This window comes from Watersipora subatra, chromosome 9 (genome assembly GCF_963576615.1).
Source record: "Watersipora subatra chromosome 9, tzWatSuba1.1, whole genome shotgun sequence".
In the NCBI taxonomy this organism is placed as follows: Eukaryota; Metazoa; Bryozoa; class Gymnolaemata; order Cheilostomatida; family Watersiporidae; genus Watersipora; species Watersipora subatra.
In genome coordinates this window covers 35,092,698-35,164,786 of record NC_088716.1, presented here as the reverse complement: position 1 = coordinate 35,164,786, position 72,089 = coordinate 35,092,698, and the positions used below count along the sequence as shown (strand labels likewise).

The window sequence follows — 72,089 nt, the reverse complement described above, 5'->3', positions numbered from 1 at the left end:
TACTTTTCCAACAGTTTTAGTTTCAACCTATTTCCCAATTTTTTTGTTTGCAAGCTTTTGTGCAACTCTTTTTTAAACATTTTTTCAAAATTTTTATTTGCTTGTTTGCCATTTTTCTATTTTTTACAAAATTTTGTTTCTATACTTGGTTTTTTTTCAAATTTATTTTCACCAAAGTATTTTTGAACTTTTTTTTAACTTTTTTCAGAAATTTTTTTTACCAGTCTTGTTTTTTTGACCTTTTGTTTCACCATCTTTTTGTTAATTAGCCTTTTGTTTACCAACTTATTTTCTTTTTTTTTCTCAACCTTCTTTCTCCCGATGTTTTTTCAACCATTTTTTCAAAATTGTTTTCTCCAATTTGTCTTTTGAACCCTTTTTAAAAAAACCTTTTTGTCGTTGATTTTTTCAACTTTTTACCTTTCATTTTTAAACCTTTTTTGATATTTTCTGCTTCAAAATATTTTTTCGAAGTTTTTTTAACACATTCTTGAATTTTTTCAATATTTTATCCAATCTTGTTTTTCTAAAACTTTTACAAACTTTTTTAAACCGTTTAAAAATATTTTTCAAGTAAAAAGACAAAAACTGAATAATTTTTAATCTTTTTGTTTTATTTTTGTTTGTTTTACTTATTTGTTTTGTTCAATATTTTTGTCCTTTATTTTTTTCAATTCTGGTCTCTTTTTCCACTCTTTCCACCTTATGTTTTCAAATTCTATTTATTTTTTCTTACTTTTGAAGCTTTATTTCAAACCTTCTTAAAAATCTTGCTTCGAGTTTTTGCTAGCTTACTTGAAAAATATTATTCAACCTTTGTTTACGCAACCTTTTTCTTATCAACCTTTTTCAATTTTAATTTTCAACTAGTTTTCAACTTTTTTTTAACTGTTGTCAACCATTCGATTTGATAGAATTTTTTAAAATTTTAATTAATTGATAACTTGATTTGAATTCAATTTTATTAAATTTATTTCAACTGATTTGAAGTCATTTAAATTCAAATTGAATTTAAAATGAATTAAAAATGAAATTGAGTTTGAATAGATATTGAAGTGATTTTGCTTTCAATCAGAATCAAACTCCACTGAATTTAAATCAATGTGAAATTGAAGTGATTGAAATTGACTTGAATTGAAACAACTTGGCCTGAAATGAATTCAAATTAAGTTCAATCCAGATAGAATCTGAATAAAATCTGAAGCAAATCCAAATAGATTTGCATTCAGCTTTGGATTGTAGGTACACTGGTACATAGGCCATGGGTCATAGAAACTAGTCATGAACAAATAACCATAAATTGTTTGCAGATTGCAAACATAATTATTATAAGAAATTTTTCTTACACTAGGTTATAAAATTCTGCCTGATACTAGTCACTGTGAATACGACTGTATGTTTTAGGGTGATTTCATCTGTGCACTGCTGCCAGCAACCACTCATTTATTAACATGCATATAAGATTCATAGTACAAAGGTCAAATAGGGAGGGAAACTTTTAGACTGGCTGCTGATGCCGAAGCTCTAAAATGGTTGCCAACTTCTAAAATCTTTTGGCTTGCTCTAAACTTCAATGAAGCTTGTAGTATGCAGAGCATTGTGCTATTGTTAGACAGTAAAGGGAAACAACTCTTAGCTCCAATACATCAATAATGAGAGTTATTTACTCCTCTAAACATGAGCTGTATTGCGTTAACAACAAAATCGTAGCAATATTGACCATATTTGGTTAGTTCTGGTTAGTTCTGATGGCATGTTTTACATTTTGTTGTTAGACAAGCAATTGAAGGGATCATGGTTCCATATTGGAATACGAAGAGTAGAGAGTTATCGACACAATGTCATTATGTATGGAACTGAGGGATTCACATGGGTTGATGGAACACCTCTGACACTTAGGCATACAAATTATCTTTTGTGGAACATGTCCTCATTTGATGATCTAGCTTTTCCACGACCTTCTGCATCAGCACCTCATACTAAGATCTGTGAGTTGTATGCTCGTGTTTATCATCAATCAGTTGGAGTCATGCATTCAATTGGCAGTTATGTACTAGATCAGTCCGTTTTGAGACAACACTATAATATGAAACCTTATGAAAGTGATTATTTACTTACTTTAATTGACATTTGTAATACTAATAGTTTGCCTCTCACGGCAATGCTTGTAAGAAGGAAGTTGTTTACTCTGAGGAGACAACTCATTTTTTGAAAATATGAGTAGTTCAAAGTGTCTAATACTCAGCCGGCTCATCAAAAGTACAAGGTTCAAATAACTACTAAACTATTGTAATTTATGGTAACGGTTGGTAAAATTTTAATTTAAACTTTATAACGACTAACATTATAATATACAAGTCGCTTGTGTACAATTGCTCTTAACTGTAAATTATACACTTATCTAGTATAATTAATTTGTCTCTTAGAAGCATAAGGCTAATGAACTTGTTGAGTGGGAAGTTAGCACAAACAAATGTGATTAACTGACATAGCTTGACATAATGTGATAAATCTCCATGCATGTACTCAGGTAAGTAAAAATGTACTGTAAGGGCTGTATTGTACTACCCTGCATGTACTGTAAGTGCTGTAATGTACTACCCTGCATGTACTGTAAGTGCTGTAATATACTACCATGCATGTACTGTAAGTACTGTAAGTACTGTAATGTACTACCCTGCATGTACCCTGCAAGTCCAAATATGACTTTTAGTTTAGTTCAAGTTTACAGCTTATATAAAGGCTCCAGCTAACATACCTCTAGTTTAATTCTTACTGATTTGTAAACCCTGAACACAAGACTGATAGTAAAAGCCATCAGAAATGAAACTTTCTGAGTTTAGCCTACTTAACTGTCTAATCAGAATTTCAGTCATTTCTGAAATCATCTGAAACTGAACTACTACCTTAAATGTGTGTTGTAGATGGAGATTCATGGTACATTGATTTCTTAGGGGTTGCAGAACTTAGCCTTGGCACCAGAGAAAGATATATTTGTAAGATCAACAAAAGTGAGTGAGGCACCTTACTACTAAGTAACTATATCTACTGTAATAAACTTGATTTGTTATTGACAGGATATTTTTAGTTTGTTGTTATTCATTATCCACTTAACCCACTCTGCAAAATCCTTTCTCTATTTTTAGATATACATGTATATATTACTCTTTCTATTAATCCACAGTAACAGCGCGTTAACCTATACATTTTTTATATATTGGTCAATCTAAGTACATTATTTACTAATATAACATAGTTCAAATGCTTCTCTGATTATGTCTATATGGCTATGTGCATATCTGTCTACCCAAAACTTTCTTAGTTAAATTGAAGCTTTGCAGCACTTACTCTCAAAACACCATTCTATTGGGTTGGCAGCACTTACTCTCAAAACACCATTCTATTGAGTTGACAGCACTTACTCTCAAAACACCATTATATTGGGTTGGCAGCACTTACTCTCAAAACACCATTATATTGGGTTGGCAGCACTTACTCTCAAAACACCATTCTATTGGGTTAGCAGCACTTACTCTCAAAACACCATTCTATTGGGTTAGCAGCACTTACTTTCAAAACACCATTCTATTGGGTTAGCAGCACTTACTCTCAAAACACCATTCTATTGGGTTGGCAGCACTTACTCTCCAAACACCATTCTATTGGGTTGGCAGCACTTACTCTCAAAACACCATTCTATTGAGTTGGCAGCACTTACTCTCAAAACACCATTCTATTGAGTTGGCAGCACTTACTTTCAAAACACCATTTTATTGGGTTGGCAGCACTTACTCTCAAAACACTATTCTATGAATGACTGGCAGTACTTACTTTTAAACAATCACCCTACTCATGGTTGGCAGCATTTACATCAAATTATTGAAAACTGTTGAAATGGTTCACACAAACGCAATTATCATAACCGTAAATGCCTTTTTTCATAGAAAGTAATTTACTGCTAATAATTAGCTGAAAACAAAATTGATGAGTTTAAACTATAGGAAAGCTGTTATAACTGTTTCAGATATGTTTTGTGCCTTGCATACTGCTGATAATGCTACAATGAGCTTCAAAGACTCTCGGATGACTCCTCTGTTGTGTAGCTCAGTTTGTCTTGCTGAAGGGTACACAGGCTATGCCATGGTTCAAATAGACAAGTGTTACTGCAGCAACTCAGCAATACCGATGGACGTTGTACCTCAAGTCTGCAGTTCTCCCTGTCCAGTGGAGCCATGGCTTAGGTGTTCGGGAGAGTTGGGCATTTCACTATACAGAAAGCTTGCCTATTATGGAGTAGGTGTTGCGATGTAGTTAATAACAAACTACAATGTTAACATATGTATGTATAATATTGTGCATATTGTTGTAGGAGGGTGATACTAGAATGTATAGTGGTTCTTCAGCCTTCAACTGAGAACCTGTCACAATCTCAAGCTGCAAAAATTATATATATACATTCATATATCTATTTCTCAAAGTTTGTACGTCTATGTCTGTGTATGTCCAGCTATAGCTAATAAAATCTGGGATTAAAAGCTTTTTGCCTGCTGTATTTGAACCGCAAACTTCCAATCCACACTTAACCACTGAGATCTATGCAATATGTGCAATGCACTGATCTTATAAATATGCCGTACTTGTATGCCGTACTTATCATATAGGGCATACCGTACACACACCCTTTTCGATAAAAAAGTGAAAGCCAAATATGCACTTTTGATTCTTCACTAATATTATCTTTTCCATTTTTTATTTTTGGAAATTGTTTGAAAACAATGTTTTTGCTACCATTACATGTACTTATTTAAATTTAAATGTGCCGTTTCAATTTTCAAAGCAAGTTACACTTCTATTTCCGGTTTTTGGTAATGTTAAATTGCTAAATCGGTCAAGGCGAATATTCTTTACTTGGACAGTTGTATTATCTTGGGTGGGAATATTCATTACATTCTCTCTTTGTTCGGTCAGACAAAGTACCAGACACAGACAGCTTGATATCTCATTTTTTAAATTTGTATCAGTATTGAGAAGTACCAGTATCATTGTATTTAAAGTTTTGATGGATAGTGTCTGCTGGAACTGTAACCCTTTTTATACACACACCTTTCTATGCACGAATTGTTATTATTATTAATTCAACATACTCAGGATTATTATTTTGTTTTTTTCAGTTCGTATTAATTGTATCATTACCACATCATCTTTTATCGTAATCGTAGCAAAAGAGACTCAATTTAGCTAATACTTGATAATCATTTCACATTTACATTTAAACACTTTATAGCTGTTTGATGCTGTTTCTTAATTTATTCGACCTGCACAAAACATTTTCTTTGTGATATGAGGTTTGAACGTTACAGTTGTTTGATAAAGTTTGAAACCCTATACAGTTGTTTTGTTTTCTCCCTTAATTTATTTCAACTACACGGACACACTTCTCTTATGATATGTAGTTTGACAGTAAGAATGGGAAATGTTGTTATATGTTAAATACAAATCAATTTTCTGTCCAAAGACTTTTATTACTCCAGCAACGTCGGGCATTTACCTAGTATATACATATGCATATATACATGTATATATATACGTATATACATATGTGTATGTATAATATACATATACATGTATACACATATGTATGTATACCTACATTATATGTGTATACACATATACATATGTACCCGATGAATGCCCGGCGATGTCCGGGTAATGGTAGCAAAGAAATAGTTTTTAAACAATTTCAAAAAGTAACAAAGGCAAAAGGTAATATTAGTTAATAATCAAAGGTGCATATTTGGCCTGCACTTTTGTACCGTATGCGTGTGCATACGGTATACACTACATGATAAGTACAATATTGTTATAAGGTCTGCATAGCTCAGTGGTTAAACGCGTGGAGTGGAAGTTTTTGATTGCAATCACCGTGAGTTCAAATACAGCAAGCAGCGGTGTCTTTAATCCCAGATTTCATTAGTTATAGTCGGACACACAGACACGCAAACTTTAAAAAATATATACCGGCATATATATAGACTAGCTGTGCTTCCCGGTGTTGCTCAGGTGTTACAAATCAGCTTATAAACAATGAGAAGTAATGACATGGTCACTTGCTATTAGCCTGGTGGAAAATTGCTAAAATACCATAATAAAACTAAATAATATTATTTTAGTATTAACATTATTAATACTAATATATAATTAATATATTATTTATTATATTATTACTAACTAAATGAAATAAATTACTAAAATGGAAAATTTTAGCAAGCTAACTAAAGAGCACCTACTTACGCAATCACCCTGCGTGGTATGCAAAGCCGTTGGGTATTTGCTCCCATATAGCGACTTATATCGGCAGGCGAAGAATTCAATCTCACTGGCCTAATGGGTAGGGCGTCAGACTGGTGAATGGTAGGGTCCAAGGTCAAATCTTCTTTGGTACAGATTCTTTATCCCAAGATGTTAAACAGCTATAGTTAGACATTAACAACGATGAACGACCAACTTTGAGAAATGTATATATACTGTATATGAGTATATGTACTTGAATATATACATACAGAAAAATACTATATATATAGTTTGATAGATATATCTGTCAAACTATGTCTAAATTTAGACCTACATTTTAAATCACATTATATTAGATCCATTCTTTTATTTTGAAGCTTTTCAACTTTGAACTTTGTTAAATAATTGACAGCTGCCTCAAGGGTTTCTAATAATTGACAGCTGCCTCAAGGGTTTCTAATAATTGACAGCTGCCTCAAGGGTTTCTAATAATTGACAGCTGCCTCAAGGGTTTCTAATAATTGACAGCTGCCTCAAGGGTTTCTAATAATTGACAGCTGCCTCAAGGGTTTCTAATAATTGACAGCTGCCTCAAGGGTTTCTAATAATTGACAGCTGCCTCAAGGGTTTCTAATGATTGACAGCTGCCTCAATGGTTTCTAATAATTGACAGCTGCCTCAAAGGTTTCTAATAATTGACAGCTGCCTCAAGGGTTTCTAATAATTGACAGCTGCCTCAAGGGTTTCTAATAATTGACAGCTGCCTCAAGGGTTTCTAATAATTGACAGTTGCCTCAAAGGTTTCTAATAATTGACAGCTGCCTCAAGGGTTTCTAATAATTGACAGCTGCCTCAAGGGTTTCTAATAATTGACAGCTGCCTCAAGGGTTTCTAATAATTGACAGCTGCCTCAAGGGTTTCTAATAATTGACAGCTGCCTCAAGGGTTTCTAATAATTGACAGCTGCCTCAAGGGTTTCTAATAATTGACAGCTGCCTCAAGGGTTTCTAATAATTGACAGCTGCCTCAAGGGTTTCTAATAATTGACAGCTGCCTCAGGGGTTTCTAATAATTGACAGCTGCCTCAAAGGTTTTTAATGATTGACAGCTGCCTCAAGGGTTTCTAATAATTGACAGCTGCCTCAAGGGTTTCTAATAATTGACAGCTGCCTCAAAGGTTTCTAATAATTGACAGCTGCCTCAAGGGTTTCTAATAATTGACAGCTGCCTCAAGGGTTTCTAATAATTGACAGCTGCCTCAAGGGTTTCTAATAATTGACAGCTGCCTCAAGGGTTTCTAATAATTGACAGCTGCCTCAAAGGTTTCTAATAATTGACAGCTGCCTCAAGGGTTTCTAATAATTGACAGCTGCCTCAAGGGTTTCTAATAATTGACAGCTGCCTCAAAGGTTTCTAATAATTGACAGCTGCCTCAAGGGTTTCTAATAATTGACAGCTGCCTCAAGGGTTTCTAATAATTGACAGCTGCCTCAAAGGTTTCTAATAATTGACAGCTGCCTCAAGGGTTTTTAATGATTGACAGCTGCCTCAAGAGTTTCTAATAATTGACAGCTGCCTCAAGGGTTTCTAATAATTGACAGCTGCCTCAAGGGTTTGTAAAATGAAAAAACTACAATTGTTGAATTCACATGCAAGAGTAACAGACCAAATGCATATATTCACACTACAGTATAATATGTCGATTTAGAGGTTATCAAAATAATCTGCATCTTTGACAGAAATCCTATTTCAGGCGGTTGTTTTTTTTTCAGATGTCTTCAGTAGATTCATTAGCCACTTTGAACTGTACTGACCTCTATAATAATGGTGTAATTCGTGGTATCAGCCTAAATGGAGAAGTCTGTGCCATAAAACCAGGTTAGACATTTTGACTTGATATGATTTTAGTGAAAACATCCTAAGTTATTCTGTTCGAGCTATATGGCTAAATGGCCACTATATGCTATAGACCATAACATGTATGGCCACTTGCAAGGGCATGTTACTGCCCTAACACTTCTTAACATAGAAAAAATTATCAGATACTTGAAGTAAAAGCTATACAGTACAAACTAGACTAGGTTGTTAGCCTTTGATTCTAGTTGATTGATGTCTAGTTAAAACCTATTTCCTGTGATATGTTAACTTTCAGAGCCAGCAATCTCTGCGTCTAAAGACCTATATTGTCAACAGACAAATCGTTTCCCCCTTCGCACCATGTGTGTCTACATATCACCTGAAAGTGTGGGAGGCAACTACCATTCTGCTCAGTTTGAGATATGTGGCCAGAGGGCTCACTCCGATCTTATTCTCTTTAACAAGGTTAGATTACAGTAGTGTGCTATCTAATACTGAAGGTTAGATTACAGTAGTGCGCTATCTAATACTGAAGGTTAGATTACAGTAGTGTGCTATCTAATACTGAAGGTTAGATTACAGTAGTGTGCTATCTAATACTGAAGGTTAGATTACCGTAGTGTGCTATCTAATACTGAAGGTTAGATTACAGTAGTGTGCTATCTAATACTGAAGGTTAGATTACAGTAGTGTGCTATCTAATACTGAAGGTTAGATTACAGTAGTGGGCTATCTAATACTGAAGGTTAGATTACAGTAGTGTGCTATCTAATACTGAAGGTTAGATTACAGTAGTGTGCTATCTAATACTGAAGGTTAGATTACAGTAGTGTGCTATCTAATACTGAAGGTTAGATTACAGTAGTGTGCTATCTAATACTGAAGGTTAGATTACAGTAGTGTGCTATCTAATACTGAAGGTTAGATTACAGTAGTGTGCTATCTAATACTGAAGGTTAGATTACAGTAGTGTGCTATCTAATACTGAAGGTTAGATTACAGTAGTGCGCTATCTAATACTGAAGGTTAGATTACAGTAGTGTGCTATCTAATACTGAAGGTTAGATTACAGTAGTGTGCTATCTAATACTGAAGGTTAGATTACCGTAGTGTGCTATCTAATACTGAAGGTTAGATTACAGTAGTGTGCTATCTAATACTGAAGGTTAGATTACAGTAGTGTGCTATCTAATACTGAAGGTTAGATTACAGTAGTGGGCTATCTAATACTGAAGGTTAGATTACAGTAGTGTGCTATCTAATACTGAAGGTTAGATTACAGTAGTGTGCTATCTAATACTGAAGGTTAGATTACAGTAGTGTGCTATCTGAATACTGAAGGTTAGATTACAGTAGTGGGCTACCTGAATACTGAATTCCAGCAACTTGAAAAGTCTTTGTATAATTTTTGCTTTTAAATATGTTTCTATGCATTTCAATACGTTTCTTTACCCTGGTCACATTTCAACTAAACTTGTACCAAATAACAAAAGTTCTTACTGAAATTCTATAAATAGCTCCATTACTGAGTTTGTCAATACAAGACTGAATAACCCCAAAGTATCATTATCCATTTAGTAATTAGCTGATGATAACGTTGCTACGGAAACAGACACACACATGGGGATGGTGGATGGTATGTTAAAATCGGTAGAACAGGAAAAAAGCTACAGCGTGAGGTAGATAGTGCTTGGAGATGTAACATAAAAAACAAGTAGTGCAATGAAAACACAACAAATGTGTAAAGATGAATGTTTAATTGTAACAATAATGTAAATGATATAATATGATTTTGGCATGGTGCCAAAATAATAATAATAATAATAATATTGTTAATGAGGTAATATAATAATAATGAGTTGCCCACACAGAAAAATGGTACGACCACCGTGCAGAAGCTGTATTGGAGAATGAGAAAGTAAAGCTACTATCATTGGGACTTCAATGCACAGACAGACAAGATTATTGAAGCTAGAAGATCAGACCTGATACTAATAAACAAAGAAATCAAACGGTGTCAGGTCATAGACATAGCAATACCTGGAGACGCAAGGGTAGTACAGAAGAAAGATGAGAAGATTGGTAAAGACAAAGAGCTTGGGTTTGAGATAAACAGACTGTGGAAGGTGAAGACAGAAGTGATACCAATAGTAATTGGTGCACTCGGAACAATATCAATGAGGCATATAGCATACCTGGCCGAGGTAGGGGTAAAAATGTCTTTTGAGACTATACAGATGACAGCCATCTTAGGAACAGCTCACATATTGAGGAAGGTCCTCTCTTAGTGGAATTGAGGAAGATGTTGGATCCTTTTTGCCTTTTGTTAAGACCCGGACTCAACACGGACTAAAGCCAGTCGCCTACCACCACACGACTGTGAAATAAAACTATAATAATAATACTAATAGTAACAATAATGTAGATGATACATTAGTATGATTCATTCATGGTAGCAGTTGTTTTGTGACATGTGACTTCTTTCTAGCCAATCAAAAATGATACAGCAGCAGTTGTAATCTGGTTTCTTTCCAGCCAATCAGAAATGATACAGTAGCAGTTGAAATCTGGTTTCTTTCTAGCCAATCAGAAATGGTACAGTAGCAGTTGTAATCTGACTTCTTTCTAGCCAATCAGAAATGGTATGGTAACAGTTGTAATGTGACTTGTGACTTGTTTGTAGCCAATCAGAAATGGCACAGTAGCGGGGTTATACAAGACTACGGCTAAAAGATATGGAGAAAGGTAACTGCTAGAGATTTTAATGATGTAAACAAAATACATGGCAGCATCTACTAAAACAAAAAATATATGTAATAAATGCATTTTTCTAAACAAGTCAGGTCTACATATTTATTAGTTTTTTCAATTTTAGGGGAATAAATTGTTTACATGCTAAAAATAATACTATTAATGGATGTTAACTTTTTAAGTGTTTCTATTAGTGCATCAAAATTTGAGCATTCAACCGGTTATTAAACTGAGTGCATTAGAGCTCCCGCATTAGCCGTAATACATCTAGCTCAGTTAGCTCATTGAATTATACTAAACGGCATTTAATCTTGTAAAAAACTACTTCACTAAACTTAATGAATTTTGACTGAACCTTATTCAGTTTCAACAGGTAAGCGACTCGGAATCTCAACTCAAGGTTGAATGCGCTTGTAAAACACAAATGAAAAATATGAAAACAAGCATACCATTACATACCTTACACACCTAAGGATTGTTGTCTATCATATCGTCAAGTTCTTGTAATCTGGTTATGAACCTTATTGTTCTGAATATGACAACACGTATGAGATGTTGATTATGCTGTAATTAAAGCCCAATCTGTCATTAAAAGTATGTATTCAGTATTGTCCCTAAACGGCACTATTGAACACTTATGTTAACACTACAGCATGAAACCGTGATACTATTAGACTAGATACATTTTGGGTGATATGTTTGTGTGTTTTGTTACTTATAAATGTTACAGTGAGGAGACTGACTATATTATAACAACCTTCAGCAAACAAGTAGCACCATTTATACCATTTCTCAACAGTCATCGATGGAGATATGTTCTAAGTGGAGCTGTGACTTATAAAATGTCTGATCAGTAAGTTAATTTCTAAAAATTAGACACATTTAGACAAACCATGAATGTAGCTTAAAACCCTTTTTGTTTAATGGCTAGACAATTTCAGATATTTGAGCATTGTAAAAAGGCTAATGAACAGAAGCTTTCATAGCTAGCAAAGCTTCTACTGTATCACTATAGGCGTACTGTATTACAGAGAAGGGGTATATTCTACAGTAAGGTAAGTACTACCGACCTAAAGACTTGTATGATAGTGGATATCTGACATCTTATGATAATGCTAAGTCATTTGTCACAAAGCTATTTGTCTGTTGATGAGCTATTATGAATAGCAATAAAAGCAATTTTAATTACTTGACCCTCATTATTTTATTTATCTGGCCCAACACAAAAGTTTACCTTCACATAACAACAGAGTCACCGTACTAGTAGAGTAAATGAACTTATGGTATAAACTCATAAGATTAGTACAGTAAGTAGACTTGAAGTATAAGCTCACCAGATTATATTTTATTTTATAGATTGTCATTTTTATTTCATTATAATATTATGATATGATTTTAGTAAGTTATCATGTTTGTAAAGAATCTTGAGGAAATTTTTATTAAAGTTTCAGATTGAAGCTGTTGAAGTTGGTTCCACAGTTACCCAGAGAGAAGAAGACTCCAAATAATGTTTAGTTTTAACTATTCAGCTAGTTTTTACATGACATTTTTGGAAGTCTACCAGAAAATCATCCCTTCATGAAGCATCAGTCATTTTATTGTAGGTCAAGCGTGTAATCGTAGATGTGCAAAATATTATAGACTGAAAGTCTAAATAATACTTAAAAGGTTATGACCGGATCATCTTACCATTTTACAACACTTTTAGTCCAAGAAATGTGTATGGAAGTCTGTCGTGTCACTGGCCTCAGACAAACAACTCTGAAGCTATAAGCAGACCCCATGCCATGACACTATCCTTACCGACAAGGGCTGACTACAACCCAGTCGTAGAAAGAAATAAAGACTTATCTGTTGCTGACAGCGAGCCTTATAAAGGAGGTTCATTTGGTGCAGATGTTGTCGTCATGTGCGCTGATGTACCTGGTAAGGTGTCACTTATTGCGAAATGTCAAAAATCATGTTGATGTATGCTGAAAATCACAGCTGATTGTATAGAAAATTCTTTTATTCACTTATTTACCTTTATGTGCATGAATTCAATTTGTATGACTTTGTCTTGAATGAAGGCGTTAGCTAAGTGTTTATCGGAGCAATTCTCAAATTAACTCTGCTGGGAAAATATTACTACATACATAAGAACAAGCTGAACCTTGATATACATATAAACATAAATATATATATATATATAAATATGTATATGCGTAGGCACATATATACATAGATATATTTATGCGTAGGTACATGTATATAATTATATATATACACATACATTTACATATAAATATAACATATGAATATATGCAAGTACATATAAATATATACATATCAATTTATGTCTATATAAAAAAAACAAATCTCTGTCTGTCTGTCATTGTTTGTATGTCCAGTTAATAGCGATTGATTAAAATACACACGCTAGCAGCGCTAGCAGTCTAGTGTGCCATGAAAGGTTATGATGTCTCATGATTATATGCACCAGTGTTCCAAAACATGGCAATGTCGCTACATGGTCTAGTGGTAATGCGCTTCTCATCACATTCGTGCGTCCACATGTACAGGTTCTATTCCTGTGAAAAGCAATCTTTTTTCCTAAAGCTGGCACATTGCCAATGGAAAATGGTATTAAAAATCAGCTTATAAACAATGAGAAGTGATGAGAGTTGCCCACCACTTGCTATTAGCCTGGAACACTGCCAAGGGAAAATTCCAGTAAGATAGTTAATAAGCGCTAGGCTTCTAATGGTGGTACACCATGACGTTGTGTTAGTGTTATCCAGCTACAGCTATTCTAATAATAGCTATAGCTGGAGGGACACACATACACACATACTTTGAGAAATATTTATATATATATGTATGTATATATATGTATATATATATATATGTATATATGTATATATGTATATATGTATATATGTATATATGTATACTAACTGCATTACCCGTCTACAGGAGCAGATTCACGGGCAGCATAAGGTTTATTGAGAGTTGTCTTTCATACGGTAAAACAACTCCAAATATGCAGTCTACTGAAATTGTTGCCCTGAATATGCATACACATATTATGATGTCAATAATGATTGGGGAAAACAATAAAAATCTACAATGTGTTTTACAGCTAGATGCGTGTAAAATCTAGTAAATATTCTAGATTCATGTGTCTTCTCGGTACACGTTGGCAGTAAATATTAATTGCATGTAAATAACTACTCGTTACTCGTTACGTTTACTGTTACTACACATATTAATTCAGTTTGCTTCGTACGACCGAAATTCGTACGACGATACAAGAAAAGACCGCTCTATAAGGCGGACAATCAATCACACAGACAACGATTGCCGTTTATATAGTATATATGTATATATGTATATATGTATATATGTATATATGTGTATATGTGTATATGTATAGATTAAAATATAAGCTCAAGTTACTAGCTTAAGTTACTCAAATCTATTGGGTAAAGAAACTTAGTCAAAAGCAACTACAGTATCTGTCACTGTTTATTAGCTATTATAGGCCTTGAGTGAATGTGTAGCATAAGGAGTAAGACATATTTTTTCATCAATTTGTTTTACCTAGGCTTTGAGCTTTTGAATATTTAAATTATGAATTGGCCCGACACACAGAGAAAAACACATTCATTTAAAAGTTAAAATGGTAAACATTGCATATATTGATTAGAAATAAATTTTCTGTGCAAACATATTTTATTACCCTTAAAACGCCGAGCATTCATTTAGTATATACACAAACTAGCTGCATTACCCGTCCACGGGAACAGATTTGCGTACAGAAAGAGGTTTATTGAGAGTTGTCTTATATACTGTAAAACAACTCCAAATATGCAGTCTCCTGAAATTTTTCGCCTTGATCAGAGAACAATGAAAATCTGCAATACATTTTACAGCTAGTCTACAATGCATCAGTCTCAAACCACTCAAATCGGAGTTGTGCTGTTTTTGTACAGAGAGCTGATAATGAAATTGACATTGCTAGGTAAACTAAAGTTCTTCAAACTGGCAGTATTGAAAAGTTTTGCATCTTTTAAGAAATTATACAAAATATTTTGCTATCATCAGAATTTATTGAATGGAGACTTCTATATGCTTAAAACACAAACCATGGCTCACCAGTTCTTTGTCTATAGCCTGTGTTTTGACATGGTGTATACAAACAGTAATGAGGTTGTGTCGATAAAATTTATATGTATAACAGTGCAGACAGTATGATGTCAAGGCAGATACAGCATTAGCACCTTACAATAATAAAACATAACGCCAACATGGTAGCCTTTTTATGAGGTACAATAAGGAAGACGAATGCATGAAAAAATATATATACTGAAAAATATGTTAGAAAATGCTGCTTGTGGATAATATGTAGGCATAACAGAAAATGAAGAACATAGCATGACATAACAATAACAAAATGTTAATTCAATGCAAGCATGACATACCAATAACCCAATGTTAATTCAACACAACACTTGCGGATAGATAACATTTTTTGTTTTCTGTCGGGTATATGAACAAACAGTTTTTGGCTTGAGCCTATTTTTGAGCAGGGGACATACAGCTGGTCATGGCTGAAGCAGGATGACAGTAAATCGATACCAGCTGCTCTTTCTTCTCACCATCGCCTATCACAATCCTCAGAGTATCTGTGCAAGTTCTGTAGTAGCTGTAGTTCTGTGTACTCGTAGCTGGAAAAAAAATAAAAGTAACTTGGCTGCGGAAGAATATGTACATCTTTACTATTGCGAACAGTGGCAAATCCAACGTTTTTAACCCTTTCACTGAAGTAGACTCATTCATGCGTTTTCTATGGTTGACCGTCGTGCACGCATTTTGCGACTTTCCCAGCAATTGCTAGTAACTGAATTTTATTATTCGTTGATAACATAACCAGTGATCTTTAGGACTTTTATGGTAGTGACAGTGTTGTCCTAAGATTTCTCAATAAAATTAGCCTAAAGTTTAATTTTTTAATCTTTGTTTACAAATTTCCAACTTGAAACGAACATTTTTTTGTGTAAGTTCTGTAAACGCCTCCGAGTTAGAAAACAAATAACTACTTATGTTGATGACATTATAGCCGATTCAGATTTTTGTGATTACACAGATAAGTAAAATAGCAATAGCAGGACTGACTCTGATGGTGGTGAAAGTAATGGTTTTGTAAGAATAAGGAATTTTGTAGAGGATCGTTTTAGCTTTGTAGCTTCACATCGCTTTATCAATGCACGAAGTATAGATACAATGAATTTTTTGCCTAGCAGTGTTTGTTAACATGTTGGAAAAATGAAATATATAACCAAAACAAACGTTCTAGATGGAGTTTGAAATTGAAAAAATATTGTATACATATCATGAAGTAATATCGGCAAAATGGCTGGCAGATAGCTAAATCTGTACATGAACGCAAGTGAAAGGGTTATGTAGAGAAGGTGTGGCAATTCATAGACAACCCAACATTGAATAAGAAGTACTTACCTTTTTGATGTAGAAATTTAGTAGGTGAGAACAGCTTTTTCCAGTGGCCGCAAAAAACAAACGTTCATGTGACCTTCTCGGTACACGTTGGCAGTAAATATTAATTACATGTAAATTACTATTCATTATTTTATTTAATGAGTAGTACATTTGTGTAGCTGTATAGGCACTTTTGTATAGGCCGCAGAACTCAGGACGGTGCTTTTTAACACGGCAGCAACTTTGCTGTTTAAAACGAAACAGTGCCTTTGGGCACTGTAAAGAGGCGCACTAACCGGAAATTTCGGTTAATGCTCCCTAGCGGTGAAAGAAAAATCACAGAATCGCCGCACCATTATATCAGCCGCATGGCTCAAATCATCAGAAAAAAGTAGCGCGTGATAGTCCGAAAGTACGGTATTTACTACTCATATTAATTCAGTTGGCTTCGTATGACCTAATAAAAAAGGAAAGACCGCTCTATGATTTATATTTACTACTAATATCATATTAATTAGGTTCACTTCGTACGGCCGAAATTTGTACGACGAAAAAGGAAAGACCGCTCTAGAAGGTGGACCAACACACACACCACGACACACCACACACACACACCACACACACACACCACACACACACCACACACACCACACACACCACACACCCACACCACACACCACACGCCACACAGATTGCCGTTTATATAGTAGAAAATGGACGTTCACCAAAACTCAGAGCATGAAGATTCTCATCTGTATTTTATGTATTCCCAGAAACAAACTCTAGTACACACTCTATTATTATACATATTACGTATAATATATACCTAATATGTATAATATATACATAATATGGATAATATACTCCCCTTACAAATAACTTAAATAGATGAAAGCATCATAGCTGTTTGTACTCATCTACAGTTAAATATGAAATACTTGTTAAATTACGTTCTGTTATGTAGACAAAACAGTACTGAATGGTTATTACAGTAGTTGTTTATTTGTCTGGCTAGTTCACCAGCGATGTATTTTGATGGTTAGATGACTCAAAATATTTGTTTCAGCAGAGTTGATTGACGATGCTTAGTCACATTATGACCATTTGAGACAATATTTATCAGATAGAACACTCAAGCTCAGTGACAATACTTATCAGATAGGACACACAACTCCAGAGACAATACTTATCAGATAGGACACGCAACTCCAGAGACAATACTTATCAGTTAGGACACGCAACTCCAGAGACAATACTTATCAGATAGGACACGCAACTCCAGAGACAATACTTATCAGATAGGACACGCAACTCCAGAGACAATACTTATCAGATAAGACACGCAACTCTAGAGACAATACTTATCAGATAGGACACGCAACTCCAGAGACAATACTTATCAGATAGGACACGCAACTCCAGAGACAATACTTATCAGATAGGACACGCAACTCCAGAGACAATACTTATCAGTTAGGACACGCAACTCCAGAGACAATACTTATCAGTTAGGACACGCAACTCCAAAGACATGTTGTGTTAAGCAGTGTAGGAGTGCTCACCATTTACTCATCCAGAACCTTTTCCTAAAGTTCCATGCGTAATCTGCATTCTGGGTCTTTTTTTGTATAAGAGTGATAAATCTTTCAGCTGTTTAATTGGCAGAGTATACTTCAGTTTACTATAAACTAGTTATTCTTACTCGACTACACGCATATAATCTGTGTAAGCTACTAAACTCTGACAATGGTCGGTGCAGAGCGGTGTGAATTACTCGACTACACGCGTATAATCTGTGTAAGCTACTAAACTCTGACAATGGTCGGTGCAGAGCGGTCTGAATTACTCGACTACACGCGTATAACCTGTGTAAGCTACTAAACTCTGACAATGGTCGGTGCAGAGCGGTCTGAATTACTCGACTACACGCGTATAACCTGTGTAAGCTACTAAACTCTGACAATGGTCGGTGCAGAGCGGTCTGAATTACTCGACTACACGCGTATAACCTGTGTAAGCTACTAAACTCTGACAATGGTCGGTGCAGAGCGGTGTGAAAAGCCAAACAGGAGCATCATCAATAAATAAGATTGTTACCCCAACATTTAGCAACTTTCTAATGGACTTCACAGAGATTGTGGTGTTTTCGTTACGTACTTTTTTATTTGATCGGCTCGACACTTTTCTACCATCTTTCCTGCTAAAGTATAATTCCAAATTCATACATGTAAGGTGAAATGTCACATATATTTTTACCAGTTGATGAGTTGTCACACTTCTTTTACTAGCAGCTTGTTTTGTGCGCATAGAAACAAGGTTGGCACCTTAAATATGAATTTGTACACAGTGTTAGTAGACTTTATCAGCAAATATCAATATTTTTCTATCATTTGCAATGTTTTCAATGTATAGGATGATTTGACTGTCAAGATGTTTCAAGATTAAAATTCACAAATCTTGAGAAAAAGGGAAAGGCTACTTCCCTACTGAGAAGTAACATTTCCCTTTCTTCACTCACTCTGGTATCTTTGTAGCAGACTTAAGTGCTCAGTCAAAGCCATTTTTCAAAAGTCAACTGTATGTGTAACTCGCGTGTAACTCGCGTGTAACTTATATGTAACTTGTAAGCAATTTATATGCAAGTGTATGTAACTTATATGTAACTGTATGTCTCCATAATTGGGCTGCTTATGTAGTTTTGATCAAAATCGAGTGGAATTAAATGCTATATCATTTCAATCAAATTGTTTAAATCCTTGAAATGAGATGCATAATAAACTACTCAACAAAATAGACAGCAGAAGTCGGACACAAAATTCTCATTTGGATCAAGGTCAACATGATAGTGGATGACACTATAGTATTTAACTAGAGCTATGTACGAAGTATATTTATATTTGGTGTTGATGGTTTAAGAACACTTAACTTTTCAATGTTTTTTGCATTTATGGTAAGGAAAATATTCTTTATTGCCCTTATTGTCTATGGTAAAAAGAAAATCCAGGAAAACTGATTGGAAAGCAGAAATTGTGCCCGCATCTCAGACATTATCATGCTGACTCATATTAGCTCACAAGTTAGTGGATAAACTGCTAGTAGCTGGTGCAATTCCTATTTACAGACTTTCCTTCAATGTTTTGTTTTCATTCACAAGGCGACCTTGGCTGCAGAGAGATCGCTGCCGTCACGGCTGGTCTGGCTGCCAAGGATACAGAATTTAATCTAGTATTTGATGACCCGAGGTTTCTCAACATTTACAGTTGCATTGAGCTCTGCAGAGGAACAAGGATAAAATCTTCATACGCCTACATCACCAATTCTAGATGTTATTGTTCTTCCAGTCGTGAGTAATTTGGCTACTATGTGGGTTTTGAAGTCAAACATGGATGACATTACCTGTAATCTTTGAATAAAATGATTGCACAAAAATTATTATATGTGTCCAAGATACAATAATGTATCAAAGTGTATTGTATTCCGAGGCTTCTTTTTATGCTATAATAAAAAAGGTGCCAGTAGCTTTCAGCACAGCAGCTGTCAATAAATCTCTGAATAATATTAAGGAAAATATTTCAACATTATTATGATAGACTCACGGAGCCCTGCTGTTTTAATTATTTTGGATAGAATATATTTTAATAAACTATGAGATACTCATTCTGTCAAGAATGCTGTTAAAAACTCTTTTAAAAAGACAATGTAATAATATAATATAATAATGCTAGTTTTAATATTTTCTTTTCAGTTGAGGGCACTAGGCTGACAGCGAATGAGTGCTTCTCACCATGCCCAGACCCGTCAAACATCCAGCAGTGTCCATCTGTCTCCCACTTAGCTCGCACTTTTCACCTGGGTAAGTTCCTTTTCATAATTATCTGAACTATATCATTTTATATAAACCTTAAAGCGGTAATATAATAAAGATATTCTCGCGTCAAAAGAAACTAGCCAATAGCAATGCTAGAATTTAAAAAGTAACCGGTTAAAAGTAAAGCATTATAGCAAGCAGCTTGCACCATAAACTATTATAATTATAATTAATTAATAATAATAATTATAATTAATTATATTATTAAATTATTACTCAAGGAGAAAGGTTAACATGTTTACTACTTTGAATAATGTGACATTCATTACTTTGTAAGATAAAGTAAATTACCTTCTGAGCAGAATAACATGATATCTTATTTTATTATTTACTGGTGATGTATACTTATATAGCTAGATAGTTGTTCAGATTAAATATAATTTTAGTAGACTGTTTTTCTCGCACGCACTTTTCAAAGCATTTTCAAACATATTTTTGCTGCTGAACGTGTGAAGGTGGTGAAGGTTTTGTTCAGTTTTATTTTCTCTCAGAAATCAGCGACGATGGCGTAGTCAGATTTAAAAACAGTTGTTATTAGATTTATGATCGCCTCTTGCTGAAGATCCTTACAATTCCATTAAATTTGTGATTTATACGATTATAAAATGTATGAGTAGCTGCTGTGTAGATTATTTAGTGAACCTGGGCTCTTTCTGTGCAGACTTCTTTCCATTGATGGCGGGTTCATGCGAAGAACTTTGGATAAATGGTGCTTACCATATTGGTTCGTATCGCATCAAATTGGAAAATGGTGGAAGTGTTCGAATACGTTGCCACGGAGGTATGTAGATCCCTTTTTCTTTAGAAATAAAATTAAAAATTAAAATGTACTCTTGTTAGCTACATGTATGTAGACTTTTTACCTTTGCCAAAAAAGAGATGAATATTGGTAACGCAACTTCATTGTCCTTCGTACGACAAAATCAGATGAGCCTTTCTTTCTTAAACTACAAATCTCCTGAATAAAAAGTATAAATGCAAACTTATACATAGTGACTGACATTAATCAGTCCAAACTAAAACACAGTGATTAACGTTAATTAGTCCAAATTTATACACAGTGACTAACGTTAATCAGCCCAAACTTATACATAGTGACTGACGTTAATCAGTCCAAACTTATACATAGTGACTGACGTTAATTTGTCCAAACTTATACATAGTGACTGGCAATAATTAGTCCAAATTTATGCATAGTGACTGATGTTCATCTGTCCAAACTTATACATAGTGACTGACGTTAATCAGTCCAAACTTATACATAGTGACTGACGTTAATTTGTCCAAACTTATACATAGTGACTGGCGTTAATTAGTCCAAATTTATGCATAGTGACTGACGTTAATCAGTCCAAACTTACACATAGTGACTGACGTTAATCAGTCCAAACTTATACACGGTGACTGACGTTAATCAAACCAAACACAATGACCTTCTGGCTCATCAGTTAGTCAGCACACTCAATACTTGTTTAGATGTTCCAGAGATCTGAACACTTGAAGTTGGTTTTGTAAGTTGAAACATAATTATGGTTAGATGAATATTAAGCGTAGTGATGCATCTGAACAACGAATAATTGAAAGAATGGTCTGTAGCTTGCAGGTAGCTTTTGCAAACAGATTAGTCACAAAACTACATGCATATTAAACCATCTCTGCACAAACTATTTATATACATTATATTGACAAGTTCTTTGGTAAAAATACAGAGCATGTTTTTAAACTAAATGAATACACTGTGACTAAATAAGGTTTTAGTCTGATAAAGTTGTGAGATGGAAAATCGATTGATACGAGTTGTGTATTCCACTTATTTGTTCTACTGTGTAGGCTGATAAAATACTTTTATAGTTCCTCAATACGAAATGAATATAATAACTGGATGGTCAAAGGATGGTAATGGAGGTCGACTAACTAACTCCACTCAACAGCTTCAACCCCAGCTCTTTTCCAGTAACATACTCAGCTTTGAGGGAGTCGGTTTTCAGTTCCTTGAAGCAAGTTTACAAGTCACAATAAACCTGCCGAGTCTCTCTTTAATTCGCGGACTAAAAACGCTAGGTATGTTGTTACTAAAGTGATAATCAACAAGCTATATTATTTTCTATTCTGGTTTTTTGTCTATTAATGTTACGTGTTACCATTTCAAGGTCGTGGCGACTACGACGTAGGCCTCAAAAAAAGGATGAATGGCCAAGGTTACGTGACAAAGTTTAACCTGGAATATTTTGGATCGAGGAGGAAATGGCTTGCTTCTGATTTCAATGTAAGGGCCATATCTAATTATGAAATATTTTAGTCTGTGGTATCAAGTCTTTTACATGTTATGGAAGGTTTAGAAAGGCAGACCATCTAACATACCGCATGACTTTAGAGCTTTGTGTCTGCTAATAAAAGCCTGTATTTAATGTGTATCGAGGCTTAAGGCTTGTTGAGTCAGTGCATTAAGGCTTGTTGAGTCAGTGTATTAAGGCTTGTTGAGTCAGTGCATTAAGGCTTGTTGAGTCAGTGTAATAAGGCTTGTTGAGTCAGTGCATTAAGGCTTGTTGAGTCAGTGTATTAAGGCTTGTTGAGTCAGTGTATTAAGGCTTGTTGAGTCAGTGCATTAAGGCTTGTTGAGTCAGTGCATTAAGGCTTGTTGAGTCAGTGTGTTAAGGCTTGCTTGTTGAGTCAGTGTGTTAAGGCTTGTTGAGTCAGTGTATTAAGGCTTGTTGAGTCAGTGTATTAAGGCTTGTTGAGTCAGTGTGTTAAGGCTTGTTGAGTCAGTGTATTAAGGCTTGTTGAGTCAATGTATTAAGGCTTGTCGAGTCAGTGTATTAAGGCTTGTCGAGTCAGTGTATTAAGGCTTGTTGAGTCAGTGTATTAAGGCTTGTCGAGTCAGTGTGTTAAGGCTTGTTGAGTCAGTGTATTAAGGCTTGTTGAGTCAGTGTATTAAGGCTTGTTGAGTCAGTGTGTTAAGGCTTGCTTGTTGAGTCAGTGTATTAAGGCTTGTTGAGTCAGTGTATTAAGGCTTGTCGAGTCAGTGTGTTAAGGCTTGTTGAGTCAATGTATTAAGGCTTGTTGAGTCAGTGTATTAAGGCTTGTTGAGTCAGTGTATTAAGGCTTGTTGAGTCAGTGTAATAAGGCTTGTTGAGTCAGTGTATTAAGGCTTGTTGAGTCAGTGTATTAAGACTTGTTGAGTCAGTGTATTAAGGCTTGTTGAGTCAATGTATTAAGGCTTGTTGAGTCAGTGTATTAAGGCTTGTTGAGCCAGTGTATTAAGGCTTGTTGAGTCGGTGTATTAAGGCTTGTTGAGTCGGTGTATTAAGGCTTGTTGAGCCAGTGTATTAAGGCTTGTTGAGTCGGTGTATTAAGGCTTGTTGAGTCGGTGTATTAAGGCTTGTTGAGTCAGTGTATTAAGGCTTGTTGAGTCAGTGTATTAAGGCTTGTTGAGTCAGTGTGTTAAGGCTTGTTGAGTCAGTGTATTAAGGCTTGTTGAGTCAGTGTATTAAGGCTTGTTGAGTCAATGTATTAAGGCTTGTTGAGTCAGTGTATTAAGGCTTGTTGAGTCAGTGTATTAAGGCTTGTTGAGTCAGTGTATTAAGGCTTGTCGAGTCAGTGTATTAAGGCTTGTTGAGTCAGTGTATTAAGGCTTGTTGAGTCAGTGCAATAAGGCTTGTTGAGTCAGTGTAATAAGGCTTGTTGAGTCAGTGTATTAAGGCTTGTTGAGTCAGTGTATTAAGGCTTGTTGAGTCAGTGTATTAAGGCTTGTTGAGTCAATGTATTAAGGCTTGTTGAGTCAGTGTATTAAGGCTTGTTGAGTCAGTGTATTAAGGCTTGTTGAGTCAGTGTATTAAGGCTTGTTGAGTCAGTGTATTAAGGCTTGTTGAGTCAGTGTATTAAGGCTTGTTGAGTCAGTGTATTAAGGCTTGTTGAGTCGGTGTATTAAGGCTTGTTGAGTCGGTGTATTAAGGCTTGTTGAGCCAGTGTATTAAGGCTTGTTGAGTCGGTGTATTAAGGCTTGTTGAGTCGGTGTATTAAGGCTTGTTGAGTCAGTGTATTAAGGCTTGTTGAGTCAGTGTATTAAGGCTTGTTGAGTCAGTGTGTTAAGGCTTGTTGAGTCAGTGTATTAAGGCTTGTTGAGTCAGTGTATTAAGGCTTGTTGAGTCAGTGTATTAAGGCTTGTTGAGTCAGTGTATTAAGGCTTGTCGAGTCAGTGTGTTAAGGCTTGTTGAGTCAATGTATTAAGGCTTGTTGAGTCAGTGTATTAAGGCTTGTTGAGTCAGTGTAATAAGGCTTGTTGAGTCAGTGTATTAAGGCTTGTTGAGTCAGTGTATTAAGACTTGTTGAGTCAGTGTATTAAGGCTTGTTGAGTCAGTGTATTAAGGCTTGTTGAGTCAGTGTATTAAGGCTTGTTGAGTCAATGTATTAAGGCTTGTTGAGTCAGTGTATTAAGGCTTGTTGAGTCAGTGTAATAAGGCTTGTTGAGTCAGTGTATTAAGGCTTGTTGAGTCGGTGTATTAAGGCTTGTTGAGTCGGTGTATTAAGACTTGTTGAGTCAGTGTATTAAGGCCTGTTGAGTCAGTGTATTAAGGCTTGTTGAGTCAGTGTATTAAGGCTTGTTGAGTCAGTGTATTAAGGCTTGTCGAGTCAGTGTGTTAAGGCTTGTTGAGTCAATGTATTAAGGCTTGTTGAGTCAGTGTATTAAGGCTTGTTGAGTCAGTGTAATAAGGCTTGTTGAGTCAGTGTATTAAGGCTTGTTGAGTCAGTGTATTAAGACTTGTTGAGTCAGTGTATTAAGGCTTGTTGAGTCAGTGTATTAAGGCTTGTTGAGTCAGTGTATTAAGGCTTGTTGAGTCGGTGTATTAAGGCTTGTTGAGTCGGTGTATTAAGGCTTGTTGAGCCAGTGTATTAAGGCTTGTTGAGTCGGTGTATTAAGGCTTGTTGAGTCGGTGTATTAAGGCTTGTTGAGCCAGTGTATTAAGGCTTGTTGAGTCAGTGTATTAAGGCTTGTTGAGTCAGTGTATTAAGGCTTGTTGAGTCAGTGTATTAAGGCTTGTCGAGTCAGTGTGTTAAGGCTTGTTGAGTCAATGTATTAAGGCTTGTTGAGTCAGTGTATTAAGGCTTGTTGAGTCGGTGTATTAAGGCTTGTTGAGTCAGTGTATTAAGACTTGTTGAGTCAGTGTAATAAGGCTTGTTGAGTCAGTGTATTAAGGCTTGTTGAGTCAGTGTATTAAGGCTTGTTGAGTCGGTGTATTAAGGCTTGTTGAGTCAGTGTATTAAGACTTGTTGAGTCAGTGTATTAAGGCTTGTTGAGTCAGTGTATTAAGGCTTGTTGAGTCAGTGTATTAAGGCTTGTTGAGTCGGTGTATTAAGGCTTGTTGAGTCGGTGTATTAAGGCTTGTTGAGCCAGTGTATTAAGGCTTGTTGAGTCGGTGTATTAAGGCTTGTTGAGTCGGTGTATTAAGGCTTGTTGAGCCAGTGTATTAAGGCTTGTTGAGTCAGTGTATTAAGGCTTGTTGAGTCAGTGTATTAAGGCTTGTTGAGTCAGTGTATTAAGGCTTGTCGAGTCAGTGTATTAAGGCTTGTTGAGTCAGTGTAATAAGGCTTGTTGAGTCAGTGTATTAAGGCTTGTTGAGTCAGTGTATTAAGGCTTGTCGAGTCAGTGTATTAAGGCTTGTTGAGTCAGTGTATTAAGACTTGTTGAGTCAGTGTATTAAGGCTTGTTGAGTCAGTGTAATAAGGCTTGTTGAGTCAGTGTATTAAGGCTTGTCGAGTCAGTGTATTAAGGCTTGTTGAGTCAGTGTATTAAGGCTTGTTGAGTCAATGTATTAAGGCTTGTTGAGTCAGTGTATTAAGGCTTGTTGAGTCAGTGTATTAAGGCTTGTTGAGTCAGTGTATTAAGGCTTGTTGAGTCAGTGTATTAAGGCTTGTTGAGTCAGTGTATTAAGGCTTGTTGAGTCAGTGTGTTAAGGCTTGTTGAGTCAGTGTATTAAGACTTGTTGAGTCAGTGTAATAAGGCTTGTTGAGTCAGTGTAATAAGGCTTGTTGAGTCAGTGTATTAAGGCTTGTTGAGTCAGTGTATTAAGGCTTGTTGAGTCAGTGCATTAAGGCTTGTTGAGTCAGTGTATTAAGGCTTGTTGAGTCAGTGTATTAAGGCTTGTCGAGTCAATGTATTAAGGCTTGTTGAGTCAGTGTTGCCCAATTGCAGCAGATCCCATAAATAGGAGGTTAGGTTAGTCATGCTCCAGAAAAAAATCTTATTACCGCTATCTCGAGTTGAAATTATACAAAAAGAAAATTTAGCAGTTATTATTGCCAGCTAATTGACGAAACTCAACCTCCATTTTTTAGATATTTTAAGCTACAGTGTATAATTTTGTCTCTGACAGCGCCATAAAAGGTAGGGATATAAGTGCGCGAATCACTCTCACTTATAACTGACCTTGTCAGCAGGGTTTTTGGATGAGGAAAAGTTAAGTTTTTATAATTGGCCTATGATTCTCACAAAGCAACTTGTGAACTGGAAATATAAAAAAACCTGAATGAAAATGTGACTTTATCTGCATTTTCTTGTTTATTACCATTAGATGTTTGATAGATTGAAGGCAATTTAAAACATGAGGAAGATTTGTCCATTGTCGCTCTGAGCCAACCAGTAATTGCTAGACGACTGCGCATTACTGTGGTTGAGTTTGTGCAAGCTCCAATTATGAGAGTGGAGATCTTGGGAGAGGGGGTTGGCACTATGAACGAGCTACAGGCATTAGAAAGACTTCAATTAGGTGAGCATTATGTAACATCTCGTAATGCTCTCTTCAGCAAGGAGCTTCTTTTCAATGAGCTAACTTTGTTACAAAAGTAGTGGAGTTATCAGGACTATCTCATGAAGTAGACAATTTCAACTATTATGTCTACATGTATATCCCTCAATATAGAATGCATCGCAGACACAACGCACAGCTGTGACTTGAGGGGGAAAAGCTTACTGTGGCTACTAACTTCTGTCTACTAGTACTGTAACACGCCTAACTAGTACTGTCACACACCTAACTAGTACTGTCACACACCTAACTAGTACTGTCACACGCCTAACTAGTAATGTCACACTCCTAACTAGTACTGTCACACGCCTAACTAGTACTGTCACACACCTAACTAGTAATGTCACACACCTAACTAGTACTGTCACACACCTAACTAGTACTGTCACACACCTAACTAGTACTGTCACACACCTAACTAGTACTGTCACGCACCTAACTAGTACTGTCACACTATTGCAACTGGCAACAAAATTTAATATTTTAATTGTCAATTAATTTGTTTGTTAGACCAGTTTATGCAGTCTATTTGCTAATTCATGTTTAATTTAAACTATACTAAAGTTGACTTTCTAATTAAATTACTAACACAATTAATCTTCAAACAACTTTGGTAAGTTAATTCTTAATTAAGTTTAAACAAAAATAGTTTGTTAATTCAATTATTAATACAAGTTCACAAACTCAACATTAATTATTATATTTATTAATACAATTTTAAACTGCCAATTATTGTTTACTGACTTGTTTTAATTGCAATTTCTGATATGAGCTCAACCCTGACACAAGATAGTGGCTGGCAGCGATATTCATTTGAACTTATGTAATATGCATACATGTACTTAATGACTGACGCTTGTAAGCAGTATTGCTTTTAATATTTCACCTACAACTCTGTGCATAAAGCTGTTTACTTTATATGAAAGAACTCTCGTGAACATGCGCTGGCAGGTAAAAAAAGAAATGATGTCGGGAAGCAGGTTTTTTATATTTACAATTCCAAATCTGAGCTGTACGTTTCTATTCTTTGTATTTTTTGTAATTAAATTGTATAGCATTATATACTCAAAACCTTTAGAAATAAATCTTTAATTGCAATTGCTGCGGTGCTTTTGCTTGAGCTGGTATAAGTACCCCACTTGTTTGTGAGACTCAAAATAAAAAATCAGAATTTGAGCTAGCTTTCAATTTAGGCATGACTTGAGCTTTAAAAGAGTTATCTTCTGTTAAATTATAAAATTATTGGCATCATCTTGAAAGGAATTTTGTCCTCCTTTAAGTGCAACTGCAAATGGTAATTGTTTTTGTTTGTTAATGTTGTGATTTCTCCTTGAAAGATTATATAAAAACTGTGAGGATGGCCTGTTTGTTTGGAAACTATCGAGCTCCATATACCCTTCCATTGGTTGCGCAACTCTCTCATACACGGCATTGATCTTAGCCGTCAGGTAATTCTAGGAGAGACAACTTCTTATTTTCTTAACGATGTAGAAGCTTATAAGACGGTGACAAATATCACAAAGCTTCTTCATTCACCATGACAGCCAACACTGGCAATATTGAGATGCCTTCACCATTATGCCTGTCTATCAATTCTTGCCTTTGACTAATCAAAGGGTAACAAACCTAGTCATACTATTGAAGTGAGTTTTGGAGTGCAGCGAGCGTAATATCTCACAAAAATTTAGTTCAGCTCTGCTGATATACCATGTCTGCAACACAAATACACGTTATTAAATATATTTTGATGAAACAAAAGGTCGTACTGTTCAAACTTTACTATCAACGTGGCGAGTCTGTCTGGTATGTTGTTCTACAGTAGCTACAAAAAATCTAGCTTTTTTTACTCCAGCAGTTTTTTTGCAAGAAAATTTTGGTGCAAATGCTTTACACAGAATAAAATGCCAAAATAACTCAAAGTCAAAGCATTGCTCAAATGTTTCATGAAGCTAACAGCCCTTTGCTTTGTCTAAAAAAATAATGGTTTTTTTTAATTGATGCAAATTCAATGTTTAATCTATTCTTTTTCAAGTGTGTTAGTTGTGTTGTTACTAACTTGAAGACTATATTTTTAACACAAACAGGCAAGCACCGCTGTTCTGAGTAAAGTACAGTATGTATCCTTCATCCTAGAGAGTACGCTGTCAAGTTGGCCAACTTGATTTATGATGTTTAATACGTGTTAATCACAGACTATGCTTGTGTTTTTAATCCTACAATGAATGACTATTGATTGCCCATTAATTGTTTTAGCTGGTAACTCTTTGTTGGGATGCTACAGACTAGACACAGATGACATGCCGGCCCCTATGTACATGCCTAATAGAACTGAAGCTATAGCTTGGTGTACTAAAATATCGCGTCCATATTTGCTTGAAAAAGTTGTTGGTAAGTCTTGACCTATTTACGAAATACGATCAATTTCTAGTAAATTAAAACAAGCTGTTTAGTTCTTCTTTTTAACAAACCGCATTAAACTATTGAAGGAAATGGGAAACGGTTTCACTGCATGCCAAGAGGTAAAGTATGGGTAGGGAAAGTAGACGACTCCTACTGCAACATAGGACTGGATGGAAAATTCTACCAATTCTTTGACACATTTGGTAAGCTGTTTGTAACAGTGATACAGTAATGTATGCATATGTGAATATGTATACATATATGTATATAAACGTACACACATGTAAACATATAAAACATATACACATAATATAAATAAATACACATATGTATAAATACCATAGACCTATTAACTATACATAATTATATACCTATTAACTATATATAAAGTATAGTTAATAGGTCTATGATAAATACACATATAGACATATAACACTATACACATATACATACACTATGTTTCCATGATGCGCAGTGCTTCGGAGTTGCGCTATCTCCGAATCATGGAAACGGCGTCTTCGCACTGAAATCACTGCGCACTGATCAGTGCGAAGCCAGTGCAAATTCGCAGCAAGGAAACAGCGACTGCGCAGTGGCTGCGCATAGCTCTCATGCCGTGGAGACGGATTCTTCGAGGGCCATAAACTAGTACAAAGGTTGTCCTGCTAATCTTGTTTTTTTTTACTATTCTTCCGATCTTCTTTCACCTAAATTTAATTATGGTCTGCATTCACGAGGATGATGAGGTGATTACTTTCCTGGACTTTGTTATCGATGCCAACACTTTTCGAAAAATAGGTGGCAAGTCCTAAATTAACGTTTAAATAATATACTTAAAAATACTTATTAAAAATATATTATTATGTAAAAAGTGTGTTAAGGTTTGTAAAACCTTGTGAATGTTTATTGTAAATAAAAGTATGACGACAGAATCATAAAAAAACCGTTTATGACGTTCGGTATCTGTGATCGATTCTATTTCTCCATCAGGCGATTCGATTTATACAATTTCTCTTCTCTGGCTAATTTGTGGTATTTGCTGAAAACCGCTGCGCAGCATGGAAACGTACAATCCCCTCGACTTCGGAGGGGGCTGCTTCGCAGTACTGCGCACCATGGAAACATAGTGATACATACTTGCGTGTGAGCGCGAGACAGAACAGGTATCACATTACTTATAACTCCCACATTTCCTCTATCTGATCAGAGTTACTTGGCTGAAGTTTAGTTTACAGTCTGTTGTGTGCATGTGCAATATGTACAGATATAAGAACAAAACGATGTCCCTACCCTCTGCCTGCTCCTGCTGGCTATGAGTGGGTTGGGGTAAACCTGATAAATGAAAGGATGTGGCTGAAGTGTGTCGAACCTTTCAGTTCAGTCAGGGAAATCGCATACACTAAATTTCTGTGTCAAGAGAACCTTACATGGAGCTCGGACATCAACTACGCCCCTGCAGTGCAGTGCGGAGGTAAGCATAGAACAATTATGAAGTGCAATATTTTCTAGAACTGCCTTGAGCTGAAATCCAAAGCAGAAGTTGATTATTTTACATCATCCAGTCATCGAATTGAGCTCTACATTTATACCAAGATAGATGAATAGAACGTCTGTATGTAATGATCTTTAATCTGCCCATGATCACCAATGGTCAAATCTTTATGATACTAGTTTATCAATTAGGCATAATAGCTCCTAACAACAGTATAACAACATATAATAACCCCTAACAATAATATAACAATATATCAACTCCTAACAACAGTATTACAATATATAATAACCCCTAACAACAGTATTAAAATATATAATAACTCCTAACAACAGTATCTATCTATATATATCATAGATATATAAACCTAGATTGGCCAATAATAGCTATTCCCATCGGTTGCCTTGTCAGACTTAAATAGCATGACGTAACGTCATTGTATTGTACCTCATGCTTGACTGCACTGTTGTTAACAATGGAGCTAATCAGGAAAAGGTGACAAAATTACATTTATTTTCACATAAAAACCTTCTTGGATACATAATCCAGTAAACTAAAGCAATTCTGTGACAATATCTGATAACCACCATAGATTAAAACTAAAAAAGCTATGAATTGTTGCACACAAATCATGAGCCATCAGGGCTTTATTTGCCACCCTCTCCTATCCCCATTCTCTCTTTTCTCCTTCTCCAAAGAAGTGAGAAGGGGAAAAGAGAGAAGGGGGAAAGGAGAAGGCAAATAGCCCACCCACTCAAAGAGCCAGACCCTGGCTAGGTAAATGGACTAATATCATGCTGAACTAAACATGACTAAATATGATGAGTATGCAAGTATGTCTTAAGTCAAAAATGAGACAGAATGATTATTTCACAGCTGGCTAGGTCACCAAAGCTGAAGTGTAATGATTGTTTCACTAGCATCGTGGATGTTACCAACTATGATGTAAACCAAGCAACGAACTCCCTAATCACAATTAAGAATCGTGCTGGCTTGACTTTGTGTTCGCCTGTGGTGATTGAGGTTTGCAACCACAGTGAGAAAGCAACGAGAGTATTGCTTGGCAGTGCTGAATTGGTGAAAAACTTTCCCAGGCTAGCACTAATTGCCACCATAGAGAAGTTGCTGAGATTCAACATCATGCTATTGTTTAAGTGTAATCATCAAGCTAGTAGCCTAGCTCGTGAGATAGCAAAGAGATATATTTCGATTAGGGCGCATTATGAAGCTAAGAATAAAGTTGGCACGGGTAGCTCGTCTGGTTTTGACTCACCGGGTCATGGGTGCCAGGGTCGGGCCACCCGACCCTCGGGTCTTCCTATACAAAGTCACGGGTAGGTTTATGGCTAAACAACAGCGGTTGTATATCGCTTTTTAAGTGCGATTGAAATTGAGTCGCATATAGTCCTAGAGCAGAAGGACCAGTCGAAATAAAACAAGGTGATTCAAGACTATATTTTTACGTCTGCGATAATAGTGTTTGGACTATAGGTTTCACAACATTTTTCGGCAAGAAATAATCAACATGTCGGTGGTCTGGGAGTTCATGAAGAAGGAAGTCACTAAAGGGAAATACCAAGTTATTTGTACAATATGCAAAAATTAACTTGCAAGTTAAAGGTTGATCATAAGATTCACCATGTCTTACTCTGTTGTGTTGTAAGTGTGAAATATATGGAAATGTGATTACAAGCTCTTAAAAGCTAAAAAAACAAACAGTTAATCGCAGCCACACGAGACCGCCGTAGTTTGGATTTGCTTTCCAAAACGGCTCAAATGAGACGTAGTTGTTACAGGATGGTTTCTGTTTACACTTTCATGCATCCTCATTCGTCGAAATATTTTCACAAATATACTTCACACATTCAATAAAACCATGTCTATTGTTCTTACGCGTCTGTTTTATCGTCATTGTAATGCTGCCACTTTTAGCACTGATATCTTATAACTTACCGTAAAAAATTGTTAAACTTTTTAACCTTAGCTCGAAGGAGTACATATCATTGTCTAATAATTATGACGAGCCTGTTGGTCACCTGTGATAATCGAAAAGTGCAGCAAAAATTATTTTCGAAGTATTGGGTCACGTGATCAGATTACGACTTGACGATTGAATAATGCCGAAACAAAACTGTAAAGTAGCGAGCATCTATATTTGATATGGGGTAATCGGTAAAACCCGAAGTGTTTGTCATAAACTAGGGCTTTGATAAGTATATTGAGCTTTTTATTGGCTTTTCAATTCACGTTAGAACGTCACATGACAAGACGATAACCAAGTTGTAATGACTACGTCAGATAAATAAACAGATTCCCATCTACGGCGGCTTCTCGTTTTTTAGCTTTTAAGAGCTTGTAATCACATTTCCACGTATTTGGCACCTACAACACAGCAGAGTAAGACATGGTGAATCTTTTGATACCAAATAACTGTTATGTGAATTTTGTTGCAAGTCAACCTTTAAACTACAAAGAAAGGTCCACCTCAATACTATTGAGGCATTTACAATAAGGGCATCCTGAGGAACTTAAAAGCGCCTCTAAGAACCTTCAATCCACCAAATTTATTTTATTTTTAGTTTCTTTCACTACCAGAGGTTTTAGTAATACCAGAAGTTTTAAGGAAGTGATAGATTTCTGCTTTCCACTATGCTGGGTTATCTATTTCTATATTTGTAAAGTATTTCTTAACTAATCTCTTGTTGATTATAGTAGCAGTTGAAAATAAAATCTGTAATAAAAATACTAGCAAAATCATGCCATTAATCAATCACCCATTGAATAGCATTGATCCACCAATGTCTAGCCATAAATTGTAGATTGCATTTATAAACCAAGCCGCAAAATATAATGATTGGTGTGATAATGGTTTCTTTTATCTTAGTTTATTGATGTAACAACATTATGCTGTAATAGAACTATATCTTAACCTTAAATGAATAAAAAATCGCGCGTGCTGACCCGGTCCGACCCGATCTTGGCCCTCATCGCTGACCCTGTGTCTGGTCCGACCCTGCATTCCTTGGTCTCGTTGCAGCTCTAGCTAAGAAAGCCATTGACTCCATTTCCCTGATCAAATCAAAACTTCACAGGCTCATCATATTTAGTCATGTTTAGTTCAGCATGATATTAGTCTATTCACCTAGCCAGGGTCTGGCGCTTCGGGTGGGTGGGCTATTTGCTCCCCTCTCCTTTCCCCCTTCTCTCTTTTCCCCTTCTCACTTCTTCTTTGGAGAAGGGGAAAAGAGAGAATGGGGATAGGAGAGGGTGGCAAATAAAGCCCTGATGGCTCATGATTTTTGTGCAACATTTCATAGCTTTTATACTTTTAATCTGTGGTGGTTATCAGATATTATCACAGAATTGCTTTAGTTTACTGGAATATGTATCCAAGAAGGTTTTTATGTAAAAGTAAACGTGATTTTGTCACCTTCTCCTGATTAGCTCCATTGTTAACAACAGTGCAGTCAAGCATGAGGTACAATACAATGACGTTACGTCATGCTATTTAAGTCTGACAGGCTTTTTCCCTATTGGCCAATCTAGGTTTATATATCTATGATATATATATATTTCTCAAAGTATGTCTGCATGTCAGTTGTCTGTCTGCATTCCGGCTATAGCTATTAGGTATTAGAATAGCCTAACTGGGCAACATTACTGATGCAATGTCATTGTCTACTGACATTTGAAGCTTACTAACTAAGTTAGCGGAAGTTTCCATTGACAATGTGCCAGGCCATTTGGCAATGGCCTGCCACTTGCTGGAGAGTTGCCTGTCAGCAAGTGGTAAGCAAATATCATCACTTCTCATTGTTTATAAGCTGAATTTTAATACCCCGGCAACGCCGGGAGGCACAGCCAGTTACAATATATAATAACGTCTAACAACAGTATTACAATATATAATAACCCATAGCAACAGTATTACAATATATAATAACCCTTAACAACAATATAACAATATATAATAACCCCTAACAACAATATAACAATGTATAATAACCCCTAACAACAGTATTACAATATATAATAAATCCCAACAACAGTATAATAATATATAATAACCCCTAACAACAGTACAACAATGTATAGTAACTCCTAACAACAGTATTACAATATATAATAGCCCTACCAGCAGTATAACAATATATAATAACTCCCAACAACATTATTACAATATAAAATAACCCCTAACAACAGTATTACAATATATAATAACCCTTAACAACAGTGATTATATATGTTTTGAAAAACATTCACTTAGAAAATTATCTTCAAAAACTTTACCTTCAATTTATCTTCTGATTTCCCTTTCAAGCTATACATGATACAATTGCCTTTTTTCAAGGAAACTTTATGAGCTATTGTTAACTCTCAGAAAAACTATTTGAAATTATTTCCCTTTATCATATAAATCGGTTGTCTGCAGTTATGACATGTCCGGGGTCACCACCCACAGTTGCCTTTGCTGTTGCCCAATTTGGGGACATTGTGTTCCCTGGAGGTAGAGCTACATACACTTGCAACAAAGGCAGGGAGTGGGAAAATGGGGTGCCTCAAGTGGCTGTCTGTAGGGCAGGAAGGAAATGGGAACTGACAGAATCTACAAGATGTATCCGTAAGTGATTTGCTTGTAACCATTTAATTAATTAACACCATAGGATTAATCCCAAAAGTGAAGTTTATCAAATTATTAGCAGCATTAACATAAGCTCTACCAAAGAGAGGTATCTGAGACTGTATTTGACACCGAGATTCTAAAGGCATTATTTGCTGATAGTAAGCAAATCAATTGTGTGGTGTACATGTGTCTTGTGTGTTTGGGGTGTGCGCGTGTCTTGTGTGTGTGGAGTGTGCGCGTGGAGTTTGCGCATAGAGTGTGCGTGAAGTGGGCGTATGCGTGCGTGGTGTCACGGTGTGCGCGTGTGTGCACACGTTTGTGTGTGCATATCTTGGACTATCAAATCAACAACACGGTTGCAACTAATGGAGTCTGTGTACGTGCCGTATGAAATATATCATGAGAGTTACTAGTCAACATTGTAAACACATAGTAAGAAGTCTTCATCACAACTGATATATAAATGCAAAAAGTTATCAAATGAAATCAAAACATCTGTGGAAATGGGTTAATTGCTTATAATTATATGCTATAATATAAACAAACTGTTTTCCAACTTCGAACAAAATCAAATGATTTTTCTGTCTATCCAATACCTTTATCTATGATTTTAGAGTTACTTGCTCTTGTAATTTAGATGCCATGACCACACCCTTTATGAAAACACATAACTTCGCTAAAACATACCTTTTGCTTTCGGTTTGGGTGGTTTGGTGCATCATGGAGATTTGATGCCACTATTTGAATAGCTTTTGTAAAATATTGAAAATTGTATTTTTTTCAGCAAAGTGGCTCAATAAAAACAACACAGTCACAACACAAGGACTCAAGCTTGGTTTATTTTTGAAAAATTTGTATTTTTATGAAACAACTGCTATTTAAGTAAATCATTTTCAAAATGGTGAATCTAGCACTCATTTCCGACAGGTATGTCATGCTCTCGGTATATCCCAGGCTTTGCTAATACTTCCGAGAACCTCCCCCCTGACTACGAGGAGATAAATCCTGATCTGTATAGAGAATTCAGTAAGAAGCTTTGGCAAACAGGTTCCTTCAAAGAGATACTGTGAGTCTGCGCTTACAAATTTATGCAGCTAGTCATACATCGACTGTCCTGGTTTCATCACAATAGCGGTAGTACTAGTATTCCGTCAAGAGCAGGCAACTCTCTTTGCATCCCATGCAACTGTGATAAATAGTTTGTGTAAAATGTTTTCTTTGTTTGCTAATCATTAAAACTTAAATGTTAAATCTCTCCAGTTAAGTGTTAAAACATAAATGAGCTGCTCCAACTGCTCTGGACTATAGACCACAGGCTATAAGCTATAGAATGAAAACTATAATATTGACCCTCTACCGCTCTCTGTATTAGATCATCACATCTTAACTTGAGACATTCACATGTTAGAATGACTTAGTGTTGCCCTGTGTCCTACAATGTAGCAGCATCTCATTTAAACTCGAAAGTGTCTTGCGATCATTGCATTTCATAAAAAGCCATTATCGATAGTTATTTGCATATTTTCATTTGATAACATTTGATAGGTGTCCAGATGGTAGCTCATTTTCTAGTGGGCAAAGAACCGCTTTTGCATTGTGCTCTGAAGTCACTTTAGAATGGCAGCTGCCATACGGCCAGTGCGTTACTGGTAAGAGTTTTATGGGTGTTCGATATTTAACCTCCAAGTTTTGAACTATGGTTTGTGTATTTCGCAGTGCTTGCCAACCATATGCCATATTAGAAAGTTGTCAGCCTGTTCTTCTTCAACACCATTTGAGACCAAATGAATGTAAAACAGCATTTCAGGCTTTGCTGATCATCAAGTGTCTAATGGCGATAAAAAATTTCTTGTTTATGACAAATAAAACATTTTTTAAAATTAGAACATAAACTCATTGTATGTTTTGGAGGTCAGTGCTTATCTGATTTCGATGTTTGTCAAAGTCTAATCATAAATGTGTTTTTACATGTACATACATGGAATATTGGTGGAAAAGCAAAAAATCTCTTACATTTAATTTTCTTTTATGAATGATTATAATTGGGTTACAAGCCATAGTAATAGTGGTGGTAGTAGTAATAGTAGTAGGTTGGTAGTAGGAGTACTAGTGGCAGTAGTAGTACTAGTATAATACTGTAAGGATAGTGATGGTAAAAATACGTCGCAGAGGGCCCTTCACCAAGCGATGGCCACAGCATCACATAGTTTCAAATATTGTTTTTGGACTACAGTTTAATAAGAGAACCCCTGATGCCTAGACCAACACGTATTTAATAGCAGTTGTTATATTTTAGAGGAGCCAGATGCATATGCTGCCTTGATTTCTGAAGGGAATGAGGGTGTATCATGGAAGCAATATTTACCAATTATTCTGCTGTTTACCCTTCTGATGCTGGGAGCAAGTTCTAACTCATTTTGTTGTATACTTACAGTATAGTTGTGTACTCGTGTAGTTGTGTACTCGTGTAGTTTTGTACTCGTATAGTTTTGTACTCGTATAGTTTTGTACTCGTATAGTTGTGTACTCGTGTAGTTGTGTATTCGTGTAGTTGTATACTCGTGTAGTTGTGTACTGTTGTAGTTGTGTACTGTTGTAGTTGTGTACTCGTGTAGTTGTGTACTCGTGTAGTTGTGTACTCGTGTAGTTGTGTACTCGTGTAGTTGTGTACTCTTGTAGTTGTGTACTCGTGTAGTTGTGTACTCTTGTAGTTGTGTACTCGTGTGGTTGTGTACTCTTGTAGTTGTGTACTCCTGTGGTTGTGTACTCTTGTAGTTCTTTACTCACATGTGATGTTGTTGGTATACTATCGAAACATGATTTAGCCTATACTACGTGAGGCTTATCAATTCAGCTGTTTTGATAAGTATCAATTCTAGGTAACCACATTTTAAAAATAGTATCACTAGCTAAGTTTTCCAGTTTTTTCTACTCTATGAAATCACATTGAGAGGAAAAATTTTATCTGCTCATCAACTGCTACAAAGCTCCAATAAAATGTCTTAAAACTTAACACAAAAACATTGATCTCAACTGAATAACACTTCATATTAGGAAATTTTTAAAAATGATTCCAAATGTAATCATTTTATCAGTACTAGAAACGTCTCCTCAATGTGCTGATCATACTAGCTATTAGATATTCCTTCTGGTAGAGTGAGCTCCATAAAACTTGTCTAGTCTCTTTGTATCATAATCAAATTCGTGGTCTTGTTACATTCACAAACCTTTCATTTGCAGACCTTACTAGGTTACGCAGCATTCACAGTACGTGACACGCGCAAAGGAAAGGACTTCAAAACAGGTATACGTGTTTACAAATATGCTTCTCTTCTCGCTTATGTAGGCTACATTTTTGCTTTTAACACAATAGCCGTTCGGGTGATGGTACCTTCTAAATATGACGAAGAAAGACAACTCCTCTTATTAAATTCAGTCCCTAGGTAGTTTTAATTTATTCATAAGTTATGCTACAAGATTGAAATTTTTAAAACGAAAACGTTCAAGGTTTGAGGAAAAAGACCATTGTTGACCAAAAGACCAGGCCCTACGTAGTATTCTGAAACATAAATTATTTTGTATCTTATCGTTATCCCAGGTAATTTGAAGCAAATAGTTTACTAAGAGATATCTGTATTTTTTCTGCTAACAAGAAAATTAAGCCCTGCAACCAAATGCAACCATTTTTAAACAGTGCAACCAAAAGTTTAAATTTTCCAAGTTTAATATTTATTGACAATCAACTTGACACGACTTTTTGAACTTTGCAGAGTTTTCAATGTGTTCTGAAATACAAACAGCTTCCTATCTAGAGATCTAAAAATTGTTTCCTAAAGCAGTCTGGCAGTGCCATATGATTTTCTATGTATATTCTCAAACATTCTGTTAGATCTGCATATCAAAAAGATTATTACATCTATTGCAAAAGATATGATGATACTATTTTAGACCACAGAAACACAAAATTTTGAAGTTAGCCTAAGGATACGCTTGTTTGTTTGTTAGCCTAAGGATATGCCTGTTTGTTAAACTAAGGACATGCATGTTTGTTAAACTTGCTAAAAGTGTACACTTATGTCAAAAAGCTGTTTTCTCAAAGTTTCACATTTCAAAGCTTACTTATAGTTTACCAAACTCCAGTTTGAGTGGTTACGTGCCGCTCAGCGCGTAGGGCGAGAGGAAGAGAAAGCACAACAAGTTTGACTGCACTTTTTGCACCATTAGTGGCCTTTTTGAGATTTGAACTCCAAAACTTTCTATGCATGTCAGGCACTCCTACCACTAGGCTACAGTTGCTGAGCCTTTGTCAATATAAAATTAAAATGATAAACTTGCATTATTCATAGCGGATTCCCAAGGAAGCGTGATTAGTAGATTACGCGCATCCCATTTACGCCAAGGATTGGCTGTTAAACCATCTATTCTCAGAGCGAAATCAAAAAAACAGAAGTCGAGAAGGGACAGTAGAACCTGGATAAAACAAGCTCCACATCAGTACGTCTCACCAAATGGGTCCAACACTATTCCTCCAATTGTTGTTGATGACTTTGACATACTCGATGGAAAACAGATTACTTCCTATATCAGCATTCAACCATCAGCTAAAGGTAGCATGCAACTTCTTATAAATTTACTGGTTCTTTGACTTTGGTCCATCTACATCGTTTCCAAGAATATTGGTTAAATCAAATAAAAAAATTATGCATTTTGTATTTTATAAACAAACTCGCTTGGCATGCTAAACTGCTAATGATGTGTATTAACATTTTATTAATTTTCTAGTAAATTGTAAAAGAATGAACCTATTTACATACATATTTATAGATTTAAATCCTGGCACTTGCGAATAGACTTTAAAATCAAAATTATTCCATATTGCTAGCGCTGAAAATACTCTACTTTCGATTACTAAATGATATGTGATTGGACTAGGCCATTTTCTAACACATGATGGGTAAAGTGCATACAATATAATATAATGTTTACTATTAATCATTTGTTGTTTTCAACCAATGCGCGGACTTTCGCAGCCTTGTACTTAGTGACTGGTAATCCTAGCAAGCTGTGGATGCCTTCAATAAATCACCAATAACATATTAAAATGTTTGTTTAAATTATTAGGGCATAAATGCATCAGTAGTTAACTACAGGAAAAGGGTATTATGGTCAATAACATAAGTAAAGGACTTTTTGCTTTACTGCTACTTTCTGTTGGATATTTTGTCACCTTATGCCCAGACTTTTAACACTTATTTTTGGGTTGCGCTCACCTCTTTGTTTGCTGGGCTACCTATTTATTCTCTAACAGACCTTACTCCACTTCTGAACATTTCTTTTTATCATATCTTTTTTCTAGGCCTTTGTAGTATGTTTTATTTTTTAACTGGATGCTATCTTTTCTAGCCTTATTCTCATGACTCTATCATTACTTTCAGCTCTTACCCTTTTATATTTCTTTCATCTGTTTGCTTGTATCTCTTCTTGTCTCTTTTTTGTTCAATTTCTCAACGAATGCTAACTAAAGATTCTGATATCCACATTTTTTTTATTTACATTCTCTATGAACTATTTTCAAGTTCATCCATTTATTTCAGATTTCTCAAGATATGACAGCAATCCATTAGATAATAGCGCAACACATGTCCGTGATGCTCTTCTGCGGTCAGATTCCGATTCAACCCAAGACTCAACAGATGACGATCAAGAAACAAATCAGGGTAATGAGGAATTCATGAGATGGGAGGTCTCGGGTGGTGACCCACACACTAGGGAGGTCTCAGGTGGTGACCCACATAGTAATGAAGCTGACGCCTTAAAAGAAGAAACTACCTTGTCCAGTGTTGATTTTTCGGATCAATATGCTGTTGATGTAAAGAACTCCCGCCCAAGTATAACTCGAGATTCAGCGGTATCTGCAGACTGGAGGAAAGACTTTGACCCAAATATGTATAGAAGTTCGGGTGCAATGGAAGTTCCTAGAAAAAGTTTTGACCAAAACATGCAAAGAAAGTCCATTGCATCAGCATATCCCACAAACTTTGACCCCAATTTACCCAAAGAATCAATAGCATCAGGATACAACTTAGAGTTTGTCATACATTACAACTTTGATTCTAATGGACAAAATGTCCCAGAACTGGTCCCTGTATATAACGGTAGACCTTTAAATGATACAGAACTGGCCTCCATATCCAATGGTATACCTCTAAGTGACACAGGTGAAAATTCAACGCGTCAACAAGGAGAAAATCCCATCACATCAGAGACCACAGAATTATCAGAAACCTTGGAAGATACGCCCCGGAAGAAAGGACAAGAAAGCTATGCAAAAGAGCTGAATCCAAAAAACCAGAAAACAAATAGTAAAAAAATTGACACATCCAAGAAAGCTGAAACTGCTACAGTGAATCCTGCTTTGACAGAAGGCTCTTCAGAGGAAAATATCGTGTATACCAGCGGTTGGACTGCATTCAAAAAACACAACTCTTAGATAGGTTGACGCTGAAAAAGGTTTCAATATTTTGATAGAAGAAAATTAAAACAAGAATTATTTTATCAATTGGTAATGAAATAAAGCGATAAAGAATTACTAAACTAATGCATATTTAGTCTGTTAAAAAACCTACCCTATTCAAATTCTGTTTGCAGATGCACTGGAATGCGTCAAAAGACTGCATGCCATGCAGACTATGAACAGTTCCTTGAATTTGAATTCAACTGACTTGAATTTTCTCTTTACTGGTTATCGCTTCAGCGTAAACATGGCTGGGTGCTCAGCTGCTTGTGTAGACCTGTACATGAGAGCAGGAGGTGCAATCTAATAACAACACTGGTTTAATGTGGTGATTTAAATACCTCCCAAAAACTGCATAGCCATAAAAATACCATAGATAAAGCTTTGTACAAGTGGAGAGGGAGGATCACACAGCTGAAAGAGAGGGTAACTCTCAACTGTACCAAAATGATTTCGTTATGTATCCTTCAGGGTACCCTAAAGTTTTTCTCGAGAGAAGTTCTTGTAAAGTCTGTTCGAGTCGCTCAGTAGCGCCCCCATCACTTACAGACTCCGCCTCCTCATTAGCTTCTCTTATTACAGGTAAAAACTGCTCCAGCAAAAATTTGAGTAATTTTTTAGCTTGTGGTCCATAAAGTCCAATTAGCTGACACCCACAAACATTGAGCACACTAGAGATGATAGTAGCTGTAGTGGCCGGGCGAGGCTTGAGACTGACGAGTCGTGCTAGCAACATCCACGCATTGGACATGTCTAGACTGTGATTCTCTGTTCCGCCGACAGCATGGGAACTCATGCAAGAGGCGAAGAGTTTACTGTAACCCATCATTCTCTTTAGAAATAAATCTTGGGCTTCAATCTGTCCTGAAGCTGAGACCTTGTAGCCAAGGTCACTAAAATGTAAAAATGAGTCAGATAAGATCCCATCTTTGACTATTTAGCTCAAAAATAAATACAATGAAACATGGATAACTCGCCCACGGATAACTCGAACACATGGTTAATTCGAACGGTTTCTTTGGTCCGTTCCCACGTAATGATAAATTGCTATAGATAACTCGAACTCAACACTGTTAATTCGAACTGTTTTTTTTAACGGCTACCGAAACGGTTGTTATCGCTTTAGAAAATCACTTTATTCCAAGCCATAGAGGTAAACCTCAACTTTTCGTAATTCATAAGCGTCGTTATTACCACCATCGGCAAAATATTTTTGTCAACGACTTTTCTACAGGTTTGGTGAAATTTGGTTTATACCAAACATCCGCTTATATTAGCGATATTATATTAGCGATCGCTCTTCGGAAGCAAGGTAAAGTGAGGTAATCTTTGCATAAACTTCAAGAAAAATCCGCAAAATTGATCGTGGGTAATACGCTCAAAAGAAAAAGGTGTCTTTTTTTTAGCATTTCAACAACGATCAGGTTTTGCCAATGTCAATCTAAAAAACGTCCTGGCAATAACGTCACCTCAAACAACAAACCAATCTCAAGTGATAGAAAAATCTCTATACTTTTTGATAAAAACGTTTTAAACTTTCCATTAGAAGCATTTAATTTGAAACAAGCCATTTGTGCTTTTGGTTTATATTATAGTTTGTATATGTACATGTATCTACTAATAAATAAGTAAATACATGGGACTTGTGACAGTGCTCTGATAACTTGAACGCTCTGATAATTCGAACACTTTCGCTCGGTCCCGTGAAGTTCGAGTTATCCATGTTTGACTGTAAATCAATCATACTGACAGCTCTGAACTACATGGCTTATAAATAAGTCAATCATGGGGTTGACTATCTTGCTGTGCAAACATTTCACTCAAGCTAATAATCGCACAAGATCAAATCACAGATTCCGTTTATAAGAAGTTCCACAAACGATATTCCTATACTAATTCAAGTACTAATTCCCCAAACGAAAATTGATCAACTCTTTTACTACGCAACTTTGCTCGTTCTGACATAATTAATTCATGCCACAAAATCTTTGCTGATAAAAGCCAATGAAAGCTATAGCTTCTGTTGAAGACTTTTAATGTAAAGTTTTTTGGAACCAACAGGATTCCGAAAGAATGTTTTTGTAGAAGTACTGAAATGATTTGTTATAATGGCTTTCCTGCAGAAAGAACAATATATGCGAGCCATTTTTAAGACTTTCCGTAGCAAGAGTTAATGCTCTCTCAAACTCAAACGGGTTGGCATTTTTCCCTGGAAAAACTGTTTTTCCCAGGGCGGTGGGAAAAACTGGTGAAAACTGGGAACAACTGGTAAAAACAAGGAACAACTGGGAAATATTATAACTCCAGAATTTTTTATCCAAATTTTTTGCTAAACATTGAAATTTAATAAAAATGGAAAGTTGGACTGAACAATTAGTTGTGTCACTCCATATTTATATCAATCAATAGCAATAGAAATAAAAGTGTTTAAAAGTGGGAAAATTTAGAAAATCAACACTCAAGATACGGGCCAACGTTAAATAGCGATGAGCCTTTTACAGTTCAATAATATATGTAGGACTGTTTTGACATGTCTTGTTTAGCACTTTTTCCTTAGTAGCCGCTCAACAGGCTTGGAGTGGCGAAAGTGTCCAAAGTGGTAGCTTGATACCAAAACCTATAAACAATTTTTTTAGGGTATGTTTTGGCCGAATACGAAGATTAACTTTTCTTAGACAATCAATTCTCAATACTCTAATCCGTTTGTTCAGTCCACCGATCTCGACTACTTGGCATTATCTTCATGTGTTTTTGTTTTTCAATTATTTTCTAATTGTTGTATTATGATTACTGTCATGTTTCACACATCAATTTTGCTTTTCATTCAATATTACTATTTAATATATGTAAATAAACGAATATTATCTTGTGATCTGGTCTTTTTATTCAATGTTTAGTAGGCTTAAATAACCCAATTATAAAAGTTATGCGTTTTCTTAGCCTGTGTACTGTTAAAGAGCCATAAAGCCGCTTTTTCCCCATTTTTGGACAAAAATTAGTTTTTCCCGGGGCGGTAAAAACCGGTATAAACCGGTGGTAATAACCGCCATGGGAAATACTATGCCAACCCTGCTCTCAAACAGGAAATTCCATAATTCAAAACGGTGAGACATTCATGCCTTCAGTAACAGTGAGTCAATATCGATTCCCGTAACAGGAAGTTATTAACATTTTAACTAATATGAAGTTGTTAACAATCGTATCCACAAGTCACTGTGACAACGGAAACGAGAACTAACACTGAAATACTTATTATTAGAGCAATAACCTGCAAAGTGTTCTCAATCCCTAAACAAATACAAGAGAAAGTAGATTTTAGGACCTAGCAAAAGAAAGCTTATATGATTATAAGCTTATATAATTGCAAGCTTATAATTTGATATAAGTATAAAATCATAAGATTTTAGCAAATGGACTATTGACACAATGCGATTCCCAGAGTAGCTCCACCCACTCGTCACGTGACCAAGCAACTAGTTGACCTCCGACACACATAAACCAAAATGGCGGCTACACGACGTTTACATTGTTTACCGAGTGATTTTGGCGAAAGCTTTTTACCGTATATTCCAACTCTTAGGCAACGAATTCAAGGAAGAAAGTATGCAAATGAAAGCTTCTTTGCATCAGTGAATGTGTTTGTTGAAAAAAATGATGAAGGAAGTACTGTAAAGGCGACAACGTACCGGTCACAGTGAAAGAATGAGAAGCCGCTGAAGGTCACTGATGCACACTATTCTTGTAAAGCGGGGTAAATTCACTCTTTAATTCTTACAAAAATAAGTGTATGGTTTAATAATATTCACCATGACTGCCTCATTTTCCTTACAGGAGTCCGATCTATACCAGGTACAGCACCTGTCAAGATTAGACCAAATAATTTGTACGCTGACAGTTTTTTTTACGATTTTTGATATGGCAAATGGGAGATTGGAAGAATTCTGTGCAACACGTCTATTGATATTATTTTAGGCACGTTACTGTCAAGATGTGCATTAATTGATACATTTAATTTTTGTCTTACAGTATTCTAGCTCTTAATGGTTTTTTTACCTTTATTGCAAGATACACACCATTGAGGCCCATTATTTCATAATAAAACATTTAAATTTCAGAGCTGGAGGGAATGTGCCCATGTCCTGGGACTAGTTCTCAAGTTGACGGACTGGCTGACCAGTGGCCTGCAAGAAGTTCCCAGTAAACCAGCCTGCACATCAAAACCGCAGGAATGGGACAGGCCCAGGGGGAGAAAAATCATTGCAGAGCCAGTGTCCTCCATGATCATCAGTCGGCCGGTAAATGAAGACCGAAAGAAACGCCCACTGACTGCAAACATAACTGACAATAGGTATAAAGTTGAAAAAAGTAGTGAGTTTCAACACTTTATTGAAGACACAGTGTTTATAAATAAAACACATGTGTTTTAGTTACAATGCTATGAATAAATAGTCAACAATTCTTTAAGGATGAATTGAAAAAGTGTTCCTTATAATAATAAAATTTTAATGTTAAATCTCTAAAATATATACGAAGTGTGATAATACATTCTGTTTCACTTTATTTCAGAAAAAGTTCAGCTGTTGGACAGGGACATTGAGCTTCTCGCCGCTATGAGGGGTACACCACTTGGGTACTTAGCATCCAAGCCATACAATACAGTGGCCACCAGCAGTGGTGAACAGAATGCTGGCTCAACGCTAGAGCTAAATATATTGGATATATATATCTGAAATATATTGGCAATATTTATTTCTCTTTAATGTACTTGTGTCCAATTATTTATATGTGTGTTTCAAGTGACCAGCTATTGTTCTCATTCGAATAAAAAAAATTCAGTTGGAATAATGATTAATTCTGTCCTTAGCATAATGTACATGTATGTATATTAATGTTTGTTCTGTTTATTGTATGAAGTCAATATTTTGTAGAAATTATCTTTATTGAAATTCAAATAAGGCCACAAAGTCGAAAACGATGTCAACGGAGTCACAAAGACCCCATTGACATCGGTTCACCATTTTAAATCGTCAAATAAACGGTAAAATTAGAAGCAAAATTAACGTTCAAAACAACATTCACTATTGCTGCTTTGTCGGAGCTTGTCGGAGGTCATGGCGGATAGCAACATTGGCTGCTAAGCCTCGTCGTATCTGGACGCTGATTGGTCAATAGTTTATCGGGTGGTTGGTTTGATTGACAGGTCGCGTCATGTCAATTCTGAATTAAGTTCAAACCAACAGAACACAGCTTCAACTTGTACTTGCTTGTTAGGAAATGTATGCATGCCAAAGCTGCCATCAGCAATCTCAAAATTCCACCTGAGTTGGTCTACCTGGGTTGGTCTACCTAAGTTGGTCTGCCTGGGTTGGTCTGCCTGGGTTGGTCTGCCTGGGTTGGTCTACCTGGATTGGTCTACCTAAGTTGGTCTGCCTGGGTTGGTCTGCCTGGGTTGATCTACCTGGGTTGGTTTAGCGGCGCTACTATTCCGATATCGCTTTACCCATGTCGAGCCCCATGCTGCTCTACCCACATGGCCACGCTGCTCTACATATGCTGCTCTACCCATGATGCCCTAATCACACTGATCTACCCATATGGGTAGATCAGTGTGATTAGCTTACAAAACCGCACTAACACTTCAGCCGGAAATTACGATCAGCCAGTACTTTTGCTACCAAAGATTGTCTATGATGGCCATGCCAAATCAACAGTACCAACCTGAAGTACTCCTCTGTTGAAGCGCCCTCCTTTCTGATAGGGTAGTAGGGAACGAGGTATGGACACTGGATGTAGAAGTAGCCGAAGACAAGGTCCCTCATCTCCTTACTCTCATTCATCAGGCTCACCATTATAACGGCGAATGGGAATGCTGACTTTGGATTGGAGCTGACCTGGCTGTCTGCCTGCTCCTACAGTTAATCAGCACATAAAAAGGCATAACAAAGAGTAAAAGTAAATCAACTTGTAGCTAGATAAAGCGATGAATGAAGAGGCGATGAATGAAGAGGCAAGGAATGAAGAGGCAAGGAATTACTAGCAGGGTAAACAAACAGAGGTTATGAGTGAAAATAAAAAAAGATGGCGACAGGTGAAACAAAGGAGGTTTACAGAACAAGTAATAAATGGAGAACTGTTGATGCTGCCTCATTAGCTAATGTTGCCTTGCTAGCTGATGTTACCTCGCTAGCTGATGTTGCCTCGCTAGCTGATGTTGCCTTGCTAGCTGATGTTGCCTCGCTAGCTGATGTTGCCTTGCTAGCTGATGCTGCCTTGCTAGCTGATGCTGCCTTGCTAGCTGATGTTGCCTCGCTAGCTGATGTTGCCTCGCTAGCTGATGTTGCCTCGCTAGCTGATGTTGCCTCGCTAGCTGATGTTACCTCGCTGGCTGATGTTGCCTCGCTAGCAGATGTTGCCTCGCTACCTAATGTTGCCTTGCTAGCTGATGTTACCTCGCTAGCTGATGTTGCCTCGCTAGCTGATGTTGCCTTGCTAGCTGATGTTGCCTTGCTAGCTGATATTGCCTTGCTAGCTGATGTTGCCTCGCTAGCTGATGTTGCCTCGCTACCTAATGTTGCCTTGCTAGTGCAGACATAAATTATAACCTTACACTTTGTTCACTATCTATCATAAACTAATCATAACTCATTAACTGACAACACACCATCACTGAATATTATTTCTGCTGCACATAATTTTTAATTTGTGGTGTGACTGACAATGACTTGGGCTGGTTATGCAACAATGGCACTGGGGTGTATTTGTCAATGAGTAGTGTTGACAAAACAGGATTTTCAGACGGCGTTTTTTTACTTAACTGTGTGAAGCCTGAAATATTTCAAATTGCAATTGAGTCGAGCCAAACACAAGTACCTGATATCACAGCTCTGGGTAAAACCCATTCATCAGTCAAGTTTGTGGCACATGCAGCAAGGCTGAGAAGTATTTACTATTTCCTATTATTCATTTCCTTTTATGGTCATGTGATCAATATTTTACACCATTTTTAAAGCTTTGTTTTAAATTATCATTTAACCTTATTGCTTCACTATATTGTTTTTACAAGGCAATAAAAGCCTTATCACAGTAAAAGGTCTTCGTAAAAATTCGGAAGTAAAACTTCCTTCTAGATGAGTTGTGGTCACTCACAGATATTTTCCTGTCAGTAAATTGAGTAGAGGCAAAGAACAGGGTAACAGCGTCTCATGCGTACAGCAGACTGGTATAACAGCGCATGTGCGAGGTACAGGTAAGGTGACAATCATTAAATATGTATCCTGAAAGGTGTTCCATAAAAGTGTTCAAGAAGGAGTGCAGGAATAGAGATAGGAAGACAGCGTAAGTGAGGAGGAAAAAGGGTGCAGCAAAGAGAAAAGGGGGGGGGGAAATGGAATAAACAATATCCTTACAAGAATATTCATGCATGAGTCATATAAATAAATGTATAAAAAAGAGCTAAACCTTATTAAACCTTAAGTATTAAACATATTACATATTACATATTACACCTTTATCATTCTGGTTGCGTAAATGTAGCAAGCATTAAACCTTTTGACAAAAAGGAAAGGCACATTTTTTTCAATCATGAACTATTTACACATGAAAATGAAGTAGCCACTGCTTTATTATTCATTGACTAATTATAAAATTGAAGTTGAAATTAAAAATTAAAAACTAAAATAAATAATCATGAAAATCAAATTAAAAGTTTAAAAGGAAAAAGAGGGAGAGCTTCAGTGAGAGAAGCACTTTGTTAATGCAAAAACCAACCAGACCCGCTTTCATTTCCTAAACTACAAGTATATCTTGTAAGTATATATCAGAGCTGATTTATGCTTTATGATAACAATTATTATGAGTACCTGTACTTACCACTAGTTTATGATAACAATTATTATGAGTACCTGTACTTACCACTAGTTTATGATAACAATTATTATGAGTACCTGTACTTACCACTAGTTTATGATAACAATTATTATGAATACCTGTACTTACCACTAGTTTATGATAACAATTATTATGAGTACCTGTACTTACCACTAGTTTATGATAACAATTATTATGAGTACATGTACTTACCATAAGTTTATGATAACAATTATTATGAGTACCTGTACTTACCACAAGTTTATGATAACAATTATTATGAGTACCTGTACTTACCACTAGTTTATGATAACAATTATTATGAGTACCTGTACTTACCACTAGTTTATGATAACAATTATTATGAGTACATGTACTTACCATAAGTTTATGATAACAATTATTATGAGTACCTGTACTTACCACAAGTTTATGATAACAATTATTATGAGTACCTGTACTTACCACTAGTTTATGATAACAATTATTATGAGTACATGTACTTACCATAAGTTTATGATAACAATTATTATGAGTACCTGTACTTACCACAAGTTTATGATAACAATTATTATGAGTACCTGTACTTACCACTAGTTTATGATAACAATTATTATGAGTACCTGTACTTACCACTAGTTTATGATAACAATTATTATGAGTACCTGTACTTACCACTAGTTTATGATAACAATTATTATGAATACCTGTACTTACCACTAGTTTATGATAACAATTATTATGAGTACCTGTACTTACCACTAGTTTATGATAACAATTATTATGAGTACATGTACTTACCATAAGTTTATGATAACAATTATTATGAGTACCTGTACTTACCACAAGTTTATGATAACAATTATTATGAGTACCTGTACTTACCACTAGTTTATGATAACAATTATTATGAGTACCTGTACTTACCACTAGTTTATGATAACAATTATTATGAGTACATGTACTTACCATAAGTTTATGATAACAATTATTATGAGTACCTGTACTTACCACAAGTTTATGATAACAATTATTATGAGTACCTGTACTTACCACTAGTTTATGATAACAATTATTATGAGTACCTGTACTTACCACTAGTTTATGATAATAATTATTATGAATACCTGTACTTATCACAAGTTTATGATAACAATTATTATGAGTACCTGTACTTACCATAAGTTTATGATAACAATTATTATGGGTACCTGTACTTATCACAAGTTTATGATAACAATTATTATGAGTACCTGTACTTACCACAAGTTTATGATAATAATTATTATGAATACCTGTACTTATCACAAGTTTATGATAACAATTATTATGAATACCTGTACTTATCACAAGTTTATGATAACAATAATTATGAATACCTGTACTTACCATAAGTTTATGATAACAATTATTATGGGTACCTGTACTTATCACAAGTTTATGATAACAATTATTATGAGTACCTGTACTTACCACAAGTTTATGATAATAATTATTATGAATACCTGTACTTACCACTAGTTTATGATAACAATAATTATGAATACCTGTACTTATCACAAGTTTATGATAACAATAATTATGAATACCTGTACTTACCATAAGTTTATGATAACAATAATTATGAATACCTGTACTTACCATAAGTTTATGATAACAATTATTATGGGTACCTGTACTTATCACAAGTTTATGATAACAATTATTATGAGTACCTGTACTTACCACAAGTTTATGATAATAATTATTATGAATACGTGTACTTATCACAAGTTTATGATAACAATTATTATGAGTACCTGTACTTACCATAAGTTTATGATAACAATTATTATGAATACCTGTACTTACCTCAAGTTTATAATAACAATTATTATGAGTACCTGTACTCACCACTAGTTTATGATAACAATTATTATGGGTACCTGTACTTACCACAAGTTTATGATAACAATTATTATGAGTACCTGTACTTACAACAAGTTTCTTAGCAATGAGATTCTGACAAAAGATCGCTGCCATAGGAACTCCTTGGATAGACACACTACTGTTCCCCACTTTAACCTTCTCCCCTTTTATCAGTCTACTCAGGGTTGTAAGTTTCTCCTTCAATTGTTGTCCGCTAAAGGCTGAAATGGCATTGATGGTAATAGAGATGGCTTTCTGTAGTTCCAGTTTCAGCTTTTTGTGCTGCAAGCAGAGACAGAACAATAGTGATAAAGGTGGAGACACTTTGCTGACTATATTAAAACTGAATACCCAACATTCTACATGTACTTTGACAACTAAAGCAACAACATGCAACTCCAATGAGTAAAGCTGAAAGAAACATGCTTGCTTAATAAAGGGGCAGACCCGGGCATCACTCCTTACCTAACACCCCAAATCATATGAACATTGACTGTATGATGAAAGGAACACAATCTATCACTAGGTATGTGCATGTAGGCATGAATTTATGTAAGCACACCCATTTCTTATGACTTGAAAGTTTTAAGAAATGTGTACCTGAATGTCAGCTGACAGATTTTTCCCAGCCTCCTGGGCCATCCTCACCACTCTGTCCAGCCGCATCAGTTCTGAGAAGGTGTCCTCATGACAGCACATATCTGGTAACACAAAGGGACATTTATGATGAAGACAGCACGTATCTGGTAACACAAAGGGACATCTATGATGAAGACAGCACATATCTAGTAACACAAAGGGACATTTATGATGAAGACAGCACATATCTGGTAACACAAAGGTACATCTATGGTGAAGCCATGTTAACAATAAGCTATTCATAATCAATGCATCAATCAGGTTTTCAATTCATCTGGCAGTGACCAGCCATTTCTGTAGTGGATTTACTAAGTGCCGTAGAAAAGGCCCACGCCATGCACTTGATATACAATTAGCATTAGCAACTTTGATGTCTATACAGCTAAAACAACCTGATATTAAGAACCAGGAGATGTTGATGTACTCAACAAATGATGAATTTCTACGAATAATAGCAATTTTTAAGAAACTAAAGCAAGGGGGAGGGTGGATGGCCCGTGTGCTAATTGCGTTAGAAATTAATTGAGCTTTAGCAAGTATTTCCTATAGAATTGTGTATAATTTGTGGTACGAACATGTGAAAGGAGTTGTCACCACACATTACATCTTGATTAACTACATGTAGGCCTACATACTGATTTCATAAAGCCTCTACAGGTTAAAAAAGCTGAAGTTATATCTTTGCGGAGTCTGAAGGAAAGTTTCTATGATACCGGTGCTTTTCTACTTTGCAATGTCTAGCTGTATATCTTAAACTTCAAATTTGAAATAAAAAAAATTTAAAACAAAATTCTGCTTGTATGTATAGAATGAGAAATGAAACTGGACAAGCAAACATAAAATTTATCACTGAATAAAACTGAAATACCTGACAAAGGTTTCGGTGACTGTATGCGCTGTCGGTTCTGAACTGGCTTTGGAGCAGCAGCAACAAGTTGGCTCTGCTGAACCTGTTTGGCTTGAAGTTCTTGTTGTCGTTGTTGTTCCAACTGCCCCTCACTCTGTTCCAATAGCTGTCTTGGCTCCATCCTCTGCCTCGGCTCCACTTGCTGCCCCTGTTCTAATCGCTGCCCCTGTTCTAATCGCTGCCACTGTTCTAATCGCTGCCCCTGTTCTAATCGCTGCCCCTGTTCTAATCGCTTCCCCTGTTCTAATCGCTGCCTCTGCTCATTCTGCTGCCTCTGCTCCATCTGCCGCCTCTGCTCCATCTGCCGCCTCTGCTCCATCTGCTGCTTCTGCTCCATCTGCTCCATCTGCTCAACCAGCTCCTGCTGATGCCTTTGGTGTTTCTTCACTTGTTCCGCCACTTCCAATCTTTTGTTTACTGCCACTGGAAAAATACAAAACCTGTGAAGGTGGCTAATCATACAATAGAACAATCCCCATTGAACCCTATTGTGGAGTGACTACAATGCAGGCTCTTTAAAACATATGGGCAACAATGATTGATTGACTAGAAACCATGTTGTTCAGTCAGGTACATGATCAAGCCTCTTAAAGAGGTCGACATTAGCTGATCTCTTACCAAAATACAACAGGTAGCTCAATAAACTAACAGATTGAAGCCTTCAATAGAAGAAATAATGAAGATAAGAATCTTGTAAACTACAAACAAACAAAGAGGGTACAACACCTAAAATAAGATATATGATACAGTACGATAGTGATGATACTCTGACAGACAAGCAAAAGTTATAGGCTCAGAAACCTGTCACAGTATTGAGGTGCTCAATGTAGGACTCCATTGTCTCAAGAGATGACCTCTCCATAGCCCGTTTAACATTTGCCTCCATCTCTTGGAGAACTTGCTTTCCCGTGTTTGCAAACATTTCTGAGCCTGTAAAATATTTGTGGCCACGTAGCGAGGATGTAATTCTTGACTCAAAATGACGACTAGCAAACCATGCCAAACCTCACAAAATGGTAACTTTCACTAGAAGATTTGAGAATGTAATATGACACTTCATCTAATATAAGCTTGACACGCTGAGTTTTTATTCGTCGTATGGAAGGATTGGTGACTTTTCACTGAACTATTTATGGCCATTGGTGTCAGCCATTGCTTATGCTAAATTTATCACAAATAAGTGTCAATAATTCTGTATTTAACAGTAGTCTTTAGCTATTTCCCGCTTCATCTTCAGTACTTGGCAGTGTAACAAAATATTCATATTCACAGTGCAAAGTGACACCTTTGCAATTTTACGTGCAAAGGTGTCACTGCGTGTAAAAGTGACGTGCAAAGTGACACCTTGTGACAGGTGACACCTTATGACACCTTTCATCGTGTCTCTCAACACCGTCAAGCCTGGGACTGAGATAATTCAAAAGAATGTCTTCCCACCTGATCATATTCCTGAATAAACTCAGTTTCGTTGTTTCACTTTGTTTTTCTGTATTTCTAGTACACAAAAAATTACGAAAAATTGGTCACTTCGTGCTGTATATATGTTTTCAGTACAATTCCAAAGTAGCAAGTTGATTGTCCTATTAGTTCTTGATATATCCTCAAAATACTGAGGGTACTTTTAACTGACTGAGAAATGAAAAATGGCAGCCTAAAGTACCTTAGTGTCTAATGACATACCGAAAAAAATTCTTAACAATGAAGGATAAAACTGGACAAAGCTAAAAAGGTTCTCCTCAGCAACACTAAAACTTTACTTACACTAAAACAAGTTTTACACTATAACTATTTGTTTTCTATTAATAATAAATACACAGACTCTATCAGACTGTACTGCAATGTACTGCAATCAGTATATTCCTTCAGTTATCTTAAAAACATCACTTCTTTGAAAGAGTGTGAAATGAACTATTACCTCCATTTGATTTCTATTTTTTCATTGAATTCTACTCTACCACCGTGAAGCTTCAAAAGATTCTCAGTTCAAAAGGAATTGTGCTATTCTAAGTGCTTTCGGTCAATGGAACGTTGTTAATACGGTCTAAGATCTGATGACTTGCTTTTGTATACAAGGTAAAGCTTTTGAGTGTTAAACACCATCCAACATCAACATAGTCTAATGAACCTTAACATAGTCTAATGAACCTCAACATAGTCTAATGACCCTCAACATAGTCTAATGAACCTTAACATAGTCTAATGAACCTCAACATAGTCTAATGAACCTCAACATAGTCTAATGAATCTCAACATAGTCTAATGAACCTCAACATAGTCTAATGAACCTCAACATAGTCTAATGAACCTCAACATAGTCTAATGAACCTCAACATAGTCTAATGAACCTCAACATAGTCTAATGAAGATCAACATAATCTAATGAACCTCAACATAGTCTAATGAACCTCAACATAGTCTAATGAACCTCAACATAGTCTAATGAACCTCAACATAGTCTAATGAACCTCAACATAGTCTAATGAAGATCAACATAATCTAATGAACCTTAACATAGTCTAATGAACCTCAACATAGTCTAATGAACCTCAACATAGTCTAATGAACCTCAACATAGTCTAATGAAGATCAACATAATCTAATGAACCTCAACATAGCCTAATGAACCTCAACATAGTCTAATGAACCTCAACATAATCTAATGAACCTCAACGTAGTCTAATGAACCTCAACATAGTCTAATGAACATCAACATAGTATAATGAACCTCAACATAGTCTAATGAACCTCAACATAGTCTAATGAACCTCAACATAGTCTAATGAACCTCAACATAGTCTAATGAACCTCAACATAGTGTAAAGAACCTCAACATAGTCTAATGAACCTCAACATAGTCTAATGAACCTCAACATAGTGTAAAGAACCTCAACATAGTCTAATGAACCTCAACATAGTCTAATGACCCTCAACATAGTCTAATGAACCTCAACATAGTCTAATGAACCTCAACATAGTCTAATGAACCTCAACATAGTCTAATGAACCTCAACATAGTCTAATGAACCTCAACGTAGTCTAATGAACCTCAACGTAGTCTAATGAACCTCAACGTAGTCTAATGAACCTCAACATAGTCTAATGAACCTCAACATAGTCTAATGAACCTCAACGTAGTCTAATGAACCTCAACATTGTCTAATGAACCTCAACATAGTCTACTGAACCTCAACATGGTCTAATGAACCTCAACATAGTCTAATGAACCTCAACATAGTCTAATGAACCTCAACATAGTCTAATGAACCTCAACGTAGTCTAATGAACCTCAACATAGTCTAATGAACCTCAACGTAGTCTAATGAACCTCAACGTAGTCTAATGAACCTCAACATAGTCTAATGAACATCAACATAGCCTAATGAACCTCAACATAGTCTAAAGAACTTACGATTAAGAGGAAAATGCTTACGATTAACGAACAAGTGAACTTATTAGAAACGAGCGCCGATCCAAATGAAAGGCGAAAGAATAAGGACTACTGTAGATGTACATTGGCCATATAAGATGGTTGAGACTGCAATGATTTGTACACCGGCACAACTATAAGGAATATAGCACCTGAACTGCTCATCCTGTTTGTCTGTCTGTAGATCATTTAGATTTTGGGATAAGACACAAATGATATAATCATTAAAAATTTTAAAATATTTTCCTCTAAAGCTTTACGTAATATCCAGTTCAAACAGTGTTTTGGTTTTAAAAATTATTTTGTTAACAGTACCCAAAATCGCATTAGTACATAAGATCAACATGAGGTCAACACAAGTTCTAAGTTCACGATTTTCATGTCATTTCCAAAGAGCAGCGTTTGAGAGATTACCTCATGGAAATGGTTTTTTTACAATGCATTAGAAAAGATAATAAGGATGTGTTTGCAAAATTGTAACTCTAACTCTGATGTACTATACAGTAAAAATACTATTTGTATTTTTGAATCATAAAAGGAAGTACACTTTAGCACATCTCTAACTAATTAAAAGACGATTCTGAAATCTAGAGGGCTCTTGTTGAAAGCAATAAATGATAACCTGATAGTTGAGAGGTGAGAAGAAAGTTTAGCTTCCCTCTAAGACTCTCTGCCTTCTCTTTAAATTGCTCCATCAGCTCGTTGCACTTGTCCCTTATCTTCTGCTGCTCCGCTGCCTTCCTGTAAAACCTCGTCAAATTCACAGACACATTGCTCCGAACCATCTTACGAAGAGCATGTTGTAAAGAACAACTCAAATAAAGTGTTATTACAAGCAGCACATTGGCAATATAAAGGGAGGATACACTAAAAACAGCACACTAAAAACAGGAAGGGCTGACAGGTGTTATTGGAATGTGCTGAAATACATGGATGATGTTAATTAGAAATGAATTTTATGAATGTTTTTCCTACAATACAAAAGATGAAAAAAATCAGATCATTTTTCTGTACAATAAAATCAGTCGCAAAATTTTAAAAAGAAAGCATCGCATATCTGTTCTAGACGAAAAGGATATTGTGATAATAATATGAGGATGTTACCTAACTTTCTTCTGTCTTTCTGCTTCAGCCTGTCTTTCATATTCCGTCCTTATTTTCTCTCGCAGGGTCTCTAGATTACTGTTGAGTGCCTACAGGGCAACACTTCATGCTTTTATATCTATATATACATTTCTCAAACTATGTCTGTCGTATGTTTGTCTGCATTCCACTATAGCTATTAAAATCTTGATATTGAAAATCTGCATTCTGGTGGATTAGAACTCACGACGAATGCATCAACAAGTTTCTTATTCGAACACTCTACCACTGAGCTAGAACAATTTCCATATACACTAAGCGCTCCTATAACGTATACCTCCTATAATGTAAATTCCAGATTACGTATACAATTTATGTGAAGTTTTTTATTCTTACTACGTAAAAAATCCCATATAACGTAAGGTTGTTAAGTCGAGCGTTTTCAAAACCGATTTGAATGTTGGTTTATTTTGCCGAAATTGCGGAAGAAAAACCGCTGTGTTTTTAGCGTTATATCTATTAGATATAACTTTCGCAACATTCTAGTTCGTCGTAACAGACCATTAAATGTGTCGACAAAAAGGCGAATAAAATATCTGCGCAATTGCTCATAAATACAAATGCAATCGATTGGTGCAGGTGTTACAGCGTCGGTCTACCAGTCTTAATGTCACGAGTTAGAGTATCGTCGAAAAATTATCTTTATCCTAACCTTAACCCTTTTATAGAGTGATGGACGACGAACAGGTAGACTGCTTTTTAAAGTAAAAATATTTTGCTGTTTTGCCTCATTGTAGACGTACAAAATATTTGTTATTAGCTTTACTTTGCAGAATAGATTTTTCTGGTTAGAAAAATAAACAAATCGTTGTAAATATACGCCGAAAATGTGCAGTCCCTATCAATTAGTAGTAAATTTACTGCAATCATGGTCTATAAAACCAGTGGGATTGGTCATAAAAAGGAGAAAAGTAGTTTATGCAAACCAATAATTCTGCAATCACTGTACAGCCCACAAATTAGAAGAGCTAATTCAAGTTTTTCCTTTTTGAATGGCCAAAGGGGTGAGTCTGGAAAGATCTTGGAACGGATTAGGCAATTTACATGTATTTTACTGTTCTTATAACATAAATAAACTGGTAAACTTTGGTCCAGTAACTTATTGGTAAACTTTGGTCCAGTATTATATACAGTAGAACTTTGGTTATCGAACGCTTCGGTTTTCAACCAAAAATTTTGAGATTTGTTCGTCTCGGATCTCGAACATAAATTTGGTTCTTGACCAAACCGGAGCATGCACATTGGAATTGGAACAGCTCTAGAAACAGCATGAAAACATTCGTTAATAAACAGAGAAGCAATTTAGGCTTAATAAATTCTTTACAAAAAGGGAGGAACCATCTGGGACGACGTCTCCTCTACTGAAGAAACTTGCTAGAGAGATAACCCCTCCAGTTGAGTTACCCTAAATTGTTTTAGAGGATGATTCTCCTTCAAAGAAGTGAAGTAAACGTGCCATTGCTGTTTATATTTTCTTTTTCCTACGATTTTTGATGTAACTGATCTGTTGCATTTTTTGCTGTTTCATTATCAATTTCTGCAATTTTTGGTATTGTATCTTAACCTTTAAAGTTTTGGATGTTTTAAGAGCAAAACATACGAAACGTTTACTTTTGTTTTCTTTTTCCATCATCATAAATAGAAAAGCTTTTATTAAAATCAAACACGATATATATCTACCCGTTTTTATTTACAGTATACAGTAGTTTATGGGGTAAAATGTTGAAAAAACACTTTACCGAAGTTGTTTTCTGGCCTTGAAACGGATTAAAATTTACATACATTAATTCTAATGGGAAAAATTGTTTCGGATCTCGAACAACTCGGTTTTCGAACAACCTTCTGGAACGGATTATGTTCGAGAACCGAGGTTCCACTGTGCGTTATTAGAAGATACACGTCGCTGATAGTTATGAACTTTTGAATTGACAGTGGTTTGAAAACCTTTACAGTTGTTTTATTTATTTTTAATTTAGTAGTCCTGCGCAAAACCTTTTCCTCATGATATGAAGTTTGAAAGTTAGTTGTTTGAAAAAGTTTAAAAACATTCACAGTTGTTTTTATTTTCTCTCTTAATTTATTTCAACTACACAAAACACTTCTCTCATGATATGTAGTTTGAAAGTTAGTTGTTTGAAAAAGTTTAAAAACATTCACAGTTGTTTTTATTTTCTCTCTTAATTTAGTTCAACTACACAAAGCACTTCTCTCATGATATGTAGTTTGAAAGTTAGAATGGCAAACGGTGTTATATGTTAAATACAAATCAATTTTCTATTCAATACTTTTATTTCTCAGGCAACACCGGGTAGCGCAGCTAGTCTATATATATATATTTCTCAGTGTATGTTGTTTATCATTTGTTGTCTGTCGTTTGCATGTTCAGTTATAGCGATAATGTAATGAGAACGTAAAATCCGCTTCACACTGGATTTGAATTCAGAACCTCCAGGTCTGCAGACTTGTGTGCTAACCACTCGGCCAAATGGCTACATCTGTACACACTAGAATAATTGTGGTCATACTCGTTACACCGATTAAACTACTCCTGCTTGAAGAGCTTGCAAAATCACTATGGGTTACTACTAACAGGCTTGAAGATCCTGATTGATTGTGTGAGAGATCATTACGAGTAACATAATGATAAGCACATAACATAATGATAAGCACGGCTCTTGTTATAGCGAGCTAAAGTTACTAGCTTAAGTTACTCAAATCTATTGGGTAGAAAAACTAGCCAGTGCCAACTACATTACTTGCCACTGTTTATAAGCTGCTTTTTATTACCCTTGCAACATCGGGCATTCAATAGCATATATATGTAGTATATATTCCTACAAGCAACACCATTATTGACCAGTTCAAATAATATACCTAAAACATGATAAGAGATTGTGTTACTTTTTACACCAAAAACAGCAGAGCTAAATGGTTCATTAATTTCTATGATTCTCTATGAAAACTATTGACTTTTACGAGAGCTGTTTTAGTAAAAGTACGTAGTCTTATATACACTCTTCACTTCAGTCAAGGCACATAGTCTTATATACACTCACTACTTCAGTCAATGTACATAATCTTATATACATTCACTACTTCAGGCAATGTGCATAGTCTTATATACACTCACTATTTCAGTCAATGTACATAGTCTTATATACACTCACTACTTCAGTCAATATACATAGTCTTATATACACTCACTACTTCAGTCAATGTACATAGTCTTATATACACTCACTACATCAGTCAATGTGCATAGTCTTATATACACTCACTACTTCAGTCAATATACATAGTCTTATATATACTCACTACTTCAGTCAATGTACATAGTCTTATATACACTCACTACTTCAGTCAATATACATAGTCTTATATACACTCACTACTTCAGTCAATGTACATAGTCTTATATACACTCACTACTTCAGTCAATGTACATAGTCTTATATACACTCACTACTTCAGTCAATATACATAGTCTTATCTACACTCACTACTTCAGTCAATGTACATAGTCATATATACACTCACCACTTCAGTCAATGTACGTAGTCTTATATACACTCACCACTTCATTCAATGTACATAGTCTTATATATACTCACTACTTCAGTCAATGTGCATAATCTTATATACACTCACTACTCCAGTCAATGTACATAATCTTATATACACTCTCTACTTCAGTCAATATACATAGTCTTATATACACTCACTACTTCAGTCAATGTACATAATCTTATATACACTCACTACTTCAGTCAATGTACGTAGTCTTATATACACTCACTACTTCAGTCAATGTACATAGTCATATATACACTCACCACTTCAGTCAATGTACGTAGTCTTATATACACTCACCACTTCATTCAATGTACATAGTCTTATATATACTCACTACTTCAGTCAATGTACATAATCTTATATACACTCACTACTTCAGTCAATATACATAGTCTTATATATACTCACTACTTCAGTCAATGTACATAGTCTTATATACACTTTCTACTTCAGTCAATGTACATAATCTTATATACACTCACTACTTCAGTCAATGTACGTAGTCTTATATACACTCACTACTTCAGTCAATGTACATAGTCATATATACACTCACCACTTCAGTCAATGTACGTAGTCTTATATACACTCACCACTTCATTCAATGTACATAGTCTTATACATACTCACTACTTCAGTCAATGTACATAATCTTATATACACTCACCACTTCATTCAATGTACATAGTCTTATATATACTCACTACTTCAGTCAATGTACATAGTCTTATATACACTTTCTACTTCAGTCAATGTGCATAATCTTATATACACTCACTACTTCAGGCAATATACATAGTCTTATATACATTCACTACTTCAATCAATGTACATAGTCTTATATACACTCACCACTTCAGTCAATATACATAGTCTTATATACACTCACCACTTCAGTCAATGTACATAGTCTTATATACACTCACTACTTCAGTCAATGTACATAGTCTTATATACACTCACTACTTCAGTCAATGTGCATAATCTTATATACACTCACTACTTCAGTCAAGGCACATAGTCTTATATACACTCACTACTTCAGTCAATGTACATAGTTTTATATACACTCACCACTTCAGTCAATATACATAGTCTTATATACACTCACTTTTCCAGTCAATGTACATAGTCTTATATACACTCACTACTTCAGTCAATGTACATAGTCTTATATACACTCACTACTTCAGTCAATGTACATAGTCTTACATACACTCACAACTTCAGTCAATGTACATAGTCTTATATACACTCTCTACTTCAGTCAATATACATAGTCTTATATACACTCACTACTTCAGTCAATGTACAGTCTTATATACACTCACTATGTCAGTCAATATACATAGTCTTATATACACTCACTACTTCAGTCAATGTGCATAGTCTTATATACACTCACTATTTCAGTCAATGTACATAGTCTTATATACACTCACTATTTCAGTCAATATACATAGTCTTATATACACTCACTACATCAGTCAATGTACATAGTCTTATATACACTCACTACTTCAGTTAATGCACAGTCTTATATACACTCACTACTTCAGTCAATATACATGGTCTTATATACACTCGCTACTTCAGTCAATATACATAGTCTTATATACACTCATTACTTCAGTCAATGTGCATAGTCTTATATACACTCACTACTTCAGTCAATGTACAGTCTTATATACACTCACCACTTCAGTCAATGTACGTAGTCTTATATACACTCACCACTTCAGTCAATGTACATAGTCTTATATACATTCACTACTTCAGTCAATGTACATAGTCTTATATACACTCGCTACTTCAGTCAATATACATAGTCTTATATACACTGACTACTTCAGTCAATGTACATAGTCTTATATACACTCACCACTTCAGTCAATGTACGTAGTCTTATATACACTCACCACTTCAGTCAATGTACATAGTCTTATATACACTCACTACTTCAGTCAATGTACATAGTCTTATATACACTCACCACTTCAGTCAATATACATAGTCTTATATACACTCACTACTTCAGTCAATATACATAGTCTTATATACACTCACTACTGCAGTCAATATACATAGTCTTATATACACTCACTACTGCAGTCAATGTGCATAGTCTTATATACACTCACTACTTCAGTCAATGTGCATAGTCTTATATACATTCACTACTTCAGTCAATATACATAGTCTTATATACACTCACTACTGCAGTCAATATACATAGTCTTATATACACTCATTACTTCAGTCAATGTGCATAATCTTATATACACTCACTACTTCAGTCAATATACATAGTCTTATATACACTCACTACTTCAGTCAATATACATAGTCTTATCTACACTCACTACTTCAGTCAATGTACATAGTCTTATATACACTCTCTACTTCAGTTAATATACATAGAATTATATACATTTGCAAAAAAGTGACGAGCAAATAAAAAAGTGAAAGCTGAATGTGACATCTCAGCAGTTGTTTTTATAGAGATGGCTTTAGGCTCTTTGCAAGTATGAGTAAAAAGTTGATGACTTATATAAACCCTTTTATGTCTTTATTGCCAATATTGTTGAATTCTCATGATTCTAACACTATCAGCCAATTGATTCTAAGGCAAGTGCTCTAACCTCAAATCAAGGATAACTTACATTAGCATTCCCAGAAACAAAACTCCTTATCACGGAAAGCTGATGCAAATGCATAGAATTCGAGCCTGCATTTAGCAACTTATAATTCTAAAAAGGAGCGCCGTCTTTATACCTACCTTCATACTTTCTCTTTCCTCTTCTTTAAATTTTTCAAGACTTTCTTCATAGACTCTCATACTACAAGATTGCCTCGAATGTCTATATGTCTATGAAATGTCTATATATGCTAATGTAATCAACGTTGTCAACTCACTTTCTGCTACATTGAAGGTACGGAGTTACAATAATATGGTTAAACACATTGACAGCACTAATATCCGCTCGCATGTTATCTGCGATCATGTCATCTGCCATCATGTCAGCTGTGAACATGTCAGTTGCGAGCATGTCAGCTATTAACATGTCAGCTATTAACATGTCAACTGCCAACATGTCAACTGCCAATATTTCAACTTCCAACATCAACTACCAACATTTCAACATGCCAACTGTCAACATGTCAGATGCTAACATGTCAACTGTCAACATGTCAACTGCTAGCGTGTCAACTGCCAACATGTCAAATGCTAACATGTCAACAGCCAACATGTCAACTATTTCCATGTCATCTACTAATGACATGAATGATAACAAGCAAGAGTATTTACATATGTTTACACATCACTAACACTGACCAGCAAGACAACTTTACACGGACAACAATTTGTTTAGTAACTTATCGACTCTGACAGAATTTAGGCTGGGCAGTGACTGACTTCAAATAGTTGGTATATTTCTTTTGCTGATACATAGGGATGTCTGTAGCTTTACAATGCTTTATCGGTTATACCATTCAATTTTCTTTGAAATGCTAGGTTTTTCCTACATGAAAATTCTAAAAATAACAGTGTTGTAATTGTGCCTTTGAACTATCTAGAAGATGAGCTATCCAACATTTACCACAACTCCAACTCTTCCTCTCTTTCCTTAGCTTTCAGCAAACACTCATGCTCTTCATGCAACTTCAGCGTTTCAAAACTCTGACCAGACTCGGAGTAGATCTGAGAAAGAGCTGTGATGTATACCAACTGCCTCTCCATTACCCTTTCCTGCAGATGGCAACAGCAAGTGGTCTGACTCTACACTGTTTTGGAAGTCTATTAATATAACACAGTAAAGGACAAACAAGCTGACAAAACGGTACTAGATATTATCAGCATAAAAGATGCTGGAGAGACCGTGATACACATCAGAAGGAGCATAAACATGCTGGAAAGACTGTGGTACATATCAGAAGGAGCATAAAACATGCTGGGGAGACCGTGATACATATCAGAAGGAGCATAAAACATGCTGGTAGAAGCATTTGACATTGAAAAAACAAAGCATGATACTAAAAGAAACATGAGATAAGCTGGAAGGTAGATGAAATATACTGAAAAAAAGTGTCAGACAAACTAGAAGGCCATTAAAATAAATTAGTTACACTTGTTGGATGGCATGAACAATGCATAGAATATCTGAAACATGGCTGCATGAACAATGCATAGAATATCTGAAACATGGCTGCATGAAAAAACCGTACAAATTGTACAGCCTTTGATGTTTGAGCTCAGTAGAATTTAAGAACCATGAAGTCTGTATAAACATTTACGCACAACTATTCATTGCATAACTACGAGGGTGAAATCAAAAGTTTTACAAATGCTGAAGTATTTATGAAGGTGGGACTTTGTAAAACTTCCAACTTGCCGAAACATCCACCTTTTCTATAAACTTAACCTAGTGAATAGCAAAGATTCAAACATGTCATTAAGGTGAACTGAGTGATCAAACCTGCAACTCCTGATTATAAGCTGCGTCGAGGTCCCTCCTCAATACCTCCTCGACTGAAGATGAAGACAATGACTCTAGTGGTGGCACATGCTCCTTAAGACAAGAGCTCGATGACATGCCAGAGATATCTGCTAGATTTGTGTGGCTGTGGTCTTCATCTAAGTGATATTGTCTACTAGTGGTGAAGCCATTCAGAGTTTTCTCCACATCACACTTTTCATCATCATCATCATCATCATCCTCATCATCATCATCATCATCATCATCATCATCCTCATCATCATCATCATCATCATCATGTAAGGTATTGACTGTTAGCAGTCTTCTCTCACCAACCAAACATTGAAGTTGATTTCCATTGAGTAGACGAGAGGCTAGATGAAATGATGATTGATAACTAGCAAAAATGAAACAGCAAATGCCTCACGAGTCAAAGTCCATGGTGAAGAATATAAATGTGGTAAAGAAATATGTGAAATAAAACATGTGAGATGCTTGGAGACATAGATAGTTAAAAAAAGAAAAACACGGTTTTGACTTCATAAAATTTGGAGCTCTACATTAATGGCTGAGGCATAAAAGACATTCATACATTACGTGTTCACATATTAAATTACCTCTATGTTCAACTTCTGAGTAAAGTAAATATATCATGTTAAAAAGATGAACAGAAGTCATTCAAAACGAGAGTCTTACACGATGTATAATGTTTAAAAAGTATCAGCCATGATTTTCATGCATTTATGATGCGTGTTTATGGTGTGTTTATGATGTGTGTTTATGATGTGTGTGGAGCGTTTTTCAGTTTTGCCTAGCGTATACATTCTGTGAGGTAGACAAGATCAACTTGAGCGTGCGTTTAGTGGTAATGTGTGTAGTCCATTGACACGAGCGACTGACACTCAGGGCGACCCTCCTTCTGCAGTCGCTGTGGCAACCAAATTCGACTATACTTAGCTGGGCACAAAACTAATTTATTTATTTCAGCTAATAACTTGTGTTTTAGAATACTCATCAAACATGATTGCTTATGTTTGTATGGTTCTCAACTACTCATCATAAAACATCTCCTGAAAAAGAGCATTATCAATTCGGTCACTTAAATTGTATGTAATAAATATTTAAAATAAGTCAATGTTAAAATTATCCAATATAAAAAAAGTCGTCCAAACTGATTTTACTAAAACCGTTATCAACACCTTGGCAATGTGAGCTCCGGTTAGCCTCAAAGCTGCGCTTGAACACTCAAAATGAGACACCATTTCATTTCATGCGTTTAAACGCCAATGTTTAAACGCAAATGCCGCCACTCATAGTGGTGCTGGCATTTAAACCGCCATGTGGCAACAATCACCTGGCACCAACCACCACGGCGCTTACGTGAACATTTTTAAACGTCTTTCAGAGAGACACTACATCAACTGAGCTCTTACCAGAGTGAAGACTGGCATCTGACCTCCCTTCCCTCACGTCTGCTGCTGTTGTCTCCGCTTGCCCGTAGACCTCTAACACCTGATAATAATAACACCAATAGACCTCTAACACCTGATGACATTGATTGCAAAATACCCTTTATCCAACTACTGATGGTGTAACTGCTAGGCAGATGGTTCAGGTCTCTCTGATGACGAATGTCAATTTATGTAGAACAACTTGTACATAACGCAATGCCTCGAAGGGAGAGTATGGTGACTGCTTATCCGAGGCTGTACATGTTTATAAAATCAATCTTCGACAAACAATGTCTCTGTTATTATGGCTAGACATGTCTGAGTCCAGCAACATGAAAGCCTTAAAGTCTAGGGACATGTCCAGTTGCGGATGGTGATTTAAAACTGGATGTCATTTCTGTCACCACTGGCGGCCTGTTTAGGAATTGAACCTGTTATTCTAGACACTCTAGAAATTCTAGACTATTAGGGCTGCTCGATGTAACACATACACTGTCATGCAGTCAAGGATATACCTATAAAAAAAGTGCTTCAAAGTTAAGACAGCAGTGTGCGTACCTCAACATACGAGCTTAATGCGTTCTGAAACAGTTCGTATGTCAATTTACTTGTGTCTCAAAGCAATATTTCCTAAATAAAATAACTAAATACAAACTAATCTGTCACCATGAAAAAACTACTCAAAACAGGATATTACAGCAGAAAATGTAATTTAAACTGTTGTACTTCACTACCTAGACTCTCAAAGCAACAAACACTTAATTAGCGTTGATGATCTGCAATGAAATGTAGCATGTTCAACGTCACCATGTTCAACGCTGTACGGAGTTCTTACTTTCAGGACAGATGTAGTGGCTAACAGCGGTGTGAGAGAAACTTAACAGTGATGTGTTTAGTAGACTAGAACTTCGCGATGCTACATAACATAAACTTTGAATTTAATTTAAATGAATTGAGCTAATTAAACTCGACTACAGCTTGAGCTAAAAGTAAATGTCTCCCTAGTTATCTGGCAAATGAGATTTTAGAGTTTGTCCAGTGGCTTCAAATGATGTTGTAGTCAATTCAGTCACTTTTTCTTAGCAGCAAAAGATAAAAATGATGCATTTCTTCCTTATGAAAATGGAAATCTAAAGCACAGTTGAAGTTTTTGAATTAAGCTACTAAATTCATTTACTAAAAACGAACTTGAAGCCAGGTTTCAATTGTTAACTAGACTCTAATTTTGTCTTTGTCTTAATTTTTTCAACATCTTCCGGTTTGACGCTTTTTGCCTCACTTTCAATATAACCTTTAGCTGGCCTTGTTAAAACTTTTTTCAAACTGATTCGACAAGACAGACTGAGCAATGCTGTTCTTAAAAATGACTCTCGCATACTTGGCTTCTTTGTGGCATCTCGTATTTCAATAAGCAGAAAATTGCTCAAAATTTCGCTTGCATCTTAATGTTCTCATATGACGAAGCACTCGTATGTTGAGATATGGCTGGCTGTATTACATTGTTTTAACTAGCACATGAGACAAGAAATATTGCGAAAGATGCATTGGGGAAGATTGGAAAGGGTACTTGGTAGAACAATACGTAAAAAACCGGCGGTTAACACAGGCACATATGTCTTGATAGTCCTTCGGGTAAATGATTGAACAACTCCTCGTTTCAATGAATATAAATCAATAATAATAACAAATATGGTGATACATACTGAGGAGTCATTGTATCTCAAGCCACCTTTAGACGTATTCCTCAAAGCCTTTAATGTCTCCTGCAACTCGGCTCGTGATTTTACAGCGGTCATTACTGTAAGAATATAACCAGGATTTCCTGTGAAAGAATGGCAATAAGCATGAGGCTGAAGTAAAATATTAAAGGATGCGCAAAAAGGCAACTCGATCCGTGTGTCCTATAACAAAATTTAAAAAAGGTAAAATTTATAGTGAAATAATAACTTGCGCTGCATTGCCTGTAAACCAATAAAAACCTGCTTGCATACTTCTATAGTAAACAGCTGACAAACACTTCCGAATCAGCGAAAAAACAAACACGCATAAACCGCCACAAGCCAACAAGAAATTTACATCAAATAAACTGGACATACTGTCATTTAATATGACGATTGAGAATGTGCATGATCACTTTGCTTGATGTTTCTTGTGTAGCATAGATGAGGAAACAAGGTTCAAATGCTTTACTAAATAACTGTTAGAAGAGACAGCAGCAACTTTTTAGTTCTTTATAAATTGAAATACGATATGATTACCCTGATATATGATTTGTTCGCCTTACGAAGTGGAAAATAATGATTTTTCCACCTCACCATACGAATCTTATTTCATCATACAAATTCAACCAAATTTCCACTTGCGTTCCACTTTGGCAGTCAGTGTGCCTATTATGTAGTTCGAAAAAACCAAGACGCCGCCATGTCGTTTGTCGAAAACATTGTCACAACGCCTGAAGGAGACACGATGACCAATTTCTCTCGGCTCAGCATTTATCATGTGAAAAACAGTAATATTTCCCCTTTAAAACCAGTAGCAAAGTTAGACTCGCGATCACTTGAAAAAGAAAGTCCGTGGTCAGACAACCTTTCTTATCCTACTAACAAAAACCCACTTTATTACTATTAAAAATAACATTTTCGAGAATAGCATCGCTCAGGCTATCTTGACAAATTAGGTTGAAGGTTTTAATGAGGGCGGCTAAAAGTTATAGTGAAAATGAAGCTGGAAACTGGTACAATAGTGATAAAAAGTTGAAGTTCAGTAAAATAATTAAAAATACATGCTGAAACTTAGCTTTAAGTGTGTTTAGAAGGTGAATTCATTTAAATTAAATTCAAAGTCTATGTTATGCACACATCTATCTCAAAGGTAAAAACTCCCTACGATACGTACTGCACATACATGTAGTACATTGTAATGTTACATTTTAATGCAGATCATAACCAATAAATACGCTAAATACATTAAAGTTACTGCAGGTATTTACAGTTAAAATACTAATTTGGATTGTATAATTACTATGGTTTTTATACTCTACCATACAATTTTTGCGCCACAGGATACCAACCGTGGAACGAATTACAATCGTATCCCGAGGGTGCGCTGTATGGGCAATTTTAAGAAATTCATAATCAAACATTAAAATTGAATATATTTATTCTCTTGTAGACTCCTGGATATTCACCAAGCTGACAATTGCCTGTACTTCCAAAACATAGGCATTCGTAGTTCCAAAACAAAACATAAAAGACTGGTAATTTAACTGCTGCCTTTGCTAGGTGTGAGTTACAACGGATGACATGACTCTATTATGTTCAAAAGTTCATGTGAAAGATAATGAGATGAATGCATATATTTTTCAAATGATTATATGTGTCGGCTTGGTGTACATCGTGAAAGCATTTGTGTCATGATCACAGAAACCATGGTTAAGTCGAGATTATAAGATTTAGAGTTATCTGCATTAACAGAAGGAGAAAATTCTCACAGTTATTTTGCAGAAGAAATTTTGATTCTAGCTTAATTACAACAGATTTTATGGTCAATAAACTGAATGCATGTTTACCATCAGTGCGAAAACCTAGTTCCGAGAAAACTGGTGTTAAAGTCTGAGAAACGAAAACCGATGCAGTTTTGTTTGCATTTCAAAATGTCATAGCAACCAATATTAAGAGGTTGTGATATTTATCTAGATTTCTGTCTTTATATCAAAAAAATTATGCTGAATTTAAAAATCTAAACAGATTTTGGCTGGTTGTCATAGAAATGGCTGTATATCTATAAGAAAATGTATTACCTAATTTTGCAGATATTAAAAACGGCTTGGCAGTGCCGCGATATTGAGCACAACTGTAGTACAATCAACAAAATGTTAAAAAATAATAATAACAGTAACATATTGCACATCATTGGTCACTCTATACTTGGATCTTGCAAATTCGAATAATTTTTCTTATAATCAAATCTTATAAAATCGAATAATTATTCTTATAATTAAATATTGTAAAAATCTTATATGAATGGTTAGGAGTATATCATGGTCATTCCCTTTACTTACACTGCTTTTGGCATCAGTTGGAATACCAAAGTACTCATTATAGGTGTCCAAAATGTCAGAATTATCCTTCAAATCGGCAAAAAAGAAACAATTACGTTTTTCGGACGCCATTTTTCAGTACTTCCTGTTTAGCATAGCAACGGTTTTAAGGGGTTTTTCCGAGGTTTTATGACATTTATTATCCAAACTGACTTCAGATTCAGAAAGATCACTCTTTGATTGGTCCAGAAGCACGTGATACCAAAATCCTTACCAAAATTATAAATTCAGTTAGTGCAACTTTAAAGTCGAATAACTCAACTTCGTGATTTGCGACTTAACCATGGTTTCTGTGACCATTTGATACTAAATTAATGTAGTTCATCTCTCGACAATCTGAGTTATATTGCTCAACATTGAATAAACCAAGTTGCCATGATATCAATTGCTAATTTTACATGAGCTAAAACCAAGCTGAGAAACTAATTTATGGAGCATTGTGGTAGCTTTTAATTAACGCTTGATAATGTGCAAATTTTAGTCAAGTATAAATGTATATGCTGGATATGATCTGAATATT

At 35.7% G+C, this 72,089-nt stretch overlaps 1 protein-coding gene across 1 annotated transcript; it reads right to left on the bottom strand.

Moving 5' to 3' along the window:
- Window positions 1-41,237: 41,237 nt before the first annotated feature.
- LOC137403874 (mRNA export factor Gle1-like) lies at window positions 41,238-69,287 on the bottom strand. The gene is made up of 13 exons (XM_068089970.1): window positions 69,174-69,287; window positions 67,453-67,531; window positions 66,020-66,393; window positions 65,144-65,292; window positions 64,321-64,381; window positions 57,930-58,018; window positions 57,448-57,566; window positions 54,200-54,328; window positions 53,360-53,821; window positions 52,453-52,553; window positions 51,922-52,134; window positions 47,797-47,987; window positions 41,238-42,971 (listed from the first exon to the last, which is right to left on the bottom strand). The coding sequence occupies exons 1-13, from the start codon at window positions 69,264-69,266 to the stop codon at window positions 42,512-42,514; spliced, it is 2,520 nt and encodes an 839-aa protein (XP_067946071.1). The 5' UTR covers window positions 69,267-69,287; the 3' UTR covers window positions 41,238-42,511.
- Window positions 69,288-72,089: the final 2,802 nt, after the last annotated feature.

Bases quoted from the DNA above. Each gene is read 5' to 3' on its own strand.
- LOC137403874 (XM_068089970.1), bottom strand. From the start codon at position 69,266: ATGACCGCTGTAAAATCACGAGCCGAGTTGCAGGAGACATTAAAGGCT. The intron at 58,019-64,320 runs GTAGGTATAAAG...GTTGCCCTGTAG, and splicing joins AGGAAAGAGAAAGTATGAAG to GCACTCAACAGTAATCTAGA. The intron at 42,972-47,796 runs GTTGGTACTGTT...TTTACATTTTAG, and splicing joins TCAACAGAGGAGTACTTCAG to TGACCTTGGCTACAAGGTCT.